The sequence below is a fragment of the Hakea prostrata genome, chromosome 1 (assembly GCF_041222555.1).
Source record: "Hakea prostrata isolate BN-2017 chromosome 1, UWA_Hpros_2, whole genome shotgun sequence".
NCBI classification, from domain to species: Eukaryota; Viridiplantae; Streptophyta; class Magnoliopsida; order Proteales; family Proteaceae; genus Hakea; species Hakea prostrata.
Window position 1 is genome coordinate 68,809,308 of NC_142600.1, and position 71,150 is coordinate 68,880,457.

At 37.6% G+C, this 71,150-nt stretch overlaps 6 protein-coding genes across 8 annotated transcripts; 2 read left to right on the top strand and 4 right to left on the bottom strand.

Moving 5' to 3' along the window:
- Nucleotides 1–1,481: 1,481 nt before the first annotated feature.
- On the bottom strand, nt 1,482–4,839 carry OTP70 (Tetratricopeptide repeat (TPR)-like superfamily protein). 2 transcript variants are annotated; one of them, XM_089141968.1, is made up of 2 exons: nt 3,558–4,839; nt 1,482–3,467 (listed from the first exon to the last, which is right to left on the bottom strand). In XM_089141968.1, exons 1-2 carry the CDS (start codon nt 4,066–4,068, stop codon nt 2,497–2,499), a joined length of 1,482 nt encoding a protein of 493 aa, XP_088998094.1. In that variant the 5' UTR covers nt 4,069–4,839; the 3' UTR covers nt 1,482–2,496. The 2 variants fall into 2 exon arrangements, with proteins under 2 accessions (XP_088998094.1, XP_088998093.1); XM_089141967.1 differs by having other exon boundaries at nt 1,483–4,839.
- Nucleotides 4,840–12,657: 7,818 nt separating this feature from the next.
- LOC149029602 (nitroreductase family protein) lies at nt 12,658–23,138 on the bottom strand. The gene is made up of 3 exons (XM_089141969.1): nt 21,372–23,138; nt 21,028–21,217; nt 12,658–13,367 (listed from the first exon to the last, which is right to left on the bottom strand). Exons 1-3 carry the CDS (start codon nt 22,869–22,871, stop codon nt 13,240–13,242), a joined length of 1,818 nt encoding a protein of 605 aa, XP_088998095.1. The 5' UTR covers nt 22,872–23,138; the 3' UTR covers nt 12,658–13,239.
- A 3,390-nt stretch (nt 23,139–26,528) lies between these two features.
- On the bottom strand, nt 26,529–33,660 carry LOC149029603 (P-loop containing nucleoside triphosphate hydrolases superfamily protein). Its single transcript, XM_089141970.1, has 9 exons — nt 33,271–33,660; nt 30,688–30,742; nt 29,127–29,244; nt 28,871–29,027; nt 28,228–28,308; nt 28,029–28,136; nt 27,644–27,703; nt 27,376–27,502; nt 26,529–27,102 (listed from the first exon to the last, which is right to left on the bottom strand). Exons 1-8 carry the CDS (start codon nt 33,334–33,336, stop codon nt 27,494–27,496), a joined length of 654 nt encoding a protein of 217 aa, XP_088998096.1. The 5' UTR covers nt 33,337–33,660; the 3' UTR covers nt 26,529–27,102; nt 27,376–27,493.
- A 1,136-nt stretch (nt 33,661–34,796) lies between these two features.
- Nucleotides 34,797–40,497, bottom strand: LOC149029604 (dimethylallyl, adenosine tRNA methylthiotransferase). The gene is made up of 8 exons (XM_089141971.1): nt 40,280–40,497; nt 40,042–40,188; nt 39,841–39,938; nt 35,618–35,690; nt 35,472–35,532; nt 35,290–35,375; nt 35,110–35,199; nt 34,797–35,003 (listed from the first exon to the last, which is right to left on the bottom strand). Exons 1-8 carry the CDS (start codon nt 40,382–40,384, stop codon nt 34,941–34,943), a joined length of 723 nt encoding a protein of 240 aa, XP_088998097.1. The 5' UTR covers nt 40,385–40,497; the 3' UTR covers nt 34,797–34,940.
- A 4,607-nt stretch (nt 40,498–45,104) lies between these two features.
- On the top strand, nt 45,105–47,046 carry LOC149029605 (non-specific lipid transfer protein GPI-anchored 9-like). The gene is made up of 3 exons (XM_089151070.1): nt 45,105–45,583; nt 45,829–45,903; nt 46,586–47,046. The coding sequence occupies exons 1-3, from the start codon at nt 45,265–45,267 to the stop codon at nt 46,684–46,686; spliced, it is 495 nt and encodes a 164-aa protein (XP_089007196.1). The 5' UTR covers nt 45,105–45,264; the 3' UTR covers nt 46,687–47,046.
- Nucleotides 47,047–55,211: 8,165 nt separating this feature from the next.
- Nucleotides 55,212–67,755, top strand: HIP1 (HSP70-interacting protein 1). Of its 2 annotated transcripts, XM_089141974.1 has the most exons (12): nt 55,214–55,466; nt 55,573–55,636; nt 55,774–55,950; nt 56,052–56,139; nt 56,220–56,297; nt 56,441–56,505; nt 58,334–58,474; nt 58,560–58,676; nt 58,761–58,912; nt 58,961–59,024; nt 60,063–60,120; nt 67,473–67,755. In XM_089141974.1, the coding sequence occupies exons 1-12, from the start codon at nt 55,357–55,359 to the stop codon at nt 67,568–67,570; spliced, it is 1,212 nt and encodes a 403-aa protein (XP_088998100.1). In that variant the 5' UTR covers nt 55,214–55,356; the 3' UTR covers nt 67,571–67,755. The 2 variants fall into 2 exon arrangements, with proteins under 2 accessions (XP_088998098.1, XP_088998100.1); XM_089141972.1 differs by having other exon boundaries at nt 55,212–55,466; nt 58,761–59,024.
- Nucleotides 67,756–71,150: the final 3,395 nt, after the last annotated feature.

Here is a 71,150-nt window from a genome sequence, read left to right on the forward strand (position 1 = left end):
AGCCTCAATCATCTTCTTCAACCCTCACAAAAGTCTACCTCAACTCCAAGTAAACAGCAACCCCAGCCCCTTCCTTACCCCCTCCATCTTCTACTAGACCACCCGCAAGCTTCTCCTCACCTCCCCATATACTTCTTTTATTTTCCAAAATTCTTCTGGAATTTTTGTACCTTTTCTTAGACCTAAAATTCAAGGTCAGATCTATGGCAATTTAATTGTTAGATCTGTCCCAAACTTTAGGAACATCATCCCAAACCCTAGTGTCCCTCCATCCTAATTTCAACTCAATAGGATCAAGCCCTAACCCCAAGCAAGAGTTCTAAGCCAAGTAAAAAACCTAGTTTGAACCATAGCCTTTAAGGATTAAATTCTGAAAATGTAAAACAAAAAAAATCATAGTTAGTTCTAGCCTAACAGAACCCTAGAAGCCTCAAAACATACAAACCCTAATTTGAGAAAATTCTGCACTTCTTCTGCTATTTCTTAGAACTACCTAACCCAACTTAGTCCCCCTTCTGCATTCTGAAACCTTGAGAAGAATTCTGAAATTACAGAACAGCAGTAGCAGCCCATCCTCCCACCAGCCGAAACCCTAAACCCTCATTTTTCAGTCCTTTCTTATTACAATTCAGATCTGGAAATTGAGTTATTGCAAGGTTTAGTAGAATTCACCCTACATACCCTATAAACATAGTTCTTTTTGCTGGAATTCTTGGTCAGCCCTTACATTTAGGAAATTCCCATAACACCCTTACCCTAAATCTGGGTTTACATACTCTCTCTCTTTAGGGGGGGTTTCAAATTTGTAGAGCCAAGCTAGATCAACTGACTCACCTAAGCTTATTTAGCTCCCTCAATATGAATTAAATCAGTCCACTTTACTGTGAGTATTCAGAGGCCTCTCTTGCACATTTCCGTGCCACTTCAAATGACTTTCTCCCAGCTTATCATGTATTATAGCTATTCCTTGATCCTAAATAGCTTCAATTTGTTCACTTTTGCCTTCCTGGTTCTACCATTCATCCATCCCATCACTCTCATTTCAACTACACCAAGCTTCTCTTATATATTGTTACTCCACCGACCTACATTCAGCTCCATACATAGTTTCTGGACTATATGTTATTCCTCTGAGCTCTAAAGGAATAAATGGATTACAACAAACTTAAGGAACACCCGTCCACTTCATTCATCTCTAATTTCATGTTCAAAATCATCCTCTGTTTCTCATTGCTTATGACTGAGCCTAGGCACCTAAAATTTTCATTGTAGTAACTCTTGATCATCAATTTTCAACACCTAACTTTTCAGTCCAATTGTTACTAGAGTTAAAACTAAAATAGTCTGCTTTTACTTTACTTATCTTTAAACCTTTGATTTCAAATTTGATCTAGAATGTCCAACCTGATACTTATACCTGCTTGTGTTTCATCCACCAAAACAATAGCATAAGAAAATCCATACACAAGGGATCTGATAGCGGCAAACAAATACAGGGCTTAAAGTTGATTGTTGATATAATTCAATTGTAAAAGAGAATTAACTAACAACACCCCTCTAACACTAGTCACCACACCACTATACAGATATTTAACTAAATTCACATAGTTATTTGAAACAAACTGGAGGCAAGTGCAGTTAAGCTCTCCGTTGGTATAAACTTACAACCTTTACATAAATATCCTATCATCCTTCTAGTTAGAAATAAATTTAATTCACTGCTATTTTGCCCACTTCGGAAGTTTGCTAAATGTTTTTATCTCTTTACAAAGCATGCATCTACTATTAATAGATCATAACCCAAAACAAAATTTAAAACTGCCAAAAAAATTAAATGCAAGTAATGCATTTTTATACAATTATACCTTTAATAATAAATAGAAGAGAAAGAAATAAATTCTTACCAGCGATATCAAAGTAACAACCAATTCCAGTGGCAGAAATAGCAACAGCATGAGGCTCAAGGTACAATAGCCAACTAAGAATTCTAGTCTCTCAGAGTAGGCGAGGATACATCCAAGCATTTTTCTCACTCGGAGTTGGCATATAACGAGCTATCACACCAAGTCTACTACTCACTGGAAAATTTTAGAATCACTTTTTGTTAGAAGGAAAACCTGGAATTATATGTGATCAGTTCAGGGGTTGAAGAACAGAAAGAAATGATGAATGTGTAGCAGTTCCACTTCAAGATATACAGAATTTAGGTATGTTCTGATTCAGAGAATGAAGGTGGAATTTACAATGTTTAATGAATTATGTTCTGAAGTGAATGGATCGCGTAAATCGCCCATTAGCCAGATGAATGGGCATCGATGCTGCTGCATCACAGTGCTATTATTGTGTAGAGTGCATCCATTAATCTATTTGGTAGAGTTCCCCATCAGTGATCGGTAGTCTGGCCCTTTTTATACAAAGCCAAGCCACCAAATTTTTATCATGTTTTGCAGCTTACAGTGGGGATTAAGGTGCTCTAAACTTGGAAGCACCGGCAGGTTATGAATCCAACCCTCTGTCCACCATCGACTTTCTCACCCTCTCCACCTCATCCAACCTACCAGCATCCCTGTAGATCTTAATCAGAAGCTCGAAGTTATGAGCATTGTCTGCCTCTAATTCAAAAAGTTTTTCTGCTGCGATCTCTCCCACCGCCACATTACCATAAACAGAGCATGCAAATAGGAGAGCACCCCACACGGTTGGACCAACTTCAACTTCTATCTTCTGTATGAATTCATAAGCCTCGTCAATCAAGCCTGCCCTCCCGAAGAGGTTCACCATACATGCGTAATGCTCCATGCCTGGCACTATTCTGTATACCTCTTTCATCTTCAGAAAGAACAGCTCCCCTTCTACCACCAAACCCAAATTTGCACAAGCTGTAAGTAGGGAGACAAACGTGATACTGTCTGGGAGAACACCTTCGTTCTCCATTAGCTGGAAATACTGTAGTGCTTGTGAGTCATGACGGTGGCCATAAATTATAGAATTCCATGACACAACATCCCTTTCAGGCATAAACTCAAACAACCAGCGTGCTTGATCCAACTTCTCAACTCCTGAGTACATAGAAATTAATGAATTGGCAATGGACAAATTCTGCTCAAGTCCCCGCCGGATAATCCACCCATGAATCTCCACCCCAAGTTTGGTAGATAAAAACCCAGAAACAATTGTGGATATGGTGACTGAATCTGGCTCAAAACCAGCACAGAGCATCCCACGGAAAATGTCTAACGCTTCCAACGAAAGCTCATGATGGATGTAGCCCGTCAACATTGAATTCCATGAAACTGAGTCACGATGAAAAATCTTATCAAAGACCTTTCGAGCCCTAACAATATCCCCGCATTTAGCATACATGTCGACAAGAGCATTGAGCACAAACACATCACCAGCGAACCCAGAACGAACTATATGGCGGTGGATTTCCTCGCCCACCCGAATCAAGCCTAGTCCCGCACAAGCTTTTAAGACACGGGGAAAGGTGAAGTGGTCAGGTTCCACACCTTCTTCCTCCATTTGAAAGTAAAGAGCTATAGCATCTTCATACATACCCAGTTCAGCATAGCCGGAGATGAGGGAGTTCCAAGTGAAGGCATATGTGTTGCGTCTTGGCATTTGGTCGAATATTTGATGAGCCTCGTCAATCTGCCCACCCAATGCATATAATCTTAGGAGCTTCGAAGAGAGACCAACTTTCCTACGAAGGAGCTTCGGAGGGATGAGATGGTGAATACGGATGCCATGGTCAATGGCTTGCTCTTGGAAACAAGTCTCGAGTAGGGAGGAGAAGATTTCAGCATCTACTTCTATACCACGGTTGATTGATGCTTCGATGTCTTTGAGGACAGCATCGAGAGCTTCATGTTTACTTCGAATTATGGGTGTGTGATTGATGAGGAGTGAAGTTGGTGATGATTTTGGGAAAGAGAGATTGGTAGTTTTGGTTTGACGATTGACCCTTCGCTGTTGCTGTTCACGTCTCCTCTTCTTTTTACTCTCGGGCAAACCACAGCGGCTGGCGGAAAAGCTACGACAAGTGTAACCAAGAACAGTACACCCCATTTTAGACTGATGCTTCAGTAATTCTTTAACTGATCAGGAAATGAAAGTTCCTAAACGCGAATGGATGGCCACAGAACCTGATCTCACGAGTGGCCGTTCTACCTTTCAGTCCTGGTAAAGCGAGAAGGGCTAAGAAGCAGTTCACGAGTCATATGAGGACCTTTTGGCTAATGAGCGCCTTCAGCATTAAGGCAATTCATGATAAATGGCTGAACGATAGCATTCAAATGAAAATGGAAAACGACGTTCCACCACTTCTCCGTTCATTTCCAATACCGATCGTGAAACACCATGAGCAGCAGGATGTTGAGGTCCGGAATTGGGGTTGAAATTGAGCCCTTTGGTCTTGTGCAAAAGCTCAAACCTTCTAAGTGATGAGTAACGACAAGGAAAACCTTGATTTTACAGTCTAAATGACACTTTTGTGACCAGGACCTCCACTGTTTGCTCTCTCCATTCCTTTTTTTTTTTTTCTTTTTCTCTTTTTCTGGTCAAGAGAATTTGTTACTCAAGCACTAAGTCCAGGAGAGGGCAGATGGCTCCTGCAACCATATCTTCCTTTTCCTTTGCAAAGGTACAACTGAGCAAATACAACCAATATCTTCCTTTTCCTTTGCACACCTATGACAGTTTGGATCTTTTGTAACTCATCTCCAAATAAAGCATCACTTGTAGGCACACCTTCAGTGCAACATTTCCTAACAAAGTTCTTATCTTAGGTAGAGTTTGACATCTCCAAATGGATTTCCAAACCTCTTGAGAAATTGATTTCCAGGCTTCTCTTTTGCATTGACTTGTGCATGATAAGCTAGTTTCACCATGAATTTTCCATCTCTAGCAGCACCCCATCCCTATATGTCTTCTTTTGGGAATAAGCTAAGTTTAATCTTTGTAATAGCCACGGCCTCCAACAGATGAAAAAAAGCTATGAGCAAATCCTCTTTCAAGGTTCTCTCCAAGGGATTGATAAGGTCTACAGCCCACTTCACACAATTGATTGGCCTTTGATGTTGAATTTTGTATTCCGATAAGGTAGAACCCATTTACTTTTCCAAATCTTATTTCTTGTCCCATGACCTATCTGCCAAATCAAACTTTGTTCAAGGTTTTTTTTTTTTTTACCTTCCATGACTCTATGCCATGCCATAAAGATTGGTGGCCCATTTTTGCTTCAAGAAAATCAGAGGTTGGGAACTAAATACTTTTCATGAAGTTGCCCCATAATGAAGTCGGCTCTCTTCATTGCCTTTCAGCTACCTTTGTAAGGGATGCAAGATTTTGAATTGTCGAATCCTTAAATTCTAGACCGCCCATTTCCTTTGATGTGCACAATCTTTCCCAAGAAATCCAATGCATCTTGTACTTATTACCTTCATGAACCAAAAAGAAATTAATCAAATCCCTCTTCATACATGCATGAGTGATTTAGGAATTTTGAAATTAATACCCATATATTGTGGTAATGTAAATGCAACTGGTCTAAGCAATGTATCTTTGCCTACTTGATTTAATAATTGCATTTTCCAACTTTCTAATTCGCATCTACTTGATCTTTAACCTATGAGAAAGTCTTAACCTTTGAAACTCCAATTTTTGGGGGTATTCCTAAATACTTTGTTGGCTCCTTGGTATAGGAAACTTTTAATGCCTATGACATACATCTTTTGAATTTTGCTTGTGTATTTGGACTAAACACCAGGCTTGACTTTTTAAGAATCACCTCTTGGCCACTACTTATTGCAATAGAACTCTAAAGTTGACTTGAGATTTCATATAGCTTCCAACTTCACTTTCGAGAAAAGCAATGTATCATCAACAAAAAGTAAGTGGGAAATAGGGGGAGCTTGTTTCCTTACTTTAATATCTCTAATAAGACCAAGATTTTGTGCCTCTATCATGATTGAGATGAGTCCCAGTGCACACAATATGAAAATAGCTGGAGAGAGGGGATCTCCCTACTAAATCCCCCTTTTTGGTCTAATTTCACTTGAAATATTACCATTCACCAAAAGCTTGTAAGAGATGGAGCTAACGTAATTCATAATTAGGTTAACACAAGTACTACAAAAACCAAGTTTTAATAGGATAGCTTCAATGTATTTTCATTATAACCTGTCATACGCCTTCTTCATATCCAACTTAAGCCCAAGACAACGTTTCTTTCATTTCTTTCTCTTCTTAATGTAATGAAAGATCTCATGTGCCATGAAAACATTACCTGAAATCAATCTGAACAATATAAAGGCTAATTGTGTTGGAGCCACCACTTGATGGAGAATCGATTGGAGCTAATTAGCAATTACTTTGGAAGCCATTTTACGCATCACGTTGCCCAAACTAGTTAGCAAATTCAGGATTTGGAACTTTAGGAATGAGACATATATACGAGCAATTCTACATTCATATAGCCTGAAGCAAAAAATTCATTGACAAAAGTAATTAGCTCACCACTCACATACTCCCAAAGATTTTGAAAAAATGGGGGGGGGGGGGGGGTAATCAATCTTGGCCTAGGGACTTTAGGGGGGCCATTAGGAATAAAGAATCTTATTTCCACCTCTATCGGGTGGTGGGTGAGCATGAGATTCATTTCAAGGGTAATGATTGGTTTAACAATGTGACGTAGATGGGTAAGAAAGGTTTGGTCAATAGGAGAAGAGGTAAAAGCTTATTTGAAATGGGTAGTGAGAATATCAATAATATCATCTCGGTTGTTGACCACTGTCCACATGCATCTTTAAGCTTGGGTATCTTATTTGTCTGTCTTCTTTGGAGGGTAACTGCATGGAAGAATACAATATTGGAATCCCCTCCATTTCCCATGCAATCTGCAATTTCTGCCACCAAAAGGCTTCCTCCTTTGGTAGTTCCTTTGCCAATCAATCTAAGAAATAATTGACTCTCTCTTGATTATAGCCATCGTCTTCCTTCAATTGAATATTATTGAGCTCTTTGTATAGATATTGAATGCTCTATCAATCCTTCCAAATGTAATGTTATTTCATTCTTTCAGCATTTCTCATGTATTCAACTTTTGGATAATTTTGTTAGCCGTTGATCCCCTACCAGACCTTTTCCATGCCATCGAAGCTAATTGTGGTACCTTGGATGTTTGATCCACATACTCTCAAAACAAAAAGGACGAATACCTTTTTTAATACCCCTTTAAGTCAAACACAATTGGTGCATCATTAGAGCCTATTGTCATCTTCACAAATATATTTGCTTCAGGGTAAATATATCTCCATTGCAAATTACATAACCCCCTATCCAACTTGATTCATATGAGATCTTTTACCTTCCTATTATTGGACCAAATAAAGGATGGTCCTTTAAAGCCTAGGTCCATAAGTCCACACCTATTAAGGAAATTTTGAAAGCTAAGGTAGTCCTGTGATAAATTTAAATTTCTACCGAGCTTTTCTTTCCACTTTAAATGGGAGTTGAAATCTCCAGTACACATCTAGGGCCTTTTTTGTTGTGACCAATGTTCACCAATTGTTCCCATACCAAGCTTTTAAGAGTTCTATCTGGTTCACCATAAACAAAAGATATGTAAATGGGAGGATCTGAGAGTACACTAACTTGAGTGTTATAATCCGATTTGTAGCAGAATGAACCATAACAAAGATTTGATCATGCCAAAAAATTGATAGTCCACTTGCAGTGTCTATTGGATCCATATGATATGCTTGGGTTAACTTCAATAGCTTACCAAACTTCTAAGACTTATCTTGCTAACTTTTAGTTTCCATAAGAAATACAATTTGAGGTTTCTCCTGTCTACTCAACCTCCTGAGGACCCTTTTTGTAAGGGGTTGGCCCATCCCTCTAGTTTTCTAGCTCAACATGTGAATTGCTGCCCGTGGAGCATCTCTTGGTTTGCCTCCAGGATGTCATTGTTTAAAAAATGATTGTTATCATGATCCATCGGTGAGGATGGGGATACCAAAATGGAGTCAGAAGATATTGTGGGGGAAGGGGGGTGCTCCACCAATAGAGTTGAGGTGTTAATGGTTAGCAAGCATGTTCTTTTGGCTTTCAATCACTTTGTTGCAAGTGGTTCTTGTGGAGGAGGATGGGTGAAGTTAGGGGAAGGAAAAGAAATGTAGTTTGGATTATGGTTGATGGTCGTGGGTTTCAAGGTTGGGGTAGTTGGATTGATATTGTTGGAGGTTATGGTAACTCCGGCTAGTTGAGGCAAGATATGAACTAACACCACTGCAAGTTCCGAGCGTTGTAAAATTTGTTGTTGAAGATAAGAATGGGATTATCGGTTGTCGGGTTAATGGATTGAACCACTAGGTTTTGGTTCAAATCTAAGGATTCGGGTTGATGGGTGGATGGATACACTCGTGGCCTATTGCAAGATATTAGGGCTAAAGGAGGGAAGGGTGTGAGGGTTTATGGGATTTGAGGGGTAGTGGGGTGGAAAGTAAAAAGGTGGAAAAGCATGGAAGTATTGAGCATACGAGAAATATGGTGCAATGCCTTCCACGAGATATGGAAAGCTCATGTTTGGTGAGATGGCAAATGATGGGTAGTTAGTGTTCATGGAAATTTGGGCGAGCAAGATGAGGGTGGTTGTGAGTTGGAATCATAGCAGCCATACCTGGTATAGTTGTCACTAGTGTAAAGCCCTAGAATCACCTTCTAATGGATTGTTGGGAGTTTGGGTGGGCGTATCTCCACGTGGCACCTGGGACACTATACCCTGCTATGTTTCAAGCCTTTTTCCCTCCTACGAGCATCATCGTCTCCAACTCTAGAGATAAGGGAGGGCGCACTTTCTCGCAATCGAGGGGCCGATGGGATACCTCTAATTTGGCTTCCGTAGTTCTCCATTTCAAACATCTCACAATGTTCACTATACAAGCATCCATGTGCTTCCCGATGCGCTTCCTCTTTTGCAAGTAACTGATCACATCAAGCAACCTCATGACCCAGTAGGCCACAATAAATACAATGATTTGGGAGTTGTTCACATTTGAAGTTCACCACCAGAACTGCCATTCATTCTCTTAATAGCAATTTGCTTCTTCAACTGATGATGTATGTTAAACTTAACATGAGTTTGCTCTCTCCATTCCTGTTCAAGTAAGTGGTGTCCTTCTAGGAGAATCTTATGGTCTGCAACAAGGTTTGATTGAACTCCAGCCTAGGTGCTGAGCTCCAAGGATCTTGAGCGAATTGTTTCAATGTGCACACAGTGCAACGTACGGTGAGGATTGAAACTTGTGGTCCAGATTTCGATCTCAACCACTTGTTTCACATAAAAAAATTTGTTACAATTCGGTGCAGTTTAAAAAGGAAAAAAAATATATATATATATATATAATATATATATATATATATATATATAAAAAAAAATATATATATATATATATATATATATATATATATATATATATATATATATATATATATATATATATATATATATATATATATATGCAAATGAGTGGTCAAGATCGAAATCTCGACCACAAGTTTCGATGCTCACCGTATCTTTGCACCTTGTGTTGTGAACGACCAGCTGAAACACTAATCTTGCTACGTTGCGATCGATGTGGCGGTGCTTGTGGCGCTACCATTAGATGACTGCCATGTAGATTCTATTAAATCTCAGCCACACAAAAGAGCAGTACAGATTATACCAACTTAAGTAAAACAAACTAATTTTTTCTTGACTTGAACCAAACCATTCTTTTCTGCAGCTGAGATTGTCCTCGTGGCATCCTCTCAACACTAGGCACAATACCACCATGTAAGACTCAGCAGCTTGGCATGGTCAGCGCTCCAACCATACTGCAAAGGATTTTAAATAATATTTTGCAATCAAAACAAGGTATCACTTCTCTCGTAGTTACCAATCTATTTTGAGAGTCTAATGTTGTTGTACTTTCTGGCCCAGAGGCTAAGGGTGTCGATTCGGTACGGTATTGAATTTGAAAACCTCAAACCATAACCGCACCGTACCATATTTATACGGTACGGTATGAAAACGGTAATTTAAAAAACGGTACGGTATGAAAACGGTATAAAATCGGTATGGAAAAACGGCACGGTTCGGTATACGGTGCGGTTTTGTTACGGTATTGTATGGGAACAATATTTATTTTTATGATTGTTCAAGTATGGAACACGCAAAAAAACACAATGTGAATTATAATAAGCATACATCAACATTGTCTTATACAACCACAGCCAGTGGCCCAATGTAACAATTCATAACATCCTTCCCCACTTGTTCGGATACAACATATTAAACCAAGACCATAAATAAGTGAAGTTGTACTTGGGAACTTGATCACGAGATAGGCAACCAACCAGCATGGCTATTCCCTTTCCTACCCACATGGCAGCTATCGGTTTTTGTGTAAACTTGACCACTCTTTGGTAGAACAATGAGGAGAAGAAGGAAGAAGAGATGGTAAGATCTAACCTAGCTGGTTTCCATTATAGTTTGTCTTGCTTCTCTGTTGCCCTCTTCTTCTTGTTTTGTCACTTGTAATGGGTTTTTTATATGGGAGCAGTTCTTGCTTTTTTTAAAGTCTAGATACGTGATGGTGGAAGAAGCCACATATCTTTGATATGCAATTGCTAAAGCTGCTGAAATGCTTGAGTTGAGCAACATTGCCATGATCTCCAAAAACCCATAAAATAGCAATCATTAAATCTATTAATTATTTTTTGTCTTTGCTTGTCAACCAAGGGAGAGGGAATTCTTCTCTCAAGACTTCCGATTCATTCACTAGATTTGTCTATTCCATTGCCCCTTCTGAGTGAGTCTACTTCAGTTTACTTGACTACAGTCCATGTCCACGTTTCCAAACATACTAAGAAAGGGTAGTTAATAATTAATTAGATCTATAACATTTGATTAGTTACTTACCTCAAGCATTATATAATATCACTCTCTATGCTCCCAACACTGGCGTTTTCTCTATCTTTGTGACTCTTGTCCTCTGATTTTTCAAAGTGAAGCGTGACTCTCTGAGATAAGTTTAGGGTTTAAACTTTAAAAGGGTTAATATCTTTACGGTATATGGTATGGTAAATGGTAATCGGTAATCGGTAAAGCGGTACGGTAACGGTATTTACCGACGGTATGACATCGTTACCATAATATCTTGCAATTCAAAAACGGTAAAAAGACCGAATTTGAAAACGTTCTCACGGTAAGGTTTAAACGGTTCGTACGATGACGGTTTAACGGTTTTTTAACCAAATTGACACCCTTACCGGGGGGGGTGTTTTTTGTGGGTTTGGGGGGGCAAATTCGGGGGGGGAGGAGAGGAAGATAAATTTTTTTAAGAAAAAAAAAGAAAGAACAAACTACCATTATTTAGTGGGGGGGGTTTGGTGGAGCCGGAAAACCAGCCCATTAAGGGAAATAGTGAGGCTGATGGGGTGGTTGGGGTATTTGGGGGACCCAAAGGGATAGGCTAGCAACTCTGCGAGAAAGGGGGGAACGATCAAGGAACGATTTTTCGTGATGAAGTTCACGCGTCGATCCACGTCCCGACTGTAATACTGTGACTTCACCTCTGTTGGCAGCTCGTTAAATTCTCTGATGGCTTCGATCGTGGTGGTGATAACTTCAGAAGGGATGCCATGATTGATGACCTGGAAAATTCCGAAATTTGTAGAGGCATTTCGGATTTGTTTCACTATAATGGATCGGCGTTCAGAATTAATGCCGGTAAGATCGACGACAGGAACGACAGGAACTTGAAAGGAGAGGCCGGGAGGAGCAATGGGGGTTGAAATCGGGAGGTTTTGGGGTGGGTGGACGAAGAAAGGAGGGATGGTGGTGGCGCCGGCGTCCACGAGTCCTTTAACTCCGATCTTGGACTCATCGAATTCCCTCACCGCCGTCGCTCGATCATACTCATGATCACCTGCGGCAGCACTCATCGCCATCTGCTCCCCTGTTTTTGTTATCAGTTTGCAATCGAATTCTTGGTTTGGGTACCCTTTATCGCCGAATACCGCAATGGCAATATATTGTTTAAGTCGTTTCTCCCCCTGGTTTCGTAGGCGAATTTCGCCATATTTTGCCGAAATATAGTTCTATGGAAACGATGTCGTTAGGAAGTCGCATAGAGGATGTAAGATGAGTTTCAGAGCAAGAGAAAGAAAAAGTCGCAGAGAAGGATTGAACCTTGCAAGACGAAAAGGTTTCAGAGAATCTACTCTGGCGATGCTACAGGGGTGGTGCTTGACATCTTCGAAGACATTTGAAACGGGATGACTCGGTTCACTACCTGTACTGTCATGTAGCATCTGCGACTCATGAAGAACTCATCCTTGCAAATTGGAGTTGACTCATGTAAAGAATCGGGCTCACTCCCAATTGATGATTTTCTCTTTATCACAAAACCTGCAGACGCATTCATGCGTTTCCTTTCCACTGACAAAGAACTTTCAACAACCTCAACACAAGAGAGAAAAATTAGAGAGAGAGAGAGAGAGAGAGAGAGAGAAGCTTAGACAGACTGACAAGAACTCAAGAAGCTTAGAAAGAGAAGTTCTGTAAAAAAAATTTATTACTCAGTCACTGCTATGAAATTTGAAACGGATGATTTGCCCCTACGTAAACCACATTGTTTTCTTCTCTTAAAGTTGCACATTGTGGACTCCACACGCTAAGTACCAGCAGTGCAGAAGCAAAAACTTATGAGGTAGGAAAGATGACATCTGAACAGTCTTGATAAATTAAAACAATAAAAGAAGATCCAATTGCATTATGCTACACAAATGAACTGGAAAAATAAAAGTAAAATTTACAATGCAGGTTTGAACAATACTGACCCATCTCAACCGAAAACAAGAGGGGACAGAGGTACATTGATCCGTCCTTTTTATACAGGTATCTGTACAGACATCAGTATTATTGAGTATTTCGAGCATGATGGTCAGTGGTATTTCTTCCAAGGTTGTGACTTGTGATAGAGCAGTGATGGTTGCTGGCGAAGGCCACTTCATGGAAAATTCTGGTGACCCTACATCGAAGTGACACATAATATACAAAAGGAAGTAAAATATTCAGACTCAATGCAGATCTGTATCATATCCTTGAAGCAGTATGCTATCGTATCTTCTTAGTTATAGAATTTGTACGCTTCCTATACTACCATTAAATACATGCAAAATCTTGATGGCCAATCATGCATCAAAATCAGGGCCTGGATATGCCGGCAGACTCATTATACGTTTGTCCAGAACCGGGCTTCCAACAGTAAAATGATACAGGCTCTGGAACTCTGATCCACTCAACCCGAGCACTTCATGCACTGCAATAGAACACACAAAAAAAAGTTTGACATTATAAATCTATCTAAAAGGAATGTCACGTTGGCACTATACATGTGAATGTCCACACAAAGTGTCTGTGCTGAGTGTATTAAATTTATCTCATTCCTCACCAGAGGATCTTCTAATGTTTATATACCCTCTCTGATCTTTTCTAGACCCATCGCTTTGTTCAATCTTAGGAACTCAGAAAAGATTGAGTAAACCTCTCACTCAAGGAGAGAAACCAAACCTGCATTGAGAAATGTAAGAATGCGTCTTACATTTTGAAACATGGTGCCCAGTCTGCCAAGTTGAACTATTAACCTCCAAAAGTTAGAAGTTTTAACTGGTCCTCAACTGTTTCACCGCGTACTTAAATAAGCGATCTAATTACTGCTGGTCCTCAACTGTTTCACCGCATACTTAAATAAGCGATCTAATTACTGCTTCAATGAACCCAAAGTCTTCCAGATGTAGGACACCATGTGAAGAGGAGGTTAAAAACTCTCCACCTCAACAGGGCAACAGCCACATCTGACTTAGTAGGAATATTTCTGAAAGATCTGCAAGGCTCAAGATCAGATCATGTTAAGCCGTTAAGGTACACGCAGGGTATTTAGAAGTTTTGTTTTGTTTCAATTTTGGTTGTTTTATGTTTCTAATTTGCTTATTTTCAATCTCAGTGTTTGTCACTATTTTAGAAGGCTGGATTGTAAAGCCATTCAGCATATAATTTTTAGTTACCACATACTTCACTGTCACTAATTTCTATTTTGTATGCTTGCATGAGCTAATAATAGGGCTCCCATTGTAATAGCAACAAAATCTGAAGAATATAATCTATTGCCAAGCTTGCCATCAATTATGGAGAAATTCCAACTGGGATAGCTGTTGCCCGCAGCAAAGAGAGCCAATTCCCTGGTTCCTTTAATCCTTTCCATCATCTTTTCACCTAACTTTTGTGTTATATATATATATATGCTGCTGAACTGTCTAAAGTATTGGAAGAATCCCATTCTGAGTTGCTGTCCAAACATATCAAGTCCTTGACTGCAATTGCTGAACACCATACAAAAATGGGCCAAGATTCCACTTTGCTAACCATTTTCTGCTTGCTGCCTAACCTATGATTTGAGATCTCGCAATTTTGAGATAGCGAGTCGAGATCTCATGCAAGATCTCCTTTGTAGTAAATCTCGACCGAGATCTCAGTCCACTCAACCACATTAAATGACATCTCTCAAGCAAGACTGTCTCTCTCTCTCTCGCCTCCAACCTGCCGAGACCTTCCAAACCTCCATTTTTGCCTTATTTTTTGTCAAACCGATGCCGGATCTTGACTTGCAGCAAGTTTTAACACATTTACATCAAGAAAGGAATATCAAATAAGGCCATTTGAAAAAGTCCTTCAACCAAGGCCACAACAGCTATTCATGGGCCCAAGCCCAAACTACAAAGGAAATCGTAAGGCCTACAATCATATCAAGCCTCTACGGCCGGGGGCCCTGCCCCATGCGACCCCAACCCTTGTGCGCATGGGGAAGGTCGTCGGCAACAGAATGTGAAACATGAGCCATACCCAACACTTCTATAAGAGTTTATGATTTATATTGAACTTATGATGGTTGTATTAATGTACTCTTGAGAGTCGAGAATTTGATGTTGTATCATACTCATATGAATGGAATTCTATTGCTATCTCAATTATTTGATGTAACTCATCACTTGCTTTTCATTTATATGTCCTAATGGTTCTATATTTCATGTTTTATAACCTTGTATTTTCATTCCTACATCATTTCGATTTCAAACTTAGGGTCTAGATAGAATTCATAGTTAGAGTTGTCTTCTCACGAATCTAAGGCCACCAGTGTGTTAGACAGCCTAAATACCAACTTTGAGCCCAACCTGACCCTTAAAACCCCCCAAGATGGGCTGTCAAGTTCACTCGAGTTAGCCTGGAAAAAATACTAGATCTCCAGTGAGATCTCTCTTTTTTGAGGGGCCAACATGGGTGTTGAGAGCGAGATCTTGAACCACGGCCTACCCATTTGAATTGGCCTTCCATCTGGAGTTTATTCTCTATCCCAGTAGACTTTGGAGGTTCAATAACACATTGAAGAGGGCCATACAATCCTAACTCCAGTTCTGTTGGCTGGTAAGATTCAATCCGTCAATCAGAACAGAATCAAAATTGCTGCAGAGACTCATCTTAACAAACATACTTCCTCTGGTTCACAAGATCTTTCCAGGCCATCTATTTTAATGTCATGCTTACAACTCTCACATCAGCCATCAGAATTGGTTGAAAAATTCAGCAGAGGTTCCTTTCTTCAAGTACTCCACCCAATCAGAATTTGGTTCCCTTCAACCAACTGATTTGATTTCTACGCTCACTTCCTTACCTTCTAATTTCATGGCCTGTGGGATGCCAATGTTCTGATCAATTAAATTAATTTAAAACTGGAGACTTGATTCAACCTATTAAGGATGCCAATCTCTCTCTCTCTCTCGATTGCACCACAGGTAAAGAAAATTAAAAGGGGTGGGCCTTGGTGCAATGGTTGCTGGACCACAGTTCTAACTTGACATCAAGACACCCAAACAGTCTCCCAGTAAAAGATAATGTAACCCTAAAATTTAGGGTTAGAATTCAGGATCATCTTAAGTATGTCCAGCACTCAGTTAGGGTTTCGAAGTGTTTCAGCTAGGGTTGAAGGTAGGCAAAGGATTGCTGGTTTTGAGGCTTAAGGGTGCTGTTGTGGGTTTTCTGAAGTTCAGAATTGGTCTGAGGAGGTATGGGTAGAATCTGGGAAGTTTGAAAATTTTCTGGAAAATCCCAATTTTCTGCAACTTCTTACTGAAGAAAAATGAATTGCAGGAAATTTCAGATTAGGGTAAAATAGGTTGGAAAGGGCTAATAACTTGGGGAATGGTTCTTTGGTTCGGTGCAATCCTAAAGAGGTGTTTTGGAGTCTAAAGGGGCTGGAAGGTGGGGTTTACACAAGAATGTTGCTGCTGTGTGTGCAGAAACAGGGGAAGAAAGGGATGGCTTGCAGACTCTAGGGGTGAGGCCTAGGATGTAGGGGAAAGTGAGGGTGAGGGGGAGGGGTAGGGGTGAATTGCGATTGGGAGGGGAGTGAATTTAAGGTCCGAAACTGAGAGGAGGGGGTTGGGACAGCTGCAGACAGAAGAGGGAGAGGGTTAGTGTTTAGGTGGGGGTATTTCACTTACTTGTAGTTGAAGACCTGCAGAAACTCCTCTGTTAAATGCTTGAATTACTGAAGGAAGCTCTGAGGTTTGAGAGATAGCACAGAATTACCCAGCCACAGGGTGTCCCTTCTGATCCCACGACTTTCACAAGCCAAATTCTCAAAACTTTGTTTACTCAATACCCAAGATTGACAATTACATAAAGACTTGGGCTGTTTATAGGCTTGTAAACCCAACTAAACTCAAATTGGTAACTTGGCACCCAAGTAAACAATACTCGCGAAATTAGGACTCTCCTAAACAACTCATACTAATACTCCAAAAAGGAAATAACTCTTTCCTATTTTAGAACAATTCTAGGACTCAGATCAAACTAGAAATTTAAAAGGACAAACAATTACATGACCCCTAAGACTCCCAAAATAGGTAATTTAACTAATCTACTAAATTAAACTGGACTGGGGTCACCCTTAATGCTCGTTCCAGGGGTAGGAATTGACCAATCTACCCCTGGGATAGATTCAGCCCTCTTGGTTGGGCCCTTGCTCACGGTTGAGCTTGGGCCCCTTTTGGGGGCTAGCTGGGGCTGGTTACATCAAAAGGTTCCTGAAATAAGAGTAACTCTCTAAGTAGGATGCCAACTCACTAAAGATACTAAAAGAATTAGAAACCAAATATCCTATAAAGCTAATTTCTAAAATAAATAGAATAAAAATACAAGACATCATTTCCTCAGATATTATAATTCCTAAATTCCACTAGACCCATGAGTCAAACTGGACAAAGTTCATCTTGATCAGGAAACCCAGTAGGGATTGGATCTGCCCATAGCAGCTATCTGCATCACCTTGTTATTGAGGTTATTCACAGATTGCTTCTTGCTAATGTAGGCTTAACAGGAACTGGACTAGCTCTAATCCAGTCTTACATTTCTTCTCTACATGAAACCCCATGTATGTTTTACCCCCAAAAAATAAATAAATCTCATATATGGTAGTATGAAATTTTTTATTGTAGTGAAGTAATCAAATAGCAGCTCAACAAAATTTAATTCATATCTCATTTCAGGCTCTTGCTGATTTTCATCATTTCTGGGAGAATTAAGCAACTGCAGAAATTGGATCTGTAGATCAGGTTTCCTTTTACCGCTTTCCATCTCACAACCTCTTTTTCCTTTTCTTCAATAGAAGTGTCGTAGATTTGAACACACCTCCAGAAAATGATGAGACTGATGGCAAGAAAAGGAAAAAATAGAAAAAAAAATTCTGGCTTTTAGGGTGGCCAATTGGTTCTGTTGCAGAACTTTATATATCCCAATTGATGAAGATTTTCCACTGGCTGTTTGGCAACAATCAGAGAGTAACTAGTCAGAGAATTGGTTATTAAAATGTAATGCATTAGCAGTGCCCTTAACTTGTAATTTACACAATATATAAATCTCATCATCCATCTACTTCCTTCGAAGAGAACTGGCTACTTGACGGTAACAACTGCTTCCAATCTGGATTTCAGTTAATGCCCCCTCCTTTACTTATTAAAATCCCAGATCATGAGGGCATTTGAAATTTCACTAGTAACTCCAACCACTTCACTGTCATGAGCTGATGGGAATGGCTATTTCTTTCACAGACGTGTGTGTATGTAGCATGCTATAGACTAATCCTGATCAAAGCTTAAATCTCAGAGTCCAGCCACTCTTGGCCCCAAAACAGGAAAATTATTGCAAGCGCTAATTGCACAAATCTTAATGGGTGGTCCATTGGCCAAGCATTGCCTTATGATGTGCTCAGCCAGGACAAAGTTCTGAAGCTTACATACATATGCACATGGAGCGTCCATAAAGCAAGTTACCACATTGCACCAAACATATTTACAGATCCCAGTGCAATCGTATGCAAACACAAGCTTCAACATAACTACATCATTTGGTTCTTCTCTTGCAGAATGCCAAAGCATAATTATTTCATCATCATACAGAATATTATGAACATAACATTTCCCAAGAATTCTTTCTCTTCCCTTGATTATGTAACTCCATGTGGATGATACTATTTCCCATGCCATCAAGGATGGTGTGGCATGGGCAGATCCAATAACAGTGGAGGTTTGGGGAACTATCTCTTGAAGAAATTATTGACACTACAAAAAAATTCCGTATTATTGACATATTTTAGATTAATGCAACAAAAAAATATCGATTGCTTGACCAAAAATATATTTGTGGATTATTTCACAAAAATCAATATGAAAATGAAACAGAAATCATACCAATCAGACCTAGGTTAGCAGTTTATATTTTTAGTTTTAGAAAGTTTTTTTTGGTATACAGTTTTAGAAAGTTCTGTTTCACCCCTATTTTAAAGAAGGAACAAGTTTTGAAGAACAGAATTTATGGCCAAGCTTTCCATCAAATTAAGGGAGATCTCATTTAAACAGCTGGATAGCTTTTGGTGAGGAAGCCAATGCCCTACCTCACAGACCCCGAACCACCCCACCCAAAAAAAATTTCCTTCAATCATCCCTTTCCCTTGCAACCAAATTCTCTTGTACAGCTGTTTCTCCACGATGAATACAAGAAGACTGTGAAAGCCCACCCAGAATGCTACCATTCACAACCAAAGTTGCTTCTGTTGTTCCCCCCATACAACTGAAGGTTGATGCGGAGCATCTAACTGTGATAACCCAGTACCCTCATCAATGTTTTCAGGTTTTTGAAGCATAGAAACATAACATCATCTTTCCCACTGATCCCTGTGGCAGGGTATTCTGTTGACAGGATTGCTCCAGATTGATACACCTGCTTTTTTTCATTCCACTCTCATAATTTCACTTCTGTCCAGAACCTCACCAAGTATGCAGCAAAGTCTCAGCACCACACTTGATCTATCATGGTGGTCAAGTCTGGTACTGGCTTTGCAGGTTTTATCCAGCCTTCTATTTTCATGTTGGAAACTATCTCCCAATTCAGCAATCCAAATTGATCAAAACTTCCCACAATGCTTCTTCTTGCTCATACAAGCACTAATGGACTAAAGTTTGATTGAGTTCTAAAGGCAGGTTTGGTTTGAATTCTAATGGCTACTATTTCTGAGTTGTATTGTTATTTGAATCATGGAATTAGTTGGGGCTGGGCTATCCTCACTCTAACATTATTAATGGCCCAGAGGGGGGCGGGGAATCTGAGAAGTAGAAATTGTAGGGTTAACCTGCACTACAGATAAGAGACCCACACTATAAAATAATAAAATAAACAAATTAAAAAAACAAATCCGAACCGTTGTTGATGGACCAATGAACTGGGGTTGGAACGGGTTCTTGTTCTGTGGGGGGTTCAAATTTGTCGAGCCAAGCTAGATCAACTGAATCACCCTAGCTCATTTAGCTCCTTCAATCTGGAATCAATTATTCCTCTCAACTGGAGTATTCAAAGGCCTCTCTTGCAAGCCCATGCCACTTCAAATGACTTTAGCCCTACTTTCATGTTCAGAGCTATTCCTAGGTCCTAAAGAGCATCCATTTGTTCACTTTTTGCTTTCTGGTTTTACCAATCATCCATCCCATCACACTCTCATTTCAACTACACCAAGTTTCTCTTATATATTGTTACTCCACTGTAGGTACATAGTTTCTGGACTATATGTTACTCATCTGAGCTCTAAAGGAATAAATAAATTACACCACACTTCAGGAACACCCCTTCACTTCATCCATCTTTAATTCCTTGCGCAACATCATCCTCAATTTCTCCTTATTTACAACTGAATCTAGGCACCTAAAATTTTCACTTTGGCAACTTCTTATCATCAATTTTCACCATCTCACTATTCAGCCCAATTGTTACTAAAATTACAACTCATATACTCTATTACTAATCTTTAAAGCTTTAATTTCAAAATTACACTTATACCTGCTCGTGTTTCATCCACCAAAACATTAGCATTAGCAAATGCATACAAAAGGGATCTGATAGCCACCAAAAAAAATATAGGCCTTAAAGTTCATCGTTGATGTAATTCCATTGTAAATGAAGATTAACTAAAAAAACCACTCCCAAAAAAAAAAAAAAAAAAAAAAAACAGGGGCAGGAGCCGCATTTTACACTAGTCACCACGCCATTATACAAATCTTTAACTACATCCACATATTTATTTGAAATAAAATGGAGACAAATGTGGTTAAGCACTCAATAGGTATAACCTTACAACCTTTACATAAATATCCTATCGGTCCTTCTAGTTAGAAATAAATTAATTTTGCTGCTTTGCCCACTTCCAAAGGTTACTAAATGTTTTCTCTCTTTACAAAGCATGTCTTTACTATTAATAAATCATAAGCCAATTAGCCAAAACCAAATTTAAACGTGATGAAAAAATTACATGCAAGTAATGCATTTTTATACAATTATACCTTTAATAAGAAATGGAAAAGAAAGAAATAAATTCTTACCAGCATCATCAAAGTAACAACCAATTCCAGTGGCAGAAATACCAACAGCATGAGGCTCAAGGTACAATAGCTGACCGAGAATTCCAGTCTCCCAGAATAACCGAGGATACATCCAAGCATTCTTCTCACTCAAAGTTGGCTCAAAACGAGCTATCATACCAAGGCTGAAACAGCCATCAGCAGCGATATCCTACATTATACAACATATTAAGCCAAAAACCATAAAATTATCAGTTGTTCAGCATCGCTGGTTTTCTGTTCATAGGGACAAGATGTTTCCCACGCTACAACAAGAAATAAGAAATAAATATATAGGAAGATCAGCAAAGAGAAACTAAACTCACCTGATGGCATGAGAGACGCTTAGCTAGCAATTTGAAATCACCTGTAGCAAGTCTATACAGAGGAAGATCGTCAGGGCAACCATCTGGCTTCTCCCACTCGAACTCAGACCTCATAGCACTCTTAAGGTCATTAAAATGATCTTCATTTCTCACCAAGAAATATAGTCCTTTTGGAAGTCTCGTCACCCCGTGGACAAAGAGAGCAGCGTGCACCTGTGAAACCCAAGGAAGTACTCGAAATGGCAAAGAAAGTGGTTTCCCCTGCTTCTCTCCCCCTCGTGCACCTGAGGGCAGACAATGCAGAAGAATTTGATAGAAAGTTTCTCTCTCCATTACGTGTACTCCATCCATGTCAACTGCACTCCTTCTCTTCCGAACAACTTCCCTCATTGTAAAATCTTTGTAAGAGGCTTCGGAATATAAAGCACTTCCCTGAAACTGATCAATCGAGACCTGATCACCAGGCGTAAGAGGCTTCTTCACAGCTTCCGCAGTTCGATAGATAATATCCCAAGCGATATGTTCCTTACTAAGAACATTAGCCTTCCCTACCCAATTCAATTCCGAAAACTTTGATATAGCAGCACTCAATTCTTCGTAGTCCACAGAGAATTCAGCATTATTCCCGCTGGGGAAGACAACAAGAACGCAATCTGGGTGCTCGAATTCAATCTCAGGCAACCTTCCCTTCACTGGACCAGACGGAATCTCAAACCTGGGGAAACGATCCAGCCCCATAAGCTTCTCCAAATCAGAACAACTCAACCCATCAAGAAGTTTGACATCCCAACCAAGCCCAGCAGCAGCCATGGCAGCAGCAGCGATTGCGTGACCCACATCATGGTTACAATACCGAAACGCGCGCTCCCCATACTTCCAAGCCTCTCGCCAGAAAACTGAGGAGAAACCCACCAAGAAAGAACCTTCAGGGAAGAATTTAGGTAAAAAATCAGATGGAATTGAAGCACGAAACTCGAGCGAATGCTCCTTCGGAGCATAATGCGCCACAAAGGGAGTGTCTGAGAGCGAATCGATGGGAGGAGCAATGACGTAAGACTCGGTGGGATGGAGATTACCGCTGCTAGGGTTTACACGGAGGGACCAAGTAGAGTAACCGGTGGTCTTCCAAGCGGAGAGAGAGAGGGAATCGTAGAAGAACTGAGAAAGGGTCGATAGGGAAATGGGTTTAGGAGAGGGAAAAGAGAGGAAGAGAGAAGAGTAAAGAGGATCATCGGTGGAATCTCGTTGTGGAGCAAGGTGTTGGAGAGGAAGAAGAGGAGAAGAGATATAGCGGCGAAAGGGGTTTGGTTGGTTGGCCCAGTCTAGGCCATGAGGACCTCTGGCATACTTGTTGAAGGCATGCTTGGTTTGGTTGTGATATTTCAGAACCTGGTTCAATAAGACTTGCTTCTCCTCCTGCTGCTGTTGTTGCAGTTGGTTCGAATCTTCTTTTGGATGAATAACAGAAGAAGAAGAAGGAGAAGAAGAGGAAGAAGACATAGCTATCGTAGACGAAAACCTTCCCTTCCTGCTATTGTTGCTGAGAGCAGCGGTGGTTATGTTACGCCGGATAATGGTGGGAGGGAGACAGAGAGTGAGGGAAGTGAAGGGAAACAGATAACCGACAAGGGAAGAATAAAATCATTTCGTTAACCTTTTGGTGCTTCAAGAAGCCGGGAATCCAGAGGGTTTAAGTTTAACGACCTCGTCCAGAAACCATTTGAATGTTCTGGATTTATGTTCGCAACAGTCTTCGAACATACAATATTGCCAGGGAATTTGGAAATACGTGACTTTTGCATAATGGGGGTATTTGGTGATTTCACAAAGAATCGGATTTGAATATGAATTTTTATCATTTTTTTTTTTTTTGGTAATAAATTTTTGAACAAATTGCAATGTTACCCAAAATGGAGGTATTAAAACATTAACAACCTGACTCAAAATTGGATATTCATTGTATATATTTATGTAATTTGTCACTGAAAACTATTCAAACACTGTTTATTATAAAGATTTTTTAAATTAAAAAAAATAGTAATTTAACTGTTTTTAGTGATAAATTGAATTTTAAATTGAACAAATATATCAAATAATATTCAATTTTATGATCTATGTTTTTTAAACATAAAGTGGTGTGTCAATGTTTTAACTTTAAGGCCTCCATTTTGGAGTGTCAATGTAATTTGCTCTGATTTTTTTTTTATCAACTTCTATCCCAACAAGCTCCCATTCCATCAAGTTGATCAGATGATGAACACTAAGGGTGTCAATCGGTACGTATTCGGTAATTTGGTACGATTTCGGCATAGTACCAACTTTGAATACCGAAAACCATAACCGTACTGTACCGAATTACACAATATAATACAGTTTCAATATTTGCAAAAACGATTGGATACAATTTCAATATTAAATTGGTGCGAGAAAACAGTTTAAACACGGTATCTAGTGCGATACAATTTTAGTACAAACGAACTCATGCCACTTTTGTTATTAGTCCATTAAAATCCTAATGAAATTGCAATCAAACAATCAATTGAATATGATATTAACAGAGACAAAACAAGTAAATCTAAGAAAATGAGTGAAGGACAAAACGAAAAACTGAAACAGGGAATTAGGGATAGGATAAAGGTAAAGTGTTTTAATTGTAAAATTACATTTATATTCCTAAATTTGATACGATACCAATTCGGTACAGTTTCAGTACATATTGACAGTATGAGTACCGAAAATTGGAACCGGTACCAAAGAAATTCAATTTTGATACATATCGTACCGAATTTTAAACGGTGCGGTTTTAGACATCACTGTTCGGTAAGGTTAAATGGTTTTCGTATGCAATTGACACCCTTATATTAGTGAACATGTCTTATTCTAATCTTATGATTAAGATTTTTCACTTCATCTACGACATATTCTCTCTAAATGGATAGATGATTTTAAGAGACTAGGCGATTTTAAGAGATTCTAATCTCATGATTAAAATTTATTTTCTTCATCTCGAATATCTTCTCTCTCTGTATAGACTAGGCAATTTTAAGAGATTATCTTTTGCTATCGGATATATTTTTTTTTTGGCCAAAACTATTAGATATGTTCTATGGACTAACCAAATGCATACAATTCAAAAAAAAATTTTAATTTTCATCTAGACCCCTGAGATTTGTTCTAGGTCACTTTTAGTCCAGTTTAAGTTTTCTTTTGCATATGCTCACCTGTGGTTTCGTGAAATGATAAATAATGACAAGTTTAACAGAAACTATTAATTTAATAATTTTTTTGACGAAAATGCTCTTTTCCAATTTATTTGTTTTAGTTTTTTTTTTTTTTTCTTCTTTTTAATAAGTTTCTTTTATTCAAAGAAAAAATGCAAGTCTCTCCGTCTTCTCCATCGTTGGCCAAGAACTCAACGCTGCTTAGCCCTTGTTGTAGCTAACTTAGAAAGCTTCAAAGATGAAGCAGAAAAAGAGCCCCTTGAAAAGAAATTGTGAAGTAGGCAAGAGTGTGAGAAAACAACTAGATACTTGTAATCAGCCAAATATGAATTCAATCCTCCATTATCACTAACCAAGGTTGAACTATCCACTCTAGGAGAGCGAGTATCTTGCGCTGGGTCACGTTGGATGATCGCAATCCCAACACCATTAGCAGTGTTGGATTGCACCTCCCCCCTACTCCATCGTCCGGCAATTCTCCATTCATTGCCTATTAATCTTCATTTTATTTATTGATATCCAAGTAAGCCTTTTTTTTCCTTTCGCCGTAGGATTCTGTGTTAGTTTAGAACATCGATTTGTAATTTAAGTTTTGAATTTTGAATTTGTAATTTAAGTTTCCATGTCTGAATTGTACTCAATGTCTTGGTATTTCTAGTTTACGCCTCCTTATTTCTCATCCCTATAAACTCTTCTCAACCCTAAAACCTCCAGAGATACATCTAACCTCTGAATCGTCTTTAACCTCCAACCGGATCCAATCTCTATTTTATTTTCTTTTCAATGGGCATTTCTTCTGCTTCGTCTCCGAAGCTTTTGAAGTCAGCTGCAACAAGGGCTGAGCAATGGCTGAGTTCTTGACCTACGATGGAGAAGACGGAGAGACTCACATTTTTTTCTTTGAATAAAAGAAATAAACTTATTTAAAAAAAAAAAATAAAATAAATAAATTGGAAAAAAAGGCATTTTAGTCACAAAAATTATTAAATGAACAGTTTCTGTTAAAATTGTCCTTATTTATCATTTCATGAAACCACAGGGGAGCCATATATAAAAAAAAACTTAAACTGGACTAAAAGTGACCTGAACCAAACCTCAGAGGGTCTAGATGAAAATTACCCTAAAAAAAACATATCAATATGCATTCAACATAGATATGGATCACTAGTACCATATCTTGTGATACTTTAAACCTTGATTTTGTAGGCATTCCAAACACAAGTGACGGTCAAAATTGAATATTCATTGTATATATTTATGCAATTTGTCACTGAAAACTATTCAAACACTGTTTATTATAAGGATTTTTTTAAATTAAAAAAAATAGTGATTTAACTGTTTTTAGTTATAAATTGAACAAATATATCTAATAAAATTCAATTTTATGATCTATGTGTTTTTTAAACATAAAGTGGGGTGTCAATACTTTAAGGCCTCCATTTTGGGGTGTCAGTGCAATTTGCTCTAATTTTTTTTATCAACTTCTATCCCGGCAAGCTCCCATTCCATCAAGTTGATCAGATGGTGAACACTAAGGGTGTCAATCGGTACGTATTTGGCAATTTAGTACGGTTTCGGCATAATACCAACTTTGAATACCGAAAACCATAACCGTACTGTACCGAATTACACAATATAGTACAATTTCGATATTTGCAAAAACGATTCGATACAATTTCAGTATTAAATTGGTACGAGAAAATGGTTTAAACACGGTATCTAGTGTGATATAATTTTAGTACAAACAAACTCATGCCACTTTTGTTATTAGTCCATTAAGATTCTAATGAAATTGCAATCAAACAATCAATTGAATATGATATTAACAGAGACAAAACAAGTAAATTTAAAAAAATGAGTGAAGGACGAAACGAAAAACTAAAACAGGGAATTAGGGATAGGGTAAAGGTAAAATGTTTCAATTGTAAAATTACATTTATATTCCTTAATTTAATACGATACCAATTCGGTACGGTTTCAGTACATACCGACAGTATGAATACCAAAAATTAGAATTGTACCGAAGAAATTCAATTTTGATACATATCATACCGAATTTTGAACGGTGCGGTTTTAGATGGCGCTGTTCGGTAAGGTTAAACGGTTTTAGTACGCAATTGACACCCTTATATTAGTGAACACGTCTTATTCTAATCTTATAATTAAGATTTTCACTTCATCTCTGACATATTCTCTCTAATAGATAGATAGTTTTAAGAGATTAGGCGATTTTAAGAGATTTTAATCTTATGATTATTTTTTTTTTCTTCATCTCCAATATATTCTCTCTGTATAGACTAGGCGATTTTAAGAGATTATCTTTTGCTATAGGATATATTCTATGGACTAACCAAATGCATACAATCCAATAAAAAAAAACATATCAATATGCATTCAATGCAGATATGGATCACTAGTATTATATCTTGAGATACTTTAAACCTTGACTGTCCTTGCTCTTGGTACATTTACTTCTTTTCTTTCCAAATCTCCTGTCATTTGACCATCGGCTGCAGAAAGATACAAATTTTTGAGTAACTGTGACCAAACACAGATCAACATACAACATAGAGCATTGGAAGAAAATGCATGATGTTCCACTGTAATATACGTTGTTAAACGTATAATGTTCTTTCTTTTTCTTTCTTTTTCTTCTTTTTGGGTAAAAGATGTACATTTTCTACCACACTGACCCATCCGAAGAAATGAAAACAGGAACATTTGATCAGGAAGTATTACTTGAAAATATTTGGTTCTGCAAGCTCATCTACTGGGGGAAATACCTGGTGAAAGATTTATCTCCATTATAACGTTTTGTACAAAAGTTTTTTGTTCCCTCTATACTTGGGGGTGGAATTCTTCGATGGTCTTCAGAACTAAGAGCATTGCTTCAAGCAGTTATCATGCTACCTGGGTTACAATACAATACAACACAAACCAGAGACAATAATATCAAGATACTAAGAAAGCCAAAGTTTACCATTTAGGGTTCTTACCATGGAACATATCAATATTCCATGAATAAAATGCCAAGGATTGGAAAGAACATACCGGAGCAAAAATTGGGCGAACTTGTTCAAATACCTCATCTATTGCTCCTACTGCATTTATCTGCATGCAATTTTTCTCTCAGATATTTTATCATTGAAATTATTACTAATAACTAACTATATAATAAATGACACCATCAGCAAAGCTTAGATAGGAATACAATGAATTAACCATATTCCACAACAACGATAAAAGCTAGATCCAAGACTATGATAGTAAATAGTAATTGCAGCAGCTCATGATTGATTACAGCCTTCAGGGATGGAAGAGCAGAAAGAACAAAGCTCAATAAATTTTAAGGCATGAAACTTTTTCCTTTTTCCCATTCAAGATGAATTCTTCTGTGCTGAATTGCCTGTAAAATGTTGAAGGACTAAAAAGGTACCTTGTGAACTTTACCCTTTGAAGTGTAGTGTTTGATAACAGGAAGATTTAACGCTGCAAACACTTTTAGACGTTTCTTGATTGTATCTACATTATCATCAACTCGTCCCTAAGTTCCAAAAAACAATTAAAGTGTTACACTTTGATATTGGAGAATTATCGAATGGCAAATAGCCACTTGAAGTTTGATATATCTCAACCTGATTTCGGCCTAGCACTCGTTTCACCATCTCATCTTCTGGACAGTCATAGAAAAGCACAATATTTGGTTCCATACCAAGCTGTAACAATCATGATCAAAATAGTCAATGTATTTTGAAATTAAGCATCATAAAGCTAGCAGTGGCCTGGGGGAAGATAATGCAGGTAGAGCTCTAAAAATGCAAGAACTTTTACAAGCCCATCAAAAATACCCACCCATATGTTGCAAGAGATTCCCAACATGGAAAACCTGGAGGTGATCAGGCTCCAGCCACTATGCTATTTATGATGCACATCACAGATTGGGATCTGGTTTTCTACATTCTGCAAATTTGCTAATAGCTATCACAGAAGTTCAATAGTTGTCTTCCTTTCACTTTACATACACCTTTTGATGTCCAAGTTGGAATTTCATTCTTCCACAAGGTTAAATTTGCCTTTCACCTTCCCACTTATAACTGAAAAATGAAGCCTCTTGTATTGTGAAGAGCTACATAGATTCAGTTGTTGATCATATGTTGGTTACTCACTGATATTTTAATTCTCAAACTGGTGAGGGGAAGCCAGTCAAGAAATAATAAATGCACTAAGGAGGCATAATTTCATCTGCAGTTGTTCACAAAGGGAAACAGAATAACTCACAATTTGTTCAAATGCAATGCGATTCTCCTCACTTCGTGGGAAACCATCAATGAGAAATTTATAGTTATCACTTGATACTATCTTGTTCTGAAGTAGTTTGACTGTCACTTCAGAAGGAACAATCTTCCCTTCCTTAATTGTGTCAAGGATCATCGCACTGTAACAACATGAATTATTATCAAGGAACTTAATGCAACTTAAACTCCCATGACAAACAAAAGACCAGAACACAAGAAAGTGCGCAACAAATAATCACCCATTTTCACTATTAGAAGATATTTCCTTCCTCAGCAACTCTCCAGCACAAAGATGTGTGAATCCAAAGGTCTCTACAATCTTTGCACATTGTGTACCTTTTCCACTACCAGGACCACCTGAAAATATAATATGAGATTATTCTACTTATCATTTAGAGAATTTTCTTAGGGGATAGACTAGAAACAGCTCAAATGCTGGCAAATTTAAACAATGTTCCTTCAAATTAAGGGATGGATTAAAAGTAGTTTGACTTGTTCTCCCCAGACCACCTCCCCCCCCCCCCCCCAAAAAAAAAAAAAAAGAAGAGAACACACTTCCATTTTCTCTTTGTTCATCAAAGGGATGGGCAAGTAAAGCAAATATATGCCAAGGGACAAGCAATAGTAAAAATTTAGAGAAAACAATAGAAAGGAGATTTAATAAGAATTCGGTGAGTAAACTGGTTCCAGTTTGCTTCCTTCAAATCAGCAAGATATTTAAATATTGAAGGGGACTCCTTTAAATATCTTTTTCAGTTGGCTTTATGGAAAAGGTATACCCTTCTCAATCAGAAGATTATGGGCAATTCCAGCAAAGAGTAACAAGCTTCGAACCAAGTTTATTCCACTCCAAAACAATATATACCTCAGTGAAATTTACACAAATTTTAAAAGACTAATAATTAAATTACTATCCCAACTGAAAAAGAAAAGGGAGAACACATGAAAATTTTTCCAGCATCCCAGTCTGGCTAGAGTTTTATCCTCCAAAAACCGTAACGTAACTCACCCTATATCTATTCTGCCCATCGTTTGCAGATCCCATCATGTCAATATTTTTTCTGTTACGCAATCAGCATTCTTCATCTCACATGACCAGACTGTCTCAGTCAAGTTCTCTTCCTGCTTTAAACTATCAAGGCTTCACCAAAGTATTCATCTAGGAATAGTTTACTGTATTATCCTTTCTACTCAGTCATATTTCATCAACATCATTATCCTGGCCGCACTCATGTTATGATGGTGCCCCTTTGATTGCCCAACATTCTGTTCCACAAATTATGGTTAGTCTTATGGTCGTCATAAAAGCTCTCCTTCAATCTGATTGGTATATGGGTAACACACGAGCAGTTCCCAATAGAACTTCCTTATTCATCTATTTTGCACATTGTGAATATCTAAGAAACATGATCATGTTGAAATGCATTAAACAAATAAGATCGTCAAGAAGATAAGAAATAATCAGTGTCTGGCTTGCCTCCAAACCCCTAATTATTTATACATAAATCCAAGACATTAAATAAACATTGATTGAGCTCAATGTTAGACACGACACAAGAAGTACACTGAGTAGAAACAATTTCTCTTATTCAATAAATAAAGTAAAAAGTACACTGATTCTATGATGTGTGCAACCCTAGCAGAAGGCAAGCCTCAATAATGAACTGGACCTCAGGTGGATTGAGGCTATAACCTTTCACCTTGAGCCATCTAAATACAAATTCCAAATTTAAAAGAAAAAAATTGTAGGTCCATTGATAATAAAATAGCTTGAGGAATCAAACAACATGTAGTGCTCACCTAAGACAAAAGTTATGAATGGGGTTTCCTTTTTCGAGGTGATTCCACCTTTGGCCTACATCCAAAAGGGAGAAGGAGGAAATCTCTCAGACACATGAATGCAGTAGGGAAAGAAAATCCTCTATATTTATCCTCCAGTCAAAAACTAGGGAACTGCCAGCTTTCATTGGCTTAATTAATATTATAAAAACAAGCCACAAAGGGGCAAACATCAAGGCATATGACTAAATGACAAGTAACAAAATGAGTTCATAGACTAACCAATTCTGGAGAATCTAATATGGATTAATTATTGAACAACATCCAGATAAGCATGGATTAATTTTTTTTTTCCTTTGCAGTTAGTTTATATTTTCAAGCTTTAGAATTCAAAAAATCAACAAGCAGCATCAGTTTTTTATTACATTACCTCCACCATAGTAGAATACCTGGAAATAAATAAGAAGGAAAGAACTGAAGTACCAGATTCATGATGTCTGTTAAGAAAACTTCCTAAAATCATAGAAGAATAAATAATCAGTCACAAAGGTAAGCAACTTATAATAGGTACTGGATTTATGACATCTGTGGTGAACATTTGCCAGAATCACAACGATTAATAATTGCTTACATAGATAAGCAACTTCTATCCCAATGCAAGTTCTCAAGGATGGCATACCACATCATGTCATAAATGCTCAAATTAAGTCATAATGATCTCCTAATGCTCAAATTAAGTCACAATAATCTCTAGAAATATTTAAATATGTTCCTCAGAGAACCTGAGTATTCAAGAGGAACAAAAAAAAATCTCTGCCTAGATAGCTGCAGAAAAAGATTGCCATGGACTCCCTGTTAAGAACTAGAAAAACGTGTCATAAGGATAAGAATACTCCAAATTAAAAGCAATTAATAGACACAAATGGAAGCCTATACTGCCACATCTATTTCAAATTTCCTCTTTTTAGACAAAAGAATAACAATTCATCATACATACCATCAGATTTTATCAATGTAGTCTCCATTTATCATACCAATTGATCTCCCTAATTGGGCTGATGGACTTCAAATTTCCTATGCAGTTGCACAAAAGAAATAAGAAACTACACTTAGTCCTGGAGAATATAAGCAAGCTAGCTTCCTGGACCTCATGTTACACTCTCTCGAAGTCAAAATATCTTTAATATTTCTGGTGGAAATTTAACCATGTCTTTCAAAGGACCAAGAAGGGGGAGGGGGGGAGGCTTCCGCTCTCTAACATTGGTGCTCTACACTGCCTTTTTCAACAAATTAATTTGTTTATCCTTCTTGCAGTTTCTTTTCTGACAAACATGTCACTCTGATAAATAATTTGAAGAAGAGAAGCATCTTTGTTTCACAGCTACAGATTGTGACTCTACAATTTCCTCAGTAATCACAAAGGAAGGCTCTAAAGGATTGGGAATCAGCATGTACATGTGCAAGGCCCCAGCCCAAAAATTGATCCCATACAAAGTAGGCAACAGTAAATAAAAAGGGCAGCTCAAACTGTCCTCCACAATGAAAGATTAGAAAGAAAAAAGAGAGGGGTGGAGGAGATACTGATATTAATCAAATAGACTTCAAAGATAGGGTTGAGATGGTCTAAGATCATGAAATTAGAAGGTCAAATATTGAAATAATCCTAAGGACTGTGCCTTTTGACCAGAATGTTTCTAAATCAGGACAATACTAAAATGCCATCCAGTTGCATGAGGAATGTGTAGGTCACGCAGTGGACACAGGACAAGGGCTGTCCCATTGTCAGATCTCTCAATGTTGAAGAGCAACTATGCTAATTTGGATTTTATGGAAACTCTCAATTTGAGATGAGGTCCACTAGCTTGCATATCTCTTTGACGTTGATAGTTCATTTAAGTCGGATTCAACCAGAACCTGAAATCTCATGAAACAGTCGTATTCTTATAATAAACCTCCAACTTAATTAATATTTATCAATAAAGGAACATCAATCAGAGTAGGTAGAGCATGCTAAATACACTAAAGCATATATCCCTCTCTGAGAAAGAATACTGAGATCTTACAGATGCTTTTAATCATGCAATTGAAATGCATAGTTCTATTTCTTCACCCCCAGGAAATATTTTAAGCAAGTGAATCAGTCTTTCTAAGTAAACCTCTAATGCATATTAGGCTTCCCAAACTACAAATCCTTCTATCCTTGCACTAAGTGGTTACTCTGTTCTATGTACGCATGCATGATGCATATCCGAACCTAACAGTTATTTCTCGACCTTCAAGTACAGAACTGTATCAATTTATAGCAATCTTACGCAGGCAACTCAAACATACATATCTCCTACCACAGCGAGCTGAAAGGAAGTACCAGCAGTTGTTGATCTAACAGACCACCTTAACTGGTAGGGGAAGAGTAGAGTCGGAAGAGAAATTAAAGATTCAAGGTTTTTTAGCACTCCAGAAGCGCTATTCTCAGTTAATCGACCGAAGTCCGAACCAGAAATCGATCAACACAATGAATATCAAATTTGAAAGGTCTCGTACTAAAACTAGCTGAAAATGAAATACTAGAGAAGAGAAAATCGATTAGAGGTGATAGATTCGTACCCGTTGAAGAACTGATGATTTGGACGGAGAAAGGAGGGGATAAAGGGAAACGACGCGCCTCCACATCTCTTTCTTTTTGCTAGCTAGTAATCTAACTTCTACGTTTTCGTGAACTGTGGTTCAGCTTTTGTAGCGACGTTTTCTCAAACACAGTTCGCGGTAAGCGCTACAGAGGAGAAGAGTTTCAACTCACAGGCATCACGTACGCATGAGCAGAGCTCAGAGCAGAACGTGAAATTTCAATCAACAAAATGGCGTCGCATTTCTCGTTTCTTTCTCACATGACAATTTGCAGTTACCAGCTTTTTTGGTCGCCGGCACGTTTTCGAGATGGGTGACCCTCAAAGCCCATTGTGCATCCCCAAGAAAACTAATAAAAATCCAAAAGCCCATTAGGCTACAAACGGGGATTTTGAAACAGCCGTTGGGTTATGTACTTTATATGTTTGGAAGAATTCGGATCCTCTCTCTCCAAGCCTCTCTTTGTTTGGTCCTTCCGACCGTCAGATGAGTGACACGTGGATGGATATGATGGTGATCTTTGGATGCCTAGGCTAAAACAGAATCACACTTTTAAAACAGACTGATTCCTTTTCAATCATTTATTAATACATCCAACGGTTGTCATCCTCTCCATTCACGCATCGGGCATCGTTCATCCAACAGTTTTACTTTTACTTTGCCAATGGAGGGGTACTAGGATGATTAGGAACTTGACTTCTCAGTGGAGAGGTTGTGGGTTCAAGCCCTACCAGCAGTATATGTAATATTCCTATTCCCTATATAAAAAGCACCTTTGTACCAAGAAAAAAAAAAAAAGAGAGGATGGTTAGGAACCTGACTTCTCAGTGGAAAGATCGTGGGTTCAACCCCTACCAGTGGCACATGTAATATCCCTATCCCCAATATATAAAGAACGCCTTTGTACCTAAAAAAAAACTGTCAAAAAGGCTTTAGATAGAGAAGATCTGGATATATTTAGATTGTTAAAAAACTGCTTGAGGAGATTATTGTTTTGGCAATGTATGTTACCAATATTCGTTGGCTTTCGATACATCTCCAGGATAGCATTTAACGATACAATGAAACTTTACCTCTAACAGCACAGAAATTCAAACTCTTGATCTTAAACTATGAGGCATTGTCATTGGCTCAATGTTATTGCTGGATAACATTTCCTGCCTATAGAGATTACACTATTATATCAATCCTCAACGGTCCTAAAACAACATAAAACCAAAAACAGTTTTGGAATTCATTTTCCTTGTCCATATGGTGATGTAAAATCCATCTAGGCAAACCGAATGATACCAAAATCAGGAAAAGAACAAAGAAAATTTCAAGTACATCTTATAAACATCATTCTGTAAGACAAAGAAGGGTGAAAGGTTGACATGGAGCATTTGAGACTGGATTAAAGCTTTGAATGTCAAGTACTTGTAGAACAACGATGAACAGTTAATAATACAATAGGTCATATTGAATCCTTTCTTTTTCCTTCATTTTTTTCAAACTTTTTTGCTCTGTTTCTGACTACAATAGGTCAAAAATTTTCAGCTCCCTTGTTACAGAAAGCTTTTGACGCCATATGGAGATAGCCTTGAGCCGAACTTCTTCAGAAAACCTGGTAAGAGATAGTGGATAGGTATTTGCATGTTCCCACCAGGACTTCAAACTGTAATATACCGAATAACAGCTCCACGTACTTTCTCCATGAATTCTGCTGCTTGTTTCTGAAAACAGAGTATAAGAAAGTTTTAGGTTAAACTGTTAGTGATAACTGAAGGTACCAATCAACACAAGTTCAAATTAACAAAGAAAGTTTGTGATTGTTCTCACCTGGCCACCCCTGTGAGCACTTGCAATATTTTCATCAAGGAGTGTCAGTAATGATCTATTGAGTTTATTTTTCTCAACCATCTCCAATAACTGACCAGCAGAGATAATTCCCCTTTTAGCAACATGGATGGATCAAAAGTTGAAATCTTAAAGAATGGAGAAAGTGGATTTTAATCATACAGTTGCTTTTACATCCTTGGATGTCAATATCTTTGTCAGGGCTTCTCTTGCGTTAACGATGTCCACTTGCATTTTATCATAAGCTTCTGCAACAATGGGAAGGCGAGTTAATGATTTTTCTAAAATGCGGGGAGTCTGAGAATTTTTTTGGCGCAAACTCATCAGGTTCGAAGTTCTAAAACCTGTTCCTTCAAGCAGAACCTTTTGCATTGTCTCAAGCTCAGCTAACCTATCTTCCATAGCCTGCCAAGCCATTGTGATATTAAACTCAGACCTTGTCTCTAACCATATTGAAGTGAATTTTCAAATCTCCAGTTTTGAAGATAACCTCAGTTCTTGACACAGCAAATCTTAGTTGGCCCAACTCAGATTGCAGGTGTGAGAAAAACTCCTGGTTCAATCTGTAAATGTATTAACAGGGTCAGCAAAAATCACTAATAAAAATGTATCAGTTCTTTGAAGAGAATGAATTGATATTATTTTTCACATAAAGCGCTTGAAGAGTGTGAGCGCTACCCATTAAAATTCTAATAATAAGAATGAAATTAACTGCAGCAAGAAAACAAAGTAGGTTTGCAGCAGATCGCAAAGCGAAGAAGGTAGCCAAATAACAACTAAACAGCACAAATGGAAATCTCTAATCATCAAAAACTTTGGGGATAATGTACAAGTGTAGAAGGAGAAGCAAAGACAAAACTAAATAAATTTGTAAGGATTATGTAAGAACACCATGAGGACACTCGTATAGGTGTAACATAATACCTATACGTGCCAAACAAAAAATCTGTCTTATTTGTTAGCCATTCAAACAAGGCTTTCCATAGAATACCCATTGGCTATTTAGGTATCTAAAAGGGAATAACATCACCTCTAAACTTTCATTATAAAACAAATAACATATTTTGAATCTCAAATTATAAAATAATTTTAAATTTCCAACAATTCCCTACAGATTCAAAATATTAACAAAACAAAAACATTGAGTTTGTGAGTAAATTTAGACTTAGCAAGACACATTGTTGGAGGTGTCTTCTGGACTTGGACCTACACTAGGCCTAATGAACTACGCTACAAAGTATGGGTGAAATTAGACTTCTTGAACCTTTCCTCTTTGGTGTAGTTGGTGGTGTAGTTGGCTAGCTCACTATCCAAATTGATTAAATGGGACATTCTAGGTCCTATCCCCTATCTTGGTCTCATGAGTGTTAAAAGAGTTCGGCTTAAAACTCTTATCAAGGGCGGCCACACCCTCTACACTCACTTAGGTTAGCTGATGTACACCACAATTAACACACACCCACATTTCGTACAATTAGGCTAATTAAGAGCCCATTGCTCAACCTCTTACATTATGGTGATACTACTTTACCATCTAACAACCAAAATGAGCAGTCATAATAGTAGTGCTAAACAAGTCCCCTCATGACTTCATTTTTACCCTTTGAACCTAATTTAGGAATAAAACCTCTTCACATAGGTAGAATGTCCATCACAGGACCTATGACATAGGCCTTAAGCTCATTCCTTTAGATGACATCACAATAGTGATATGAGACTTTATAAAATGGATAGTCAAATTATTCATTGACTACACATTAACAACGTTACCTTAGAAGCCTCATTAGACATATGTATTTAAAACATAGTATCCACTTCATTGGTAGATATATGCATTTATGACATAATGTCTTTATGCCTCCACGATTATGTCATTTACCATCAATGTAAATGTAAATGCTAATGCTAATTTAGATATGATCATATTTCCTAGCCTTGTGGCTTTGGATCGACTTTCTTATAAAGTCATACACTAAGTAAGGATTTACATAAATGATTCATAAGAAAAATCTTACCAATACATGTTTTACATATTACCTCTTAGGGTTTCCAAAGCTGAAGTGTTTAGTTCAGTCCTGAACTGAACCTTCCAAACCGATCAATGCCATACACTCTCTTTTCCATGAGCGACAATTGAGTCATATGAAAGACTTGATATATAGCCATATAAGCTTTTAAAATGACTCCGCATACCGTCACCAACTAGGTTATATTTGCACTTGTTCATTGTGGATAAGCCATAATAACCACACACACAAAGCTAACAAGCATATATATGAACCTTGAAGCATATTAATATAATAGGTAAACCATTCATATTTGACACATGATATTAAACTTATGCCAAGTTCTAATGTAATTCATTCCAAACCAAGATCATTACTATTAATAATTATCAATCAAAGATAAATGAGACAGACCCATAAACATGACTCAATTTAAACTATTGAACCAACCTAGAACCATTACAATCAAGCAGGATCAAGTCCACAATTAATTGGGTTCTCAAAGGGCCAAAATATTATTTTAAACCAGATTTTGTATAATGAACATACATAATACAAAGTCAAGCCTTATGACTAGTATGAACCATAGACATCCTCATCTGACTCATAGTCTTTGTTCCCATCTTGAGAGAGTACTGCTGTATAAGGAAAGAAAGCCATAGAATCTTGTTCACTAAGAGTTCTCAAAAGCTATTAAGAATAATGTTTCAAATGATATCTCTTGATTCTTTTCTTGATGTAACCTGCATCTTATATCCTTATGTTATAGAGGAAACCTTCTAAATAACTAATTCATCCACACATCAGCAATAATGGTTTTTTTTTCATGCAATAAAACTCAGAGTATGGTTAATGAACACCATTTTCCCTTTGAGAACATGGCATGGCTTTATACCATGATATGGAGATTCTTTAAAATGTTCTGTCTTGTTGCATCTGGGCAACTTAAAAAACCCATATCAGAAGAAGAATAAAGTAGCAGCAGAACCAAGGCACCCTCAGAAAAATTTGAACTTCTACTGATCACTTGATCATGACAGACAAGAATCATTAATTGATAGCCCCAAAGAAAACTTTTCGCCAAGCATCACATCCACCCCCAAAGGACTTTCTATGAACCCCAAAACAGTTCAGGTTCAATAACTCTATACCATTTTCTGTTTTCCTTTTACAAGTCATGATGTAAGCAACAACATCTTGGGCGTTGTTTCTCTTGGTTTTTGAAGAATAAAATAGTGTTTGTTAAGATGCAATTCTTTGAAATTTCCATGATTTGCAAAACACCAATCACTCTTATACCTCATAAACCAGTCTGTTGAAACCAAACATGATACAGAATTGGGAAAACCTAAACCAGAAACTCCCAAACAATCTACGATTCAAAAAAGTTCTTAAAAGAACTATCCAAGGTAATTATTGGATCGACTCAAATAATAGAAAATTAAAGAAATCATCGAGTCCAACACACGGATGATATGCCTCAGTTCATTCTATAGTCTTATACTAGAGTATAAATACCTTAAGCTTGTTGGAAATAAGACATGGGTAGAAAGTATAAGACCGTAGAATTAATGAAATAAAACTTAACTGGTTCAGCATGATACACATATCTTTGTAGAAGTTGAAGAAGAAATCGATAACACCACTATGCATCCGTATGTTACAGAAAACAATACAATAACAACAACAAGAACTCAAACAGGGTGAGTTGAGGCGTATATATTAGTAATTTTCCTTAAGGTATTTGAAGGCCCCCATATAGTGCAAACTAGGTTTGACCACCTCCAAGATACAACAACTCCTTAGTCCCAATGGCAATGCACTCCAAAGGACTCTACTTGCAAAGAACGTCCGAAGGTAGTACTCACAAACTCATCGACAAAACACACACACACTTCAACAGAAAACAAGACAAAATACTGGTTTTTAAAATTGTTAGAGTCACTAGGGATCAACTCCTCTCCTTATATAGAAGAGGAAGAGACACCTACAAAGGGGTATATCCATAAGGTACCTCCTAGACCATGTCTTTTTCTTAAAGTCTTATTTGTTAGCCAATCAAACAAGGCTTTCCATAGAATACCCATTGGCTATTTAGGTATCTAATAGGAAATAACATCACCTCTAACCTTTCATTATAAAACAAATAACATATTTTGAATCTCACAATATAAAATAATTTTAAATTTCCAAAACTACCTCTCAGAAAGGTCAATTCTTCTAATTGACCTATATACTAGGACAAAGGAAAAACTCAAACTCAAAGCAGCTTTTATGCAATGGAATTTTAGTTTATCCTTTCTAGCAGGCGGGCCATGTCCCCCAATGGAGAAAGTAAGCAATAGAGGGGGAAAACAAAATTTTGAGAACAGGTCCAATCCAATTGACTTTAATGAACAGAATACTTGAGCAAAATGATTTAATAGGTGATGTTGAGGTGGGATGTCCGGTTTCGTTCTCTGTTTGAAACAGAACCATTTAACTAAAGCTCTCAAGATTTTATTACAGATCAAATAATCTAGATAAAGGTTGAAGACAAACACATGATAACGTAGCTTGAAGGGCAAATTAAGTCAATAGCGGAAGAATTGTGTCGACCTTACCCAGTGAGTGAAACTAGTGAAACTCTAATGGGTGAAATGCTAAACTAATAGTGAAAATTAATTGCTATCACCCAAGAGAAAGGGGATTAAGAATTGAAACTCACATATGCCTTAACCTTGCAATCTCGAACTCAAGCTCCTGAGCTTCCGTGTCAAGAAAATACTCTATCGTCTCGGCAGGCGTCTCTGGCAATTCGCGAGACTAAGAACGACAAGTAAAGAACAAAAGCGAACTTACATTACAACTGAAATAAGACAACCCAAGTAAAGAAACATGATAAAAAGGGGGAATTGATTTGAATTGCCTCGCGAAGAGCTCGGCGACGCTCTTGTTCTTCGCGGACATGTTGTTGGAAGGCTTCCCGAGCTTCAGCATCCTTCTCGAGACGTCTCTGAAACTCTCTTCGAGCTAAGTGTCCGGTTTTCGGCGGCCCAAGTATGCCCTCAGGGTCCTTCAAAATTTGTAAAGAAATTCGGTTGGATTCTAAAACAGAAATGTAAGAACAGGGTGAGAAGGAGAGTAAGCATGTTCCTGGTTCTTACCCATCCAATACAAGAAATCTTGACACGCCGACGCGAATTCGAGGGGATTCCTTTCGCTACACTTCGTCCAAATAGGCTCGCAGATGCGATGCTGAGAGCTGCCATTGTTGGCTTAACAGACTCAACTTGGCTCTATTTTGTGCTGCGTTGCTCCCAACATTCTTAATAATGCGTTATCCCTTGGGCTTTTTGTCTGACTCTGTACCTTCACTGGTTCTATCCATCCTCATTGCGAATTTGTGGTTTCATTTTCATTAAGAACCTGGATTAAAATCCTCTTGTTCCTATCTGAACTGCAAATAGCGACACGTGGAAGATCTTTCCGTATAATGTTGAATTGAGATTAAAAACCCCAAGATTATTTAAGAGGATGATACTGGAATTTTCTTGCCCTTTTTGGTATTTACGAGGAGAAAATAAGACTAGACCTGGGCAACCACGCCGATCAAATAATTTTCAGGATGAATCCAGGATTTCATTCCACAACCAAACACATTATTTTATAAATTGTAACTCTATAGATTTCAAATCTATAGTTTTCAAATCTTTAGAGAACCATCAAGTAAGGTGAATAAGGGGACTTGAACAGTTATAGAAGGTGGCATGATCTCGGAAGATGGTTGCCCTTTTTGGTATTTACGAGGAGAAAATAAGACTGGACCGGGCCCACGATCAGCGATAGGCTCGATGATCGAACCATCAAGTAAGGTGAATAAGGGGACTTGAACAGTTATAGAAGGTGGCATGATCTCGGAAGATGGGGATGGACAATCGTGTTCCAAGAGGTAACTAACACTAATATGGAATGAACAATGATTTGACCCCATAAGCGGGACCACCACCCAATAGTATGTTGCCGCCAGAACCTTGTATTTCTTTTAGAGAATCTCCTAATTGTTCCAGAGCAACTAGAAAAAGATTCTTTAATCAGAAAGAATTCCGTTCAGATGTAGGATACCTATCCAGAAGTTTTCGCAACTCAATCATGCATGATGGAATCATCAAAGATTTGATCTTTTCGAACTCTATCTATAACTCACTAGAGGCTAGGGAAACAAAGAGAAGATGTGAACGAATGAGATATCCAGCAACAAGAAGAAGGAAAGGGATTGAATAGAAGAACTCCCGAGCATTTGGTGATCTCAGATGTGTCCATATCAACGGAATGGGTGACTCATTGTGCGAAAGAGGGTAACTACCATTATCTCTAAAAAGGAGGTAAAACCCTAAGATTGAATGATTAGGAAAGAAGATGATAAATAAATCCAACGGTCTTAAAAGAAAAGGTAAATTCTATATACGCCAAAGGGTCATACACAACGAAGATATCTAAATCATTTCCCTCCATTATCGTTTTCAATTAAAGCCAAGGTACGAAATCTCATATCGAGTTCGCCGGTTTGCTACCTGGTGAACTAGGCAAATTGGCGAAATCTCCCTGAGATTTTGCCAACATATGCAAAACTACAAATGTAAAATTTAAAATAATAATAAAATAATATAATATAATCATTGTAAAACATTAGTGTCAACTGTCAATTTTAAAAAAATAACAAAGTAATACTTAATAGCAAATAAGTAAGTCATGTACCCCACTGGTCAAGTCATGTACATAAATGTTTATGTTTGTTAGAACCAGAAGACCAGAGGCACAATATAGACAGACCAGACAAAGAGAAACAAATATATAAAGTATACCTTATGTCAAAAGCACTTACCAGAATGTAGTAGAAGAAGCGAAGATAAACAAGTACGAACTCGAACATGTTGAGTTGAGGTGTATGTACAGTATTTTTCCTTAAGGTATTTGAATGCCCCCTTTAGTGCAGACTGAGTTTGACATTGACGTTCTCACCTCCAAGATACAACAACTCCTTAGATCCATATACTACTTGCTAAGGAGATACGAAGGTAGTACATAGCACAGGAATGAAGAAAACAAAACGGAATTTTCCTAACTCTAGAATACAAATTTTGTTTTTTCACCAAAATCAGAGTCAGGCTTTTGTATGATCGATTACCTTCGAGAGTTATGACTGTATGATCAATCACCTCCCTACAACAAAACCCAAAACCGGGTTTTTTGGGTCCCTATAATGCCCCATGGCCTGGTTAGACTAGGGTCTACATACCACAACCACAACCACGCCCTAATTGTTTAGGCTCGGTGCATGCGCGTGATCCACACTTAGCTCTCCACCGGCATACACCCCACTTAGGAGCTATATATGTATATATATAAATCATATAATCGTTAGTTCCATCTGATGTGGGACTAAACACATATGGTAAATTAAATTTATTAAAAAATAATAATAATAATAAATTACCTAATAGATATGTTGAATTGCCAAAACCCTTTTATTGGAATCTATACATCCAGAAGAGTCCTATCCATACCTATAGAGTAAGAATTAAACAAGAGTCATAAAACAAAATTAGGGAGATAAAGTTTTAATGTTTTGAAACTTATCTAAACAGTATATTATATTATATTATTATTTTATTTTAAAACAAAAATCCAACAATGTTAGTCATTATTTTTTATTATTTTTCTTACAATTCCATGGTCCTACATGAATCACATGGGTGGCTCAAATGCAATATATTGTTCATCTTCCTCCATCTTTGCCTGATCAAAAGTCGAGTTTGCTCTTCCGAAGACTAGGAGCATCAACAACGTTTGCTCTTCCAAAGCCATGAATAAGCTTCTGAACTATGATGGATGGTGGTGTTGCAACAGCGGTTTTATTGCCGAAAATAGCTCGAGAAATCGCCAGTTCAGCGATAAAATGGCAAGATATCGCTGAAAAATTGGCAATATCCTACCAAATCGAATTTCGGTGCTGGATTCGTTTCGCCCACCACTGAAATCACCGAATTTCAGAGCTCAATGGTGATCCATTACTCATTAATTTAGCCTTCGTACGGTCGGGCCACATCTAACTTGATTTTATAGGTCATTCTTCAAGCTAAAGCTTGAACGGTTTTGGACGCATCAGGTATAAAATGGACTTTTATGTAATAAGAGGAGATCGAGGATATTATACCAACTCATGACCTCTTCTTGAACCCAAAAAAAAAAAAAATTCATCACCTCTTCACTAGCAAGGTTTTTTTTTTTTTAATATGAAAATAAAAATTCATTAACAAAAAATAATTGACTTTGACAATGAAGAACAAACCCAAGCCGAAGTGGAATTCCCTTTCCACAAGCTTAAGAGAAAGAAGAATTTTGACTATACTGTTCCAAATTATAGAAATTATTTACTAAGAGGTGTTGGGTATTAGCAATTGAGCAATCCTATGATGGTGCCACTAGTTAGTATCATAAGATGATGACTTTGTCTTGCTACACCATCTGTCAAAATTATACACTACATAAGGATTCAAAAAGAGCTGATCAGCTTGACATCCATGTACTAGTTAGCTTAAAGTGTTCCAAGCATATGGGACAACCTAGAACACCCTTTAGCAAACCTTACTAGAAGGATTACATTATTACTATGACCTAAGGAATTTCCTTTGAATGCACCTATAATGTGATGGTTGTCCTTTTGCCAAAAAGAAAAAAGTAATACATTCTTCTAGACGTTGGCCTTTTATTATAGACCTTCGTTTGTTGTGTTGAACTTGAATGCTCTGTATTACATGTTGTTTACCGTTGACATCGAAATTTTCTCGACTTTCTTTTTCGCAAGTAGGTAAAAAACGAAACCATCGATTTAGATTTTAATTTTAAAAGCATATAACACAGAGCTACGCATTTAATGTATGGCACTGAAGTGAAACTGTTGTTTGTTGGTTGGTGTATAGATATTTCTTGTACGATAATCAAATCGTGAGATATGTGAATTATTTCTTTTGATTTTTAAAATGTCACTTGTTACAAACTTACAATTGGTTGAAAATTCCCCGTCAATATGGGTCGACTTCCTGCAAATCCAATATGGTGGGACCCATGTAGTTTAGCCAAATGAGGCAAATTAGACGAATACGGAGGAGCGTCAATAGGAAGGAGAAGTCTGACGAGACGTGTCAAGGATGGATGTTTGGTTTGGCAGCAATTGTGTGAAACAGAAAGTTAGTTGAAGAGAGAGAAATGTGTTTTCGATTGAAAGGTGCTGTAAAGTGTAAACAAACATTTCCTTAAAAATAATTTTCACTCCATTTCCATTCCAGTGCCCTTATTACATATTACCAAGGTCCGACATGTGTCGTCGACATGTTCGGTGACTGGCGATACCACCAACACGGCAACACAAGTCGCACGACTTTTTAACCGATAATGATCGAGAGAGAGAGGAGGTTTACAATTGTTTTCATCATTGTCACTGAAAAATTTGAAATTAAGAAAGTCATCTTCAGGTGGGAGTGTGAATCCTGTGAAGGAGAAGGAGAAGCCCAAGCTAGCACTTGACGCCCTACTGAGAGCAGTGCCGTTGCTCACCTCGTTGGACGACTCCACCTTTAGCTGTGCACTCCTCGTCTTCCTCAAGTATTGTTGTTGCTGCTTGTGATGGTGGTGGTGGTGTTTGTTTCTTCTACCACCACTAGTGTTTTTTGGTATCACTCTCCCAATTGATCTGATTTCGTTCTACTCAGTTCCCAGTGACACAACTTATACACTAAGCGGGCGATATTTTGCCGATACATTGTACCTTGAATATTACTTTTTTCTAATATAATTTTTTAATTTAATAGAGACGAAAACTGTCTTTTTCACTTTTTTTTGGGTTTTCAGTTTCACACGGAAAGGTTACCGGTATTCCATTCCAACAGAACACGGATTACACTATTAACTGAGCTGTGGACGGTTGAGAATTTATTATTAGTATTAAAAGATCTAAAGAAGCCAAAAGCAACTCGGCGGAAACAGAGCAGATAAAGCAGGGCCGACTGTGATACATTTCTTGATTCGCACTTGGTTTCAAACTTCCACAAGAAGAAATCAAGGCGAAGGGAAGATTTGGGTGAATTTAGAAATGGCAAATTTGGTCACGGCGGTGTTGGTGGTGGTGGTGATGGTAACGGCGACGGCGATGGTGGCCGAGGGACAAGGAAGCAATGAAACTCCGGCGTGTGCGTCGGCGTTAGTGCCATGCGCGAACTACCTCGGCTCCTCGAATCCTCCGGCTTCTTGCTGCACACCTATGCGCCAAACCGTCAAAACGCAACTCAAATGCTTGTGCGGCCTTCTCAATGATAAGGCCTTGTTTAAGAGTTTGAACATCAACGTCACCCAGGCTCTCGAGCTTCCCAAGCACTGCGGCATCACCGATACTACCACCGCCTGCCGCAAATGTACCTTCTTCTAACTTTGTTCCTCTTTTTTATTTTCGCTTCTTTTTATCTCAGCTTTTAAATCGGATCACGATAGATCAATCGATGATGTTGGTTGAGTGTTTGAACTTTTGGTGTTCGATTCTTGCTCTGCATTTTGGGGGTTTTCTGCTTTTTGCAGGAGAGTAATTTTTTAGGTTTCTTCTCTAAACTTATCAATGGTTGTTTGTTTTGTAAGTTATATAATTTTACAAATGTTGTTACAGTTTCGGCATCGGCATCGGCTCCTACTCCTTCGTCGTCGTCATCATCGGAATCAGCAACTACTCCACCACCGCCAGGTACACTCCCACTATCTGTAATCGTTTTATTTAACATTCTCGATGTTAATCTTAGAAAAATAGAAACTTTATGTTGCTTGGTAGGTATGAGAAATCTTTTATGGGATATATTAAACTGCTTTCTTTTGTTTCTATCAAGTATGGGAGAGTGATTTAAGGATTTGATTTAATTGCATTCTATCAATTTTGGAGCCTTTGACATTTAGAAACTACTTCCACTTCATAAATGAGAATGGTTATGGAGATCCAAAAGGCAAAAGCTAGCCACATGGCGAACAAGACATTAAACACCCACCTTTTTTTTTGACTTGCATTGTATTTCCTGTCCTTCAATGGGTGCCAAACCTTTTCAAATCATCATAATTGATTGCACGAAAAATGGGATTTTTTGAATTTCACTGTTAGCAGTTTACAACCTAAAATGGAAAATGATGGAGTTCTTTTGGATTTTTCCCCATTGTCAATCAATTCATTAAAAAACCGATCCAAAGGCCCCACTTAGAAAACAGTTCATTGATGCATGAACCACCTGTTTTTGCTTGTCATTCAAGTATGAATTATAAAACTGGAAAAAAGGTGAAATAAGAAACTTGATAGAGATGTAATTGATCAAGCTGATATCTTGAGTGCATAATCTTATAATTCTTCTTTGCTCATATGCAATGTCTTTGTTTTATGACAGCGGCAACTGGCAATGGCGTGATGAAGTTGGATTGGAATTGGATGCTTTCTTTGGTTGTACTTCTGGCTTTTATGGTGGTTAGGGACTTCTCTGTGCTCTAAATCCCTGCGTGAGAGAGTTTTGCTTGTTTGAGGGTTTTCTTCCTTTTCCCTGCATTGTATTGATCTTCATATAGAGTTAGGAATATCCTTTTCCAGAGTCACTTTTCCATATCTGTTTCAGTTGACATTATTTTCCTAATCCAGCTTAGTTTACACAGCCTTTGTTCCTGCCATGTAATTCTGATATTTTAATGGTATAATATATTTTCCTTGGCGTTGATTTGTTATATTATAGATTTGAGTTGAAATACCTCAGGTGTTGCTGTGTACACTATTTTTGCAATTGTATTTAGAGTTTTTTCTAAGGCGAAATACGAACATTGAAAGTAGGCAAGAGAATCTCAGTGTCGAATGCCCTGAAAAATGATTGTGGGTTTCTTTTTTTTGTTGGTTTGTCTACAACACAAGCACACAAAAGTTCTTTAAGTACTAGAATTCTACAACTCTGTGAAACAACGGTGTTGGCGTTCTTGGGGAATTCAGAGCTTCCATGGCTATCTCTACTTCGTCTATTATTAATACCATGGTTATTAAAGCGGCAAAGCGACCAAATAGTCAATATTTTTAATATAACTACTTTTAAACTATTTTTTAATACAAGTGCTTTTTATAATAAACTAAAGTACTAAACAAACATTCATCAATCACATTCATAAAAATAAAAAAAATAAAAAAAAAATAATAATAAATTCAAGAATCACAATTATGAATAACAATTTTATTCATATATAGTTTAGTGAAATTATTTTTAACGTGATTTTTTTGTTAAATATACATGAATAATATTCAAATTGGAATCATAATTGATGTATCCATTTTCCCCTTTTTTTAACCAAACAATGTCATAAATTAATAGATCTCATTATTCCAATTTTTAAGTCATTGTTTATTTAATGATTCATTGATTATTAATGTTAAATATGGCTCATGTTTAACAGGCCCAAAGTGCCTTAGAGTTCATTTGCAAATTGGGCATCGATTTCGAAATGACTCACATATTTTGAATTTATATACGGCATTGTAGATAAATTATGATTAAAAAAAAAGAAAAAAATAATATGCACAAATTACAAAATGTAAAAATAGCGGTTGCTTTAGCATCTAGGCAGCAATATTGTGCAAAAGGCAGCAAAGCAGTAGTACCTAAGCAAAAGGGCGGCAAGAAATCAGCCCGTTAGTTAAGCGGTTCAAAAACCACTTTGCTGCCTAGGCGGATGCTTTGATAACCATGATTACTACTGATATTAAAGGGGGGGTCGCCGGTAGAGGGGCGGTTGTCGCAAGCAGTGTAGGGGCGGTAGTGAGTTTTCGTTGAATGAAGGAAGATGACGGGTGAATGAAAAATCCCTTTACCCACAAAAGGAGCAAAATGAAGGAAAATTGACTAAGGGGTAATTTCATCTTTATATAGTATCAAGGGTATAGTGGACATTTTACAGCTCAAGCTTAATGGTCAAAATGCTTAGCCATTAAGGGGGGTAACTTAGAAATTAGACTTTAAACAAGGTGGGCATCGTGTGATTTATTGCACTTAAGGGGACAGTCACTAATTTAGAGCATACTTAAGGGGGCACCATAGAAAAGACTCTTGTATTTATTTGTCCAACTATTTTACAAGTGTAGGTCCCCATGTAACATGCCTTCTGATAAGTGGATATAAGGTTGGGACCATTTTTTCACATGAGGGGGGGGGGGGGGAATTGTTAGTGGATGTGGCCTACACCAGTGTATATATGGATGTTACCTAGGGGTGTCAACTGGTCCAATTCCGAGCCATTGGACCGGTTCTTTGGTGATTTTAGCCATTGGACCTAAAAGCTTATTGGTTCGAATTTATCTGAGTAGGTGCACTACCAAAGCTTTTCAAATAACTTTCTTAACATACACTTTTGCAAATCATACTATCAATGTCATACTACTATTATAAAAGTACGAGCTAAGGGGAGATGGCTACATTTTCTTTACCTAAAAGATCCTTCTCTATTGAAACTTTTAAACCTTTTAAGTCATTGACAGATGTCTAAAGTTGTAATTTACTATTTGCACATAAAATATTATTTAATAAAATAATTTTATACTTATTATGAGTTTACTTTTATTAATTGATCATCATCTACTTGGGAATTGCAAAGACTTCTCCTCCAAGAAAACGGTAAATCAACCACAAAAATGTTATGCAGCATTTCATATTACTAGGCCATGATGATAATTTCATTATTTGAGAACAAAACACAAATCACTTGATCTTTCCATGCATTAGTTCAATTAACTCAACCGTTTTGGCAAAATTTTTTTTTACTCAACCACTTACTCTCCCCCATGCATAGCCATTGTTGCCCTTTGTAATTCTAAAGCTATTTTTCATCTATATAAATATAATACTAATTGATAGATTCACCATATATAGTTTAGGTGGAGTCTTGCAACTTCACTCCTTGATACTTCAAAACCCTTCTCTATTTGGACAACCTAGCTGGGTGTTCCTGACACATCCGTCAGACCAATTTGGAGTCCAGGAGATTGGAGATTAATGAGAAGAAAATCAGAGTGGCAAAGCCATGGAATAAGAGAAAGCTTTCATTAATATTTATGAGTTCTTAGCCCCTCCTCTCAGTCTTTCACCCCAAAATTCTTGCTTAAAATTTATAAAGTGCTTCCTCTTTAGTTCCTACAAATTTGACACAGTCAATGCAAAATACTTCAAAGCAGTGGAACTGAAAGATCGACTTGCCGAGAATTTGACATAGATTTAAGATGTCTGGAGGAGGAGGAATTGTGCTTGAGCCTTTGAAAGCATCTCTACAGTGATTTTAAAGTTTATAAAAACCACAAGAAGTTTAAATCCCTCTCTACCTAGGAGATACATGGCCTGTCGTGGTACACAACCAACCCAACCCAAAGGGCAAGGGAATGGGCAACCGCTTTGCCTGGGCAAGGAGGATCTCAACTCGACCTCCTGTGGGACTTTGGGTTTGTAACAACAAATCATTATCTTACCTCTCTTCTTCATAAGTAAGAAATCCTTAACTAAAATCGCCATTGTTTGTACTTTTTACACATGAAAAATAAATAAATAAAGTAAAAATAAAATGACCTTTGCCTGTTCTTTTTTTCTTGCCTGTTCAAACTATTAGAACTTTAAAGGTATGAAACATAATGTCTACAATCATTAGACATTACTTACATGACTTTACTGGTCACTACAAAACACGTTTTTGAGTCATAGTTCTCACTCTTAGACAAATAAAAACCCACAAAGTTGCTCTTGGCATTTTTTTTCTTTTTGGAATAATCTTGAGACTGATATTTATATCTAAGAAGAAAGATTGAAAATGTCCTTGAATTTTATGCATGTATTAGTCACGACGATCAAATCCTTCCCATTAGCAAATCATTAAGGCTACATCTATCCCAAAAAGCTATTGGGTGGTCTAGTTGTGGTTTCTGGTGGGTAGGGAAGTAACCAGGATACACAATGAGCAAAAGAAAATAAAGTCGGGATAACCTTCCTGTTGGAGAATCACTAATGCTTTTTCGCCATGGGCCCTTATAAGACCTATTGAGAACCCACTTTTAAATTATTTTATTTTATTAAGGAATAGGCCGACATCTATTTTGTGGGGCCACACAGATTTAAAAAAAAACTAAATTATTGATAATGATATTTTTTTTCTATAAAATATAGGTAAATTAAAGCAAAAAAAAAAAAAAAAAAAAAACCATATGACCAACCCTAAAAAGTTAAATACAAACCAAAATTTACTTTGGTAGGAGATGCAAACCAATTCATTTTTTCAGGTAAGAGATGCAAACCAATGATAGTTAGTTACTTTATTAATTATAAACATTTTATTCACAATAATAAAAATTGTAGAACAAATAAAAAAACAGAGAATATAAAATCAAATAAAAAGAATAACAAAAAAATGGAAAAAAAAAAAAGAAGAAGGAACGAATAAATAAATTGAGAAAGAGAAAGAGTACCTAATTGATGAGAAATTTTTTTCCAAGTTTTCCTTAGCCCATGCTTAATAGAAAAGGAAGAGAATAAATAGAAAAAACAGAGGAGATAGGAGAGAATAAATTGGGATTGAGGAGTTAGTTTCTAAGTAAGAATGAATACATAATAAGTGTTTTTTTTTTTTTGAATTTCCTTTAACCCATGTTTATGGAAAGAGAAGAAATAAATAGAAAGAAAATACGAGATAGGGAAAATGAGAGAATAAAGAGTGATTGAGGAGTTAGTTTTTAATTAAGAATGACACATACACCCATTATTTTACCTTTAAAATTTGTTTTCAATATTGGGGGGGGGGCAAATAGTGGTATTTCACATATGGGAAAAGAAAAAATTAGAAAATTTTAGAAAATTTATATAATTTTCTAAAAAATGGGGGGAGGGCATGGCCCCCCGGCCCCACTGTGGGTCCGCCCCTGCTGGTCAGATGGTTTTGGTCCAACATGCGATTCCAACTCAAAATTGATGCCCTTAACCTTATCTTATTGTGAACATGAAAAGACATTTCTAGTCTCTACCTTGATATATTGATGACAAGGATGGACTAGTCCATGTGATAAGAGGGTTTGATAAAGCATCTCTTTCATAGATTGGGATGTTGCACCATTTTCTTGCTTATTTTGGTCTAAATTTTTGAAGCCTTCTCCCACCTTACTGAGATCAGCTAAATAGATCTAAACAAAATAAGGGGAAAAAAAGTTGATTGATTGGTAATAAGATGTATATGGTCATATATCACAAGACTTCTATTAAGAGGGAATGTTCCTGGGAAGCAAAGTGTGGTTGTTAGGCCCCCTTAGGAGGCAGGGTGGTGAAAAGACAAGGTCTAATAAACTATTGCAATAAAAAAAAAAACTAGTTTTAAGACTTGACAAATAGCTCAGACAATAAAGAATAGAGTATAGAGTGGCATTAAGATAGCTAAATTTTAGGCACGTTTAGGGCAAAAAACACTTTGAAGACCTCTATATATATCAACATAAGCATAAAAAGGTGGGGGAAAGCTAATAGGTATAGAAGAAATGAAGAATAGAGTTGTCAATGAGGTGATGTGTGTAACAATAAAGACAAAGAGTTTTGCTAAAAGGATGAGAACATTTTGTTTAAAGTGGATGAGCATACATGGGGTCTACTAAATGGAAATGAGTAGAATTGATATGATGATCATATCATTCTTAAGATACCACATTCCTTAGATATGTCAAAAGATCAGTGTGGCCAGAAGTTCATAACCTTAAAAAAAAAGATTCAAAAGCAAGCAGAACACCATACCTGGATGCAATTCAACTCAATTGAAGGTTGGAAAACCTTAAGAGGTCATGGGGTTTGTAGATTAGCTATTTAACAGCATTTGGTGAGAAAAAGGAGTATAGCCCACATTTTTCTTCTTCTCCCATTGTCAGCTAACAAGGGCATTTTGTTTTGATAGTTCAGTCCTTAATTAGTTGGTGTTATTTGTAAAATTTAATTATCATTAGGGGCATTTCATTCTTTCTTGGGTTTTATATTTAAGTTTCTTTTTCCTTAGGGTTTAGTAGAGAATACAATTCATTATTCTTTGGTTTATATGGGTTGTGATAGCTCTTTCTTATTCTAGGGTTCATCCCTTGATTTCCCTCTGTGTTCGATGGCAATGCATTTGTTTCTAGCTTCAATGGTGCGTGGATATGCTACTATGCATGGAGCTAGGTGAGATCTCTCTAGCTAGGGTGTTTGGTTGTGTGATACTCTATTTGTGTTTGGGTGATCTCTTGAAGGTTCTTTGTATTAGAGAGTGTGTGTTTGCAGAGACTCTTGTAACATCTTGATATTAGCTTAGTTGTGCATATTGCCTTGAGTCCTTTGGACTCGTCCTTGGATGTAAATTATTTGACAGAACCAAGTAATTCTTGTGTGTTCTCTTGTCAATTTCTTGTTGATTCTATTGTGTACATGGTATAAATCCCAATATATTAGTATCAAAGCACGGTTATAAGTCACTATTATTGAGTGATTGGTACTAGTATGCACTTGAATCTCTCTATTGCATGCTTATGTAATGATTTGTTGAATGTTCTTCGAGATTTATGCTCTATTGTTGATGCTCTACACTTGATTATGAAAAGCCCCAATTTCAAAACCCGATCCACTAGGGTATCTTTGATTAATATTCTATCTAGGGTTTTCATAGTAGAACCTTGTTAATAAAGTTTTCTTTACTTGTGTATTGCATCAGTTGATGATTCTTGGGTTTGAATCTAAACAAACCTAACATGTTTTTATTGTTTCTTGTATACCATTACTTGGAACAATAGTGCAAATTTAGGGCTTTGGCTTCTTATTGAGTTTGAATATAAGCTTTTTTCTAATTGGTTTTTGTTTCTTGACGTGTAAAATTGCATGTTTCATACCCGAACTCCAAGTATTTGCTTAAGTCTTGAAAAATCTTAAAATTTGCAACAACAACAACCCAAGGTAGCTCCATTCTAAGTGTTTAAAATGCATGTTTAAACCCTAAGATTTCACACATAAATGGGTTCATCAGCTCTTATCCTAGTTGCTCATGGAAGGAGGCATGTCACAATCTTGGTTGTGATGAGATGTGTATCACGCCACCCTAGTTTGATACCGATCAGGAGAAGATCGGTTCTTAACGAACCCACTCTAAATGAACCTAGTCGGGCAATCTGAGCATTACACAAAAGAAGGCGTAAACTCTAAGTTAGAACTTTAGAGTCAAAATTTGAAATAAGATGCTTTGAAGAATAGTAAAATGAAGAAGAGATTAATGGTGTGTAGTTTTAGTCACACTATAATGGATACTAATTTTGTGTGAATTGAGGAAAGAGAGATACTGCAAAGTGATTATTTTAGATTTCTTGGGCAAAAATAGACAAAAGAGACAAAGAGGGTGTTATTTCATAGATAATTAAAGTGGGATACATGAAGTGAAGAGGTCTGTTCAACATGTTGTAGGACCAATGTATTCCCATAAAGTTTGAAGGAAATTCTATAGGACAATTTATATTGGTGATCCAGATGTACAAAGTGTTAGAATGAGCACCAAGAAATCACAAACATAAATAGAAACAAATCGAAGGAATTCATAGATTTAACGTATCCATACACTAATTCAATGTACTGCTTAGATGGGCAAAAAAGAACTTCCACTATGTAGGAAGAATATTAAAATGGAGATTTTCAGCCAATTACCAAAACGATGGTATAAAGACTCTCACCCAAAACCCATGATGAAAATCGTCAAATCTCACAATGACTTCACAAGATGACAGGTCAGCCCATCTAATCAAGTTGTAGTAGTGTAGCAGCCCCACCAAAACAAGATCAATGATGGGCTTTAGGCTTAAGCCTGTTGGCCCCAAGCCCTCTACTTCTATCATAGATCTTACGAATGGGGTCATTTGGTTGCCCAACAAAATATGTCGCTAGTTCATTTTTGAAGTCAAATACAAAAATTCAAGTCACAACATAACACGAACGTTAGGTTTCACTGGCAAAGTGACAAAAGAAACTCTAAGTAAAATAAAAGGGTAAAGTGCCAAAGGTCTCCACACAAACAATGTTAAAGGCAATTTTCCTTAAGAGTCTTATCGTTGCAATTTTTGCCATAAGTCTATATATATAAATGAATAAATTTGATAGGTGATTTTTATGGCAAAGCTTTATGTTTGAGTCATTTATTTTGGACCTAAATTCATATTCCCTCCCCAATATGCCCAAAATTACATCTGGATCACAAGGGAAATTAACAACGTTAAGCTTAGTTAACTTCACTCCTTAAGTGATCAAAAAAGCCTCGTATAGAATTAAAAGAGATTAAATTACTAATATACCCTTATTTTTCATACCGTAAGTTTCCTTGCTTTCTTAGATGACTTCCTTTGCTTGCCTTAGGCAGCATCCTTTGCCTCGTAGGAGCCCCGTACTTACCTCAACGAGAGAGAGAGAGAGAGAGAGTGTGAGAGAGATGGCTGATTTCCCCTTTTCTTTTTAGTTGGCGATTTCTAGCATGGTGGGATCGGTGGGTGGTGGGTGACTTCGGTTGAATGGAGAGAGAGGGATGCTAGATTTACCCTTTTCTTTTGGTGGGTGATTTCTAGCACGACGGGGTCAGTGAGTAGTGGATGACTTTGGACAGAGTGAAGGAGTATTGTATGAAAAATAATGGGTTAAAATGGGTAACATAAACAAGGGTATATTCATAATTTTATTTTATTTGTTTAAATTTTATATAAAGGTTTTTTGATTGTTAAAATTAATTGGATTTGATCCAAATGCAATGTTAGACCCATTAGAAAGAGAGCACAAGTCTAGGTTCAAAATAAGTCTTCCTTTGCTAGAAGGTCTAAAATAAGTGACGAAAATGTAAAAAGAATTTTCAAGGTAAAAATTCTGACCTGTGATTTTTTAAGGTGGTGTGATTGTCTGATACTTATCTTGTGGAAGCTGCTAGAAGAGTAGGGTCTATCGTTTACGGGTGTTTGTCCGCGGCGCATATTGGAAGCTACTAGAAGAGAAGGGATACGGGTGTCCGTAGCGCAACATAGGGGGAACGAAGTTAGCGAGAAAATCCTTACTATTTAACATCGACAAAGCGATAGAAACTGGTACTCTTTTTAGTTCTTCGTTTTCTCTAGGAAAATCTACGATCAATGGAGGCTGCGAAGATTACTCAACTTAAGCTCTTCGTCGAGCAATGTAAATCAAATCCTTCCATTCTCAGTGATCCCTCTATTTCCTTCTTCAGAGACTACCTTGAGAGGTAAATCAATCAGAGGAAAACAATGTCGTAACCTATTCCATCTACCATTTCTTGTTCTTATTTCGCTTTTTTTTTTTTGGGTTTTTGTGGGATTGTTTTGTTTCAGTCTTGGCTGCAAGCTTCCTTCTTCAGCCTACACGCCTGGCGAGTCACCTCCTACTCAAAGCTCGGTATTCTCCTACTTCATTTCTCTATCGTTATTAGGTTAAACTCGCATTTTAACTGAAGTGCGATTTGGTGGTTTTCTTTTTTCTATATTCTCTGGTTTCTCAAAGTTTTTTCTAATTGATTGGTGATCGAACTGCAGAAACCTCGATCAATGGAAGATAGTGATGAGGATGATGACATGACAGACCTCAAAGAAGATGAGTTTTCACAGGGAGCTTCCAAATCTGCTGATGATGGATACGAGAGTGACGTAATTGAATCCGACCTTGAACTGGAAGGAGATGTTGTAGAATCTGACGATGGTCCACCACAGAAGGTTAGGTCGTTTTGGAATTAGATTATTTGTTCTTTTGAGAATTTTCTTGGTGTTTCATTGTAATGATGTTCTAACTGTTGATAATTTCTTCATTCCTGCAGATGGGTGACCCTTCTGCTGAGGTTACGGATGAAAACCGTGATGCTTCTCAAGTAGCCAAGGGTCAAGCAATGGAAGCAATTTCTGAGGGTTTGTGTTATTCTGCACTCTACTTCTGCTGCTGCTGCTGATTCGTTTTTCTTGGAATCTTATGTTCTTTGGTTACTCAGGTAAACTGGAGGAAGCTATTGAACATCTCACTGAGGCAATTTTGTTAAACCCTACTGCGATGATGTATGGGACTAGAGGTATGACCTACTCCAAAATTTGGTTTCGTTAGCCATGACTATTCATTTATCTTCGTTTGGGACCTTGGGTCATCAGTCGTGGTTATTTGTTTATATGTATGCTTGAATTTTATTGATTTTTCTTCTTGTTACTGTTTGTGTAGCAAGTGTCTTCATCAAAATGAAGAAACCTAATGCTGCCATTCGGGATGCCAATGCTGCTTTGGAGGTAATTGCTTCTGTCATCAGTTTAATTATAGCTTAAGTGATTCTTCAAAGTGTGAGTATCATTTAATGCTGCCATTTGGAATGCAAGTGTTGCTTCGCTGACAATTTCTGCTGTTAGTGTATTTGTAGCTTAAGTGTTTTCCTCAGAATGAAAATAACCTAATGCGAGCATTTGAGATGCGACTGCTGCTTTACAGACAATTAAAGCTGGCATTAATTTATTTGTAGCTTAATATTACATTTGTGGATTTAAATGGAAAGAAAATATAAAAATTAGAGAGAAGATTGAAGAGAAAATGATAACTCCTCAATAGAAACGAGAGAGAAAACAGAGAACTTTATCTTTGTGAAAAAAAGTGGGTTTGGCCTATTGCGAGCGAACCTGCTTCTTCTGTTGATAATTCTAAGAGCTAAGTTGGGATTTGAATAATCTATTCTTCTTTAGATAACTGCCCATTAAGTATTTCACTTCTATTTTAACTCTTACATGTTACCTTGAAACTCGTAACAAGGAATCCTGTTTTCTCATTTATGGATAACCTCCTACCTAACATAACTAACAATAAGGGTTCTTGTACCATATTGCACATGTAGACTTGGTCTTGTCCTTTGGACCACTAAATTACAAGTAAGAAAGAATTAAACAATTCCACCTAGATCCCACTTATTGGAGCAAGTCTCAGTTTGCTTCTGTTGATGGCTGATGGACATGAATTGGATGTTGTGTCCATTAACTTGTTCCAGTATGAACGTGGCATGATTGATCCTTGCTGGCTCAATTTCTTCCATCCAATTTTGTTTTAAGCCGTTAAATAGATGAAGATACTCATGTATGCATTCATGATTGTTGATTTCCTAATTTGTGCTCGGCTTTGATATCATTTGATACTTTCACGGATCCAGATGGATAAAAATTGGAAAATAAAAAGAAATGTAAGACAAAATAGGGAAATTATAATTCTGAGGAGAAGAAATAAGGGAGACTACACAGAACTTGTCTCTTATGGCTAAGTGAGACATCTGACCAATAAGCTTGTGGGGCTTGTCTTGATAGAGTAAATTGATTGTAATTGGTCGGGAGGGAGCTTACCTCTGCTTGGATAATTCTAGGAGACGATTAGGATTCCAAAGTCTGTTATTCATTGTGTTAAGTATCCCGTTAGAAGCAACCTCCTGTTAAAACCAATTCTGTTTATCATCTGTATTGGATGCTAAGTATTGTTAATCTGGAGTTGCATATCATCTGACCAATAAGCTTGTGGGGCTTGTCTTGATAGAGTGAATTGATTGTAATTGGTCGGGAGGGAGCTTACCTCTGCTTGGATAATTCTAGGAGACGATTAGGATTCCAAAGTCTGTTATTCATTGTGTAAAGTATCCTGTTAGAAGCAACCTCCTGTTAAAACGAATTCTGTTTATCATCTGTATTGGATGCTAAGTATTGTTAATCTGGATGTTGCATATTTTCTTAGTACCTAAACTTTAGATCTCAATGTTGTTCCTGGTTCTTAATATAAATGAGATGTGCAAATGTATATCCATATCAAGCACAAGACACTATTAATATGGAGACTTGTACGGTCAATACATCTTTTTTCTTATCCAAATTTATGCAAGCCTCATGACTAGAACTTGTTTTCTAATCCAGTTAACTATATGTTTATGTATGATGCGGACATTCCCTTTTAGGGTACTTTGGGTTTTGACTTGTTACTTGCTCACATTTTTGCAAAGTTATACCTTGTTTTGTTGTGAATTATTTCATCATCAAAGGCTTAATTTATGTTGTTGAGCTTAGTTTATATAATGATCTGTTACTTCCCTTCCAGATTAATCCAGATTCTGCGAAAGGTTATAAGACTCGTGGCATTGCCAAAGCGATGCTTGGTCAGTGGGTAGAGGCTGCCAAAGATCTTCACGTAGCATCGAAGTTGGATTTTGATGAGGAGATCCATGATGTACTCAAAAAGGTGTTTTTTCTTTTCCGTTGTTATGTGCTGTATTCTTCCACTAGATTCTATTGTTGTATCTGAGTAGATGTTGTTTGGTTTGTAGGTTGAACCCAACGCACACAAAATTGAAGAGCACAACAGAAAATACGAGCGTTTGCGAAAAGAGAAGGAAGAAAAGAGGATGGAGCGTGAGAGGCAACGTCGTAAGGCTGAAGCACAGGTAAAATTTCATGTGTTCCTCCCCAAAATTCAAAATCTCATTTTCTATTCCTACGTCTGATACATTACCGTGACTTTCTTGTAGGCTGCGTATGAGAAGGCCAAAAGGGATGAGCAGTCTTCTTCAAGTCAGAAACCTGGAGGCATGCCAGGAGGTTTTCCAGGGGGCATGCCTGGAGGTTTCCCAGGGGGAATGCCAGGAGGTTTTCCGGGGGGGATGCCGGGAGGTTTTCCAATGGGAATGGGTGGTGGGATGCCAGCGGGAATGGGTGGTGGGATGCCAGGGGGAATGGGTGGTGGGATGCCAGGTGGGATGCCTGGAAACATTGATATGAGCAAAATTCTAAATGTAAGTGTCTCAATTGATTTATGTTTATGCATCTGTTTTTTATGCTGATGACCACTAATGTTCTAAATGAAAATGGTTCCGGATTAATAGGTAAAGCTGTCAGTTCAGTTCATACCTATACATCCCAGTAGTTTCAACTTTCTGTTTTAGTTGTTCAATTGACTATGGAATAGGGACCATAGATGAAGTGAATACCATAATTCTCAAGGCATTGCATGGCGCCCAGGCATCTAGGCAGCAGCCTAGCGATGCCTTGTCACCTAGCTGGTTTCACCTTGGATGTTGTGACAACTATGGCAAATACAATATCTGACACGCATATGTGGACCCGTCTGGGCCATGCGAGGCGAAGATGACACAGACGCAATCTAGCCTCTGGTATGTAGCATAAGATTAGGTCCCAGGTTCAGTCTTTGTAGGCTGACAGAAAAGTGCTGCTGATGACAGATTTGGAAGAAAAGCAAAGAAGCATCTACTGATCTGATTATTGGTTCCCATCTACCAAACCATCCTTGAATCCAGTCATTAGTTGCTAAAATTAATCATCCCCACCACTTGCTTCAGAGGTTGATCTCCTGCTTTTATGCGAGTTAAGTTAATCACCACCATTGCTTCTTAAGAGGTTAATATCCTTGCTTAAGATTGAATTTGTCAGGACAGAGACAACTTGACATCTCAAATCCTCTGTATCACCCTAACCCAATATCAGTTGGTGTCAGAAGACTCTAAATGACACTTGACAAGTCAGTTGGAGCTGAGATTTGGCCAACTTATAGGCCACAGCTTGCAAGTATAGTTTCAGACAAGTTCCATATTCCTCAAGATTAAGATGGGCTATTTATAGAAACTTGATAATTTTATGTGCATCAACTCATGGAATTTGGATGATTCATGCCATTCATTTTGGTTGTAAGGAAGGTTGATATGGCTATATTGTAAGAGCAGTCTTTTTGTATCAGATTTTCAGTGGAATTAACATTTTTATTCATTTAGGAAGATAGGTTGATTGTATTTGCTTTTGATCTTTTTCAACCACAGGACCCTGAATTATTGGCGGCTTTGAAAGATCCAGAAGTTATGGCTGCTCTACAAGACGGTATTTTCTGTTGCTTTCATCTAATTAGTTTTATGCCCCTCATTTGTTTTTCTGACTGGTTTTTCCTGCATAATGCTAGTTTTTTAGGTACACACGAACACACACAGACACAACCCCCCCCCCCCCCCAAAAAAAAAAAAAAAAAAAAAAAAAAAAAAAATCACTTGAAGTCTCTTAACTAAGCTTCAATAATGAACTTCATGAAACTGAGGTCTCTATAGTTACAATGAAATAAATGGCAATAAGCGTGGCATAAAAATAGAAACTTCTTTAATGCAGAATCCAGTTGTTATAGGGAGTTACCATATTAAGCCTACTGATGAGAAAGGGAGAGCTACCAAGATATTTTTTTATGTTATCTACCCAAATTGTTACTAATTCCAGTCCTTTCCGGACCCAAAAGATGGTTCAGGGGAAGCGCTTGTTCTGGGTCTCCAAAGTGGATCATCAGTCCAACCAAGCTAACTAAGGTGTGCAATTTTTTTCCTGGCTGGACTAGCATGACTTGATCTGGAAACATAGAGTGGGCAAACTGTACTCAAACCAGACTTGTTGATGTGACCCAGAATCTAGGTTTAAGGGTAACAATGTGATTTTCCTTGATTTATGGTTGCCTAGGAAATTCCAGCTAGTAGGGATGATGATTCTAGGGTTTTAGTGTGTATTTTGACACATCCAAATTCAGTCTCTGTGAACAGGGTTCTGCATATTTGCAGGATTCAGGTTTTAGGGTTTTAGAGGATTTGTCTAGGGTTAGGGAAGGGTAGGGGTCTTGCTGTCTTGCAGTTCAGAGCTAGTGGTGCTGCTGGTCTGCAGTTTCAGTACCTAATTTCAGTGAATGAAGGGCTGAGGTATTAAGAAACTTAGGGTTTCTTGAAATTGAAAAATTCTGCAGACTTCTAAGGAAGAAGATGTAGTGCAGGATTTTTCTAAGTCAAGAAAACCAAGCAGTTATTGGGAAAATAAGTTAGGATCACAATGTAGTGCTAGGTGCGACCCAAGGGGAAGGGAAAAGGGGTTTAATGGGGCTGGGGTTGGGATCTGCAGATGAAGGGGTTTCTAGGGTTCTGTCAGTAAAATGAAGGGGTGGGGGGCTCGTGGGGGCTAAGGGGAAATGGGGGAAGGGGCTGGGAGAGTTGTGGGGCTTAGGGCAGTCGTGGGGTCGGGGAATGCTACTGTTAAGGTACAGCAGCAAAGGGGGGGGTTTCTATGGTGCGCGAAGGGGATGGGTGGGAATGGCTGCAGCCAAGAGAAGGGGGCTAGAAATGACTTTCTTCTTCTTTTTTTTTTTTTGGGGGGGGGGGTGTTTTCTCTAAATTGAATGTTGTGACTACTTGATTGCTTTGATGAAGGCTTGAAATCTGCTGGATTGTTGAAGAAGATGAATAACTAGAGCAATTTCACTCAACCAAGGCCCACCCAACCAAGGCCTACCCAACAAGGAGACCTTGGTCCTCAAAAAATTGAATATGGCATTGCATGAATAAGCTATTTATAGCTTGAAAACAAGAGACTTTGATTGGAGTTGGGAATCCTAAAAGATAAGGATCCCAACTCTAGACCACCACACTCAAAAAAGGAATCAAACTACTACAAGACCACAACTCTAGGACTGGAATCTTACTAACACTTTTATCTTTAAAAGCACATGCTAATTAAGATAACTTAGACTCAAGGAATGACTTTAGCTCAAAATAGAACTCCCTAAACAAAACAAACTCCGAAAAGATAAAAACCCCCTTGAATAAGGAATCTCATCTTATCCAATACTAACAAACTTGTAATGGACTTGGACTCTCCATGACTCAACATTTACTTACCCAAATAAAAAAAATAAATTTAGATCCATAACCCTTGGATTGAGGGGATTCAATCTGGACCTTTATTGAGCCCTAAAAGCTTGGAAAATGACCAACATGCCCTTGAGGGGATTTGGCCAGCTAATGATTGGCTTCTTTGGTCTGAGTTTTGGGCCCAGTTATGGGGGTGTCACATCACTTGTGGTCCAATAAGGGCTGGGTAGGAAACATGTAGGAGTTTGTATTTTAGTCTTAGTTTCCTAGTGGAGCTATGTATTGAGTCTTTCTGTTTTCTTAGTAACATGTAATCATTCATTATGGAAAATGAATTGACAGAAAAGTTGAGGTTTTCCTCAGGTTGTGTGGTTAGTGCTCTCTCTGTCTCACTCGTTAGCTTTTGGAAATTGGTCTCTCATCACTCTTTTCCTCTGTCTTCTCATTCATTGTTGTTCTACCCTTGTTTTTATCTTAGTGTTTAATAATCCCTGTTCTTCCCTTATTACATTCGAAGTCTTGTCTCCTGTTCCATGTTAAACTCCTTTGATTTGGTTTTTTGCTTGGTTTCTGTTTTTGTATTTCTTTTTGCCCTTTGGAGTAGGATTGTTCAAATTGTAAACTATAAATACTGTGAATAAATCAACTTTCTCTGAGTAGTAAATTCTCCATACTTACATAATGGTATTATAGCTTAAAGCTCAAAAATTCAATCTTTACTGTTGAAGAAATTTTGCCCAAATCACAGCTGATTCTTCTCCAAACCTAACTCGAAGCAAGCTTTCTCCTCCCAAAATCTTCATCAATCGTCATCTCTTTACAGCTGCTGCTTCTCAACTAGCAGAAATTGTTTCTTCAGGCTAATATTTAACCAAGTAAGTTATTTACAGATTTTTGTTGGAGATAGAACCCTAGCCACTGCCTTGATTTGCTTTATCCTTTGAGGATGCCTGACTCCTGCCCTCTTCCTTCCTTCCTTCCTTCCTTCCTTTTATGATCTAAAATAAAATAAAGAACATCAACCAGTTCTGCCCTGAACGTGTTCTCCCCTTGTCTGAATTATTTTGTTTATGGGAAAAATTATTTCTTTCTTCGAGACCTAACCTTGTGGCAGGCTGAGGGTTCAATTTCTGCAATACTTTAGCAGTTTTTGAGCCTTTTTGCAATCCACTCTGTAGGGCTGTAATCAGTGTCACTTCAGATTTTTTGGTTTGTAAGTTTCCTCTTTGTAGTAATCTGCCTTATGGAGGCATTGTGCTCTACCATTAGTAAACCAGTCGGATCTTTAAAGATTGTAATTTTTCCTTCTTCCCCCCCCCCCCCCCCCCAAAAGTTGTTACCCTAAAAAGCTGGCTGTACCTTTTCCCTTACCGTTACCCATATACTATTGGTCTGAAAGCCTAAAACTGGAAGATGGCTACATCTGAACCTATAACTTGTACAGCTGACAACCTTGACAAGAATGACTACCAGCCTCTTGGTTCCCCTCTTAAATTCCTAGATGGGTGGTCAGACTACCTAATGTGGTCTAGAGCTGCCTACATCACTGTTTGCAAAATAAAATAACCGCAAGCGCACAGTATCGTGTAGCTAACGGGTCGATCTCAAGGAGATATGCCACCTAGAATTCAACTTCTTAATAGTAATGCGAGAGTGGAATGATTCAATTTTTGTTAACTAATTACTTAAACTAAACCAACGATCCTAATCCATACATCTAATGCAATCGAATTGAAACGAAAAAAATAAAGCAAACATAACTAATGGATAAATAAAAGACAGGTAAAAAAATGCAGATGCAACACCACCCGTCACCAGAAACAGAGGCACGACTGTAGGCTTGCTCCGGTTATGTGGTCCGAGATAATGAATGAATAGGCAGAAAGTAAATAACAGAAAGTAAATAACAAAGCAATAAAAGGAAAAGGAAGCCTTAACCAAAGAGAGGCACGACTGTAGGCATCTCTGATCAAGGATTCAAGGGAAGGGAGAACAATAAATAATGCTGAAAGTAAATCCTAAATTAAGAATATTGAGGGGTAGATAGAAGCGGGAATGGAGGGGGGAGAGAAGACTATTGAAGAATCTTACTTGCATCTTCTAAACAAAACTTGAATAAACAATTCGAATCTCAACCAACCCTAACAACCAGATTTAGAATAAACTAGATCTGCAATTGCTAGACCCAGAGAGAAAGTGAATCCTCTTGAAACTTGAACTTGAACTTGAACTTGAACTTGAAATTGAAATTGCATTGATAAAACTAAAGGAATTACACTTGCATAAAAGAAAAATTACACAACTTCAATCTTCCTAAACATTCAATCTAAAAACTAGAACTAGAGCCCACAAATTAATCAAAGAACTAGAGCAAACTAGAGCAAACTAAAGAGAATAGAAAGTGCAAGACTAAAGTAAAATTAAAGAGAAAGTAAAGTGTGTCCTAGACCTAAGAGGGAGGTAATATTTATAGAAGAAGGAGAATAGTTTACAAACAAAGAAATAAAATAATAATACCTAATAATAATACTAATAAAAATAATAATAATAATAACAAAAGAGTAAAATAGAAAAAAAAAAAACAAATAAAGAAAGAAGAGAGAGAGAGAGAGAGAGAGAGAGAGAGAGAGAGAGAGAGAGAGATGAAAGAAAAAATAGCAATACGTTAAGAAGGCAAGTGGAGAAAAAGAATAAATAAAAAAATAAAAATAAAATTAAGATTGAGTTACAGAGAATGAAGTTGGCCAGAATGAAAGAGAAAAAGTGAGAGGAGAGAGGAGAGAAAGAGAGAAAAAAAAACAAAACGAGAAAAGGAAAAGAAAAAAAAAGGAAAGGGGAGAGAGAGAGAAAATGAGAGAGAGAGATAAAATGTAACAAAATAAAATCTCTAAAAACAATAGAAAATCCTTCTTTGAATCTGGAATTCTCAATTACAAGAAAATAAAATAAAAATCCTAATCTAATTTTACAAGATATTTTGGAGTTGGCCCATACTTGCATCTCTAGCCCATCATGCTCCAAATCAGGCCCACTTTCGCACTTGAGAATTTGAACGGACCTCTTGACGTGTAAAATCGCATGTTTCATACTCAAAACTCGCTTAAGTCCTAAAAATTCATAAAATCTGCAAAAACAACATAAAACCCAAGGTAGCTCCACACAAAGTGTTAAAAATGCATGTTTTATGCCCTAAGATTTCACACATAAATGTGTTCATCAATCACTATCATTGGCTAAGGACTTCTAGGACATACCAGCCTTACTGTGAAACCGAGAAACCCTGGATCAGCATCAATAGCTTGCACATGACTCTATGGTGATAGCATTTCTAGTCAGATGTATGGAGCCAGAATTACATGGAACCTTTCTACTATTAGACACTGCTGCTAGTGTTTGGAGTGCTGCTCAGAATACCTATGGCAAAAGTTGGGAACAGGGATCAAGTCTCCGAACTCCACAAGCAACTTCATGAAATGTACTACACCTGGCTTGTCTGTTGCTTGCTCACTGTAAGAAGTCCTAATGAATGATCAAACTATAGATTAGATAGTGCTGGCTACATTGAAGTGGATGGGGCCAATTTTTGTATATCATATTTCACTACATCTACCGTGCCATGGAGATATTCAATGTATCTGTTATCAGTTTTTATCCACCCCCACCCTGTAATTGAATTCTTTTGTCTAGTAAAGGTGTTCATCATCGAGAATTTTAAGTGTATGACAGTGCTATAGGACAAACCATGATTTGACTAGCAGAATTTAGGCACAATGAACTGGGGATTCATAAAATGAGCATAGGTGACCGAGTACCTTGAGAGTGGGACATGAAAGGATATAATCTGAAATTTTAATTCTCTTAAAGGTAGTCAACATCATCTGGTGGCAAGATGAGGAAAGTTGATGAATGTTGTTAACTGTACCTAAGTGTATGGTGGACCAAATGATTAGGAATACCCTTTCCTTATTGGCTTTTGACTTGGCAAAATAAGGTGTCACTGAGCTGCAGATTGTGGTTGGGGTTAGCCCATCCTCTACCCTCTAATGGTTGTGGGTCTAGTTAGTCGCTGTTTAGGCTTTATGTTCTTGCCTACACATTGTATCATTTTTGCGGGATAGGTTGCTCTACCCTATCTATGCTTCCCCTTTCATGGATTATTTAGCTAGAGAGTGGAGACATTCAAGATGAAATCCTTTAGGTTAGACCTTGTATCTAGCATGACTTTAAACAGAGCTGATTGGAAGGCAAGAATCCATGTAGCCGACCCATTTAGTTGGGAGAAGGCTTGTTGTTGTTGTTGTTGTTATATTCAAGATGAGGTCCTTGACATGCTTTTTGCTGTTGATCTTGTTTTCGCTAATCGGGCAAAGCAAGCATCAATGTGAAGTTAGAGTAAGTGTGAGGATGAGATGGTGTTACTTTGTTTATACTAGGATGGATTATCAGGTGGAGAGGGAGATTCTGAATTGCGGTTATTGTGGGTATTTGGGTTCAATCATGCTAAGGAGGTGAGAGGATTTTGTTTCTCAATGAATTAAAATAGAACAAATGAAGTAAAGACTAAAGAGGTTTGATGGAAATATGCTTTCAAAACTTCAAGAGAGATTTTATAGGATAGTTATATGATTTGCAGTTATGTATGGACAGAATGTTGGAGTTGAGAAACATCATATAGATGAACTTGGTGTAGTAAAGATGTCGATATGGATGAAGAGCAAAACTAGGAAGGACACAAAGTTGGATGATCATGTTGGAGTTTTTTTGGGGATTATTTTCTGTACACGATCAGTTGCAAAAAAGTCGTTTGAGGTGGGATGACCATGTTAATGGGGGCTTTTGGATGTTCCAATATGGGATTTGATTCAGACTAATGGAACTAAAAAAAGCCAGGGTTGTACCAATTATGACCTTGGAATGGACTGATTGGACGGCAATATAATTTGTAACATACCCTATTTATCGTATTATTAGTCTCTTGCGGCTGCTTATAATATCCTATTCATCTTCATCAAAATCTGTTGTTGTAGTGAATGACTCATTATTTGAGAATGCTGATCTCAGCCAAGTTGGGCTGGGGTAAAGTTGAGGGAAGTTTGTGCAGATATGGACGAGTCTCTAGTTTTTCAGATTTAGTGGGAGCATGAACTTGGCTTTTTGGGTGAGTATGGTTATGATGGTAATGGTGATGAGAGTGGTTAACTAGTTGCATTTTTTTTTATAATGCTTTTGGAAAGCTTCTGAAGTTGTACCGTTGCCCTAGTCCATTACACTGGTTGGGCTTGGACAATTGTCCAGGATTTGATGGTTGATGTAAATCTTTTGTCATCACAGTTCTGCTTTCTTCTTGATTATAATTCATAGATAGTTTAAGTGAAAACAGTTCCAAGTAACGAATTTGAGTGTGATCTGCAGTCTAATTAGTTAAAGAGTTGTCTAACTGTATTCAAATGCCATGTAAATGCAGTTCTTGTTTTTGCTTGGCTTGTGTTAATGTTGCTGAATTCCTACGTATGGGTATTGCTATGTCTCTGAGAGTCTGTCTTGTGTTGTACCATGCAGTGATGAAGAACCCTGCGAATTTTGCAAAGCATCAATCAAACCCGAAGGTGGCTCCTGTCATTGCAAAGATGATGGGCAAATTCGGTGCACCCAAATAAAAGATAATTGTAAGAATATGTTTTTGTTCATAGTTAGATGGAGCTATGCTTTTACATTAGCTTTGTTAGGGAAGAGATGGTGCGGCTCCAGTTATGACTGCATTTGCATTGATCATTTGTTTCATCTTGTTTACATTGAGTAGAACCTCATAGTCAAATTAAAGCGAAGAAGTTGAAGGATTAAATTTTGGAATCTAGCAGCATTGTTTGTTGGTGGACAGATAGGATAGAATTGAGACCGGATGACAGTACTCGAATGCCCTTTGTTTGACTTTTCCTGTCAAGTTCATTCAGAGGGCAATCATTGGATGTGCAGAGGAGAAACATAGGAGGACGGTAGTTATGATGATGTGATGATTGGTTCATGTTTGTCTCGGCAAATTCTGCCAGAGTTTATGTTATTTATTTTGCTTGGTATCCAAACTTATTTCAAAATGAATAAAGCTTTTCTAGAAACTGAACAGCATTTTCACCCACAGTTTCTAAAATGTGAAAAAAGAAAATTTTGGGTTGTTCTCCCATTTTAAATGTTAAAATCATTAATTTACCCGTTATTAATTTTATGGAATAAAAACTATTAAGAATTGTAAGGAATTTGCATAGAGAAGGTAGGATGGTTATCTTGGAATCTTTTATCAACTGTCTTGGGAGGATATCAAGGCTGACGTAGAAGTTATGGTGAATCAATTTTATAATACAGGAACGTTTACATGGTCTCACAATTTTACGTTCATTTCTCTAATTCTCAAGATTGATTCCCCTCAGTAGGTGGGACACTATAGGCCAATTAGCTTGTGTAATACAAGTTAATAGACTCAAACAAGTCATACCTTAAGTGATCTCTTTTCAGCAAAATGGTTTTGTCAAAGTTCTGCCATATATAGGGTAATATTTTGATCGCTCATGAAATCCTTGTAAAAATACTTCATCACAAGAAAAGAATAAAAAGAATTATGGTGGTGAAATTGTACATGAGCAAAGCATATGACAGATTGGAATGGGGATTTCTCTTTTTGCTTATGGTTTCCCAACAAAATGGATAGATTGGATTATGTTTTGTGTTAAGAGATTCAATTATTCTATCCTGGTGAATGGCTCGATTGTCGGCTACGTTACTCCTTCACGAGGTCTTAGATAGGGAGACTCTTTATCACCATATCTTTTTATCTTATGTATTGAATTATTATCTATTCATATGGAGCTTGTAGTAATGTAGAAGAAATTAGAAGGCATTTCCTTAGCACTGGGAGGGGAGAAAATATCACATCTTGTTTTGAACAAGCTACTATGAAGAAGCTCGCAATTTTGCTGGCATTATTCAGCACTATTGTGCTTTATTAGGACAAGAACTGAATATCCAAAAAACTAGAGCTCATTATAGTAAAAGCACTTCAGCAAACATGAACGAGCTTTATCCACTCATTTTAAAATCATTCCAACTTCTGAGATGGATATATATTTGGGCATTCTACTATTTGCAGGGAAATTGAAGAAGAAACACTGTTTAACACTCATAGAGCGGGTTTTGTGAAGATTATAGGGGTGGAAATCAAAGATCCTATCCTCACAAGGTAAGTTGGTTCTTATTTAGTCTACATTGGTGGTGATGCCATCACACTTCATGTCCTGTTTTACATTACCGACGACTATTTTGTTGGACATGGAACGGGCGATGAGAAGTTTCTTTTGGTCCAATGGGGATAAACAACATGTGCATATTGTGAAATTGGAGCACTATATGCACAACTAAATCTGAAGGTGAATTCAATATCTGGAACCTTCAAAATGTCAACCTAGCACTTCTGTCTCGGAAGGCATGGGAGTTATTTCAAAACCCCTCTTATCTGTGGGGTCGTCTTATGGTGCATAAAATATTGTAAAAATAGTTCATTTCTAGAAGTGCAACCACATGCTAATGATTATTGGGGGATGGAAGTCCATATTGAAGGGACGGGACCTAATGAAAAAGGACATGTTCATGCAAGTTGGAAACGGAGAACTCATTAACCCCTGGAGGAGAATTGGATACTGAACTCCTCCCCTGATCAGGTTAATATCCAGCCCTATTCTAACCTTGACCCTGACCCGGATCCACTGTTGTATTCAGGTCCGAGGACCCGAAGCGGTGGAAGAAGAGACTTATGAACCATCGATTGATGATCATGATTCGGAGACCGAGCCCATGGACATTGACAATGATACCCCTTGCTTAAATGCATTGTCAGTGTTTAAGGAAAGTCTGCGCATCGGAGAAGATTAATATGGTTGATATACCAAATGACCTCCTGTGCACAATCCGAAGGTATTCCCCGAAACTAGACTTCTTGATTGAATTGTGGAAGAAAACCTCACTCAATTTGACCTTGTATAGCCTTCAAATCCCTACTTGAAGTTCTGTTCTAAACCCGAGTTTTCTGAAAACATTTTGGTCGATCATTTTGGTCGATACCATCGACCAAAACCAGATCTGCCAAGTTAATGATTCCATGGAATATTCCTTTTCTATTTAATATGACCTCGAGCCTTGAGCCTTTGCAATCATTTTTCTCACCGGGAACGGGGGAGAGCTTCCCAAAGCACTCCTTGGTTAGTGTGAAGGGTATCTCATCAAAGACACTTAGTTTATCATTGATTCTTGCCTTCATCTTCTACATTAAGGTATGACTCTTCATTCCACTCTCTACCCTACCATTTCACTCCTTTCATTGTCATCTTGCTGATGGGACATTTGGAATGGTGCCGCAACCTTGCAACCACCACTCCAAGTGCCTACCATGCTCAATCCATGATTCCCTTAGCCATTCATTGATGCTAATGCTTATATTTCATGCCTAGCATATGTATTCCATGCTTTACCTATTAACATCATACCATTTGATATCAAACCGAGCTATAAAGTGTATTATGTTCATGTTTAACATTGCCATATTATTCCAATCGAATTCTATTAGTTCCTCTAGCTATTGCATGCTATTCCTCATCAATGCAATCAATTCCAACCATGCCATGATGTTTATCACTTGAACTTGATAGCTCAAATTGGGGCTTTTAATTAGACCATTGGATTGGGTTAATTCTTGATTTATAGTGTCCTACTACTGTTGTTAAGTATGCCTCCAAGTTCCAGATTGATCCGAACACCGGAAGATTCATTTCGGACCAAAATCCCCAAAATCCACTATTTTGCCCGAGGACTATTTTGGTCGATACGTCGACCAAAACCATCGACCAAAGTTGTTCTGAAGCAACCTTGGTCGTTTGACTCAAATGACATCCGATCTTCCCGACTTCTTTCTAACTTATTATTGATGTTTGTTTAGGGCCTTAACACTCTATTGGACTATTCTTGGTATTATCAATTCATCATCAACCATCCAAGGTAAGGATGGTTATATCCATAAACATATAAGTCATCAAATATTGAACTATGCTTTATTCAAGGAATGAAATCCTAAATTTCTTTCAATCATTATGATGCTGATACATATGTGTTAGAACAGAACATTTAAATCTTTATACATTTGTTGTGTTACTCTATCATTTTGATTTGCTTATGTTTATAATGATTCGTTTCAATATC

Coding starts and splice junctions, on each gene's coding strand:
- OTP70 (XM_089141967.1), bottom strand. CDS start 4,068: ATGGGGTGTACTGTTCTTGGTTACACTTGTCGTAGCTTTTCCGCCAGC.
- LOC149029602 (XM_089141969.1), bottom strand. CDS start 22,871: ATGTCTTCTTCCTCTTCTTCTCCTTCTTCTTCTTCTGTTATTCATCCA. Junction 21,218..21,371: donor AGCGTCTCTCATGCCATCAG/GTGAGTTTAGTT, acceptor TGTATAATGTAG/GATATCGCTGCTGATGGCTG. Junction 13,368..21,027: donor TTGTTACTTTGATGATGCTG/GTAAGAATTTAT, acceptor GTTCTATTGCAG/TGCATGAAGTGCTCGGGTTG.
- LOC149029603 (XM_089141970.1), bottom strand. CDS start 33,336: ATGTGGAGGCGCGTCGTTTCCCTTTATCCCCTCCTTTCTCCGTCCAAA. Junction 29,245..30,687: donor ATTCATAACTTTTGTCTTAG/GTGAGCACTACA, acceptor TTATATTTTCAG/GTGGTCCTGGTAGTGGAAAA. Junction 28,137..28,227: donor GAGTGCTAGGCCGAAATCAG/GTTGAGATATAT, acceptor TTTGGAACTTAG/GGACGAGTTGATGATAATGT.
- LOC149029604 (XM_089141971.1), bottom strand. CDS start 40,384: ATGGCAGCTCTCAGCATCGCATCTGCGAGCCTATTTGGACGAAGTGTA. Junction 39,939..40,041: donor GTCGCCGAGCTCTTCGCGAG/GCAATTCAAATC, acceptor TGTCGTTCTTAG/TCTCGCGAATTGCCAGAGAC. Junction 35,533..35,617: donor TTGCTGTGTCAAGAACTGAG/GTTATCTTCAAA, acceptor ATGGCTTGGCAG/GCTATGGAAGATAGGTTAGC.
- LOC149029605 (XM_089151070.1), top strand. CDS start 45,265: ATGGCAAATTTGGTCACGGCGGTGTTGGTGGTGGTGGTGATGGTAACG. Junction 45,584..45,828: donor TACCACCGCCTGCCGCAAAT/GTACCTTCTTCT, acceptor ATGTTGTTACAG/TTTCGGCATCGGCATCGGCT. Junction 45,904..46,585: donor AACTACTCCACCACCGCCAG/GTACACTCCCAC, acceptor GTTTTATGACAG/CGGCAACTGGCAATGGCGTG.
- HIP1 (XM_089141972.1), top strand. CDS start 55,357: ATGGAGGCTGCGAAGATTACTCAACTTAAGCTCTTCGTCGAGCAATGT. Junction 56,140..56,219: donor AATGGAAGCAATTTCTGAGG/GTTTGTGTTATT, acceptor TTGGTTACTCAG/GTAAACTGGAGGAAGCTATT. Junction 58,475..58,559: donor TCCATGATGTACTCAAAAAG/GTGTTTTTTCTT, acceptor TTTGGTTTGTAG/GTTGAACCCAACGCACACAA.